This window comes from Cnephaeus nilssonii, assembly GCF_951640355.1.
Source record: "Cnephaeus nilssonii genome assembly, chromosome: 1".
NCBI classification, from domain to species: domain Eukaryota; kingdom Metazoa; phylum Chordata; class Mammalia; order Chiroptera; family Vespertilionidae; genus Cnephaeus; species Cnephaeus nilssonii.
This window is the reverse complement of record NC_137072.1, coordinates 85,382,106-85,454,194: the sequence shown is the minus strand read 5'-3', so window position 1 is coordinate 85,454,194 and position 72,089 is coordinate 85,382,106. Positions and strand designations below refer to the sequence as shown.

Below are 72,089 nucleotides of genomic sequence, written 5' to 3'. Positions count from 1 at the left end.
CAAATGGCAAGATTTCATTCTTTTTTTTGTGGCTGAGTAATATTCTTCATGTGTGTGTGAGTGTGTGTGTGTATATCACTTTTTCTTTTAAGTCTTTTATCCATTTTGAGTCTTCCATTTAACTCCTTTATCCATTTTGAGTTTATTTTTGTGTATGGTGTAAATTGGTGGTCTAGTTTCTTTCTTCCTTTCTTTCTTTTTTGCATGTATCTGTCCAATTTTGCCTCCTTTGTCAAATATTAATTTCTTTTTCTTAAGTCTTTATTGTTTAAAGTATTACATATGTCTCTCTTTTCCCCCATTGACCTCTCCCCAGCCACCCCTACCCCCCAGCACATTTCTTCACCCCCGTAGTGTCTGTGTCCATGGGTTATGCTTATATGCATGCATACAAGTCCTTTGGCTGATCTCTTACCTACCCCCTCCCCTGCCTTCCCTCTGAAGTTTGTCTGTCTGTTCGATGCTTCTGTCTCTGGATCTATTTTTGTGAATCAGTTTATGTTGCTCATTGTATTCCACAAATGAGTGAGATCATGTGATATTTATCTTTCTCCGAATGGCTTATTTCGCTTAGCATAATGCTCTCCAGGTCCATCCATGCTGTTGCAAATGGTAAGAGTTCTTTCTTTTGTACAGCAGCTTAGTATTCCATTGTGTAGATGTACCACTGTTTTTTAATCCACTCATCTGCTGATGGGCACTTAGGCTGTTGGTAAATCTTAGCTATGGTAAATTGTTATGCTATGAAAATAGGGGTGCATATGTCCTTTATGATTGGTGTTTCTGATTTCTTGGGATATATTCCTAGAAGTGGGAATACTGGGTCAACTGGGAGTTTCATTTTTAATTTTTTGAGGAAACTCCATACTTTTTTCCACAATGGCTGCACCAGTCTGCATTCCCACGAGCAGTGCACGAGGGTTCCTTTGTTCTCCACATCCTCGCCAGCACTTGTCATTTGTTGATTTGTTGATGATTGCCATTCTGACAGGTGTGAGATGGTATCTCATTGTCATTTTGATTTGCATCTCTCAGATGATTAGTGATTTTGAGCATGTTTTCATATGTCTCTTGGCCTTTTCTATGTCCACTTTCAAAAAGTGTCTAACTCTTTTGCCCATTTTTTTATTGGATTGTTTATCTTCCTTTTGTTAAGATGTATGAATTCCCTATAAATTTTGGAGATTAGGCCCTTATCAGATATAACATTGGCAAATATGTTCTCCCATGCAGTGGGTTTTCTTGTTGTTTTGTTGATGGTTTCTTTTGTTGTGCAGAAGCTTTTTATTTTGATATAGTCCAATTTGTTTATTTTTCCTTAGTTTCCATTGCCCTAGGAGCTGTATCGGTAAAGATATTGCTACGAGATATGTCTGATATTTTGCTGCCTATGAATTCTTCTAAGATTTTTATGGTTTCCTGTCTTCCATTTAAATCCTTTATCCATTTTGAGTTTATTTTTGTGTATGGTATAAATTGGTGGTCTAGTTTCTTTCTTTCTTTCTTTCTTTCTTTCTTTCTTTCTTTCTTTCTTTCTTTCTTTTTGCATGTATCTGTCCAATTTTCCCAACACCATTTATTGAAGAGACTGTCTTGACTTCTTTGTATGCTCTTGCCTCCTTTGTCAAATATTAATTGAGCATAATGGCTTGGGTCAATTTCTGGGTTCTTTGTTCTATTCCATTGATCTATATGTCTGTTCTTGTGCCAGTACTAGGAGGTTTTGAGAACAGTGGCTTTGTAATATAGTTTGATATCTGGTATTGTGATTCCTCCAACTTTGTTCTTCTTTCTCAAGATTGCTGAGGCTATTCGGGGTCTTTTTTTTATTCCATATAAATTTTTGGAGCATTTGTTCTAGTTCTGTGAAATATGCCATTGATATTTTAATGGGGATTGCATTAAATCTATAGATTGCTTTGGGTAGTATGGACATTTTAATGATGTTGATTCTACCAATCCATGAACACGGTATATTCTTCCATTTGTTTATGTCTTCCTCTACCTCTTTTTTCAATGTCCTGTAGTTTTTTGAGTACAGGTCTTTTACCTCCTCAGTTAAGTTCATTCCTAGATATCTTAATTTTTTTTGTTGCAATAGTAAATGAGATTGTTTTTGTTTGTTTGTTTGTTTCTCTTTCTATGAGTTCATTATTGGTGTATAAAAGAAGCCATAGATTTCTGGGTGTTAATTTTGTATCCTGCTACATTGCCAAATTCATTTATTAGATCTTGTCAATTTTTGATGGTGTCTTTAGGGTTTCCTATGTACAATATCATGTCATCTGCAAATAAGGACAGTTTTACTTCTTCTTATCCAATTTGAATGCCTTTTATTTCTTCTTGTCTGATTGCTATGGCTAGCACTTCCAGTACTATATCAAACAGGAGTGGTGAGAGCGGGAATCCCTGTCTTGTTCCTGATCTTAGGTGAAATGGTTTTAGTTTTTTCCCATTGAGTATGATGTTGGCTGTAGGCTTGTCATATAAGGCTTTTATTATGTGGAGGTATGATCCCTCTATTCCCACTTTGCTGAGAGTTTTTATCAAGAAAGCATGTTGCATTTTGTCAAATGCTTTTTCTCATCAATTCATATTATTATGTGATTTTTATCTCTCAATTTGTTTATGTGATGTATCATGTTTATTGATTTGCAGATATTGTACCATCCTTGCATCCCAGGAATAAATCCCACTTGGTCATGGTGTATGGTCTTTCTAATGTAATGCTGGATCTGATTTGCTAGGATTTTCTTGAAGATTTTAGCAGCTATGTTCATCAGAGATATTGGCCTGTAATTCTCTTTCTTTGTAGTGTCTTTATCTGGTTTTGGGATTAGGGTAATGCTGGCTTCATAGAAAGAGCTTGGAAGTGTTCCTCCCTCTTGAATTTTTTTATATAGTCTGAGAAGGAAAGGTTTTAGTTCTTCTTTGAATGTTTGGTAAAACTTTCCTGTAATGCCATCTGGCCCAGGGCTTTTGTTTGCTGGAAGTTTTTTTATTACTGCTTCAATTTCCTCCATAGTTATCAACCTATTCAGATTTTTTAATTCTTCTTGATTGAGTTTTGGAAGGTTGTATTTTTCTAGGACTATGTCCATTTCTTCAAGGTTGATCAGTTTGTTGGAATACAGTTGTTCATAGTATTTTTTTTTTTTTACAATCTTTTGTATTTCTGTGGGGTCTGTTGTAATTTCTCCTCTTTCATTTTTGGTTTTGTTTATTTGAGCCCTCTCTCTTTGCTTCTTGGTGAGCCTGGTTAGAGTTTCATCAATCTTGTTTATCCTTTCAAAAAACCAGCTCTTGGTTTTATTGATCTTTTGTATTGTTATTTTGGTCTCTATGTCATTTATTTCCACTCTGATCTTTATTATTTCTGTCCTTCTGCTCACTCTGGGCTTTTCTTGTTGCTCTCTTTCTAATTCTTTAAGTTGTAGAGTCAGATAATTTATTACCAATTTTTCTTGTTTTTTTTGTTTTTTGTTTTTTTTGGGGGGGTGTTGGTTGTTTTGTTTGTTTGTTTGTTTGTTGTTGTTGTTGTTGTTTTTAGGTAGGCCTATAATGCTATGAACTTCCCTCTCAGGACTGCTTTCACTGTGTCCCATAGATTTGGGATTGTTGTGTTTTCATTGTCATTTGTTTCCAGGATGTTTTTTATTTCTTCTTTGATCTCTTTGGTAACCCTATCATTGTTTAGTAACATGCTATTTAGCCTCCAAGTGTTTGAATTTTTATTATTGTTTTTATTGTAGTTTATTTCTAATATTATGCCATTGTGATTTGAGAAGATGCTTGATATGATTTCTATCTTCTGGAATTTGGAGAGACTTTGCCTGAAAAAATCTTTTTCCATCCCTTCACTTTCAGTCTGTGTGAGTCCCTTGTTCTGAGATGGGTCTCTGGTAGACAGCATATATAAGCATCATGTCTTCTTATCCATTCAGCCACTCTATGACTTTAGATTGTAGCATTTCGTCCATTTATGTTTAATGTTATTATTGATAGCTACTTGTTTGTATCCATTTTTATTCTTTATGCCTGTGTTCCTTTTTCCCTATTTCTTCTTTTTGCAATAGTCACTTTAGCATTTCTTTCATTGCTGGCTTGGTAGTGATAAACTCCCTTAGTTTTTTTTTTGTTTGTTTGTTTTTTGTTGTTGTTTTTTTTGTTTTTTTTTTGTTTTTTTTTTTTTTGTCTGTGAAGCTCCTGATTTTCCCTTCAATTTTGAATGATAGCCTTGCTGGAGAGAGTATTCTTGGATTCAGTCTCTTGCTTTACATCACTTTGTATACTTCATTACATTCCATTCTGGCCTGATGTGTTTCTGTTGAGAAATCATTTAATAATCTAATAGGATATCATTTGTAGGTAACTCTCTGTCTCTCTCTTTTAGCCTTTAAGATTCTCTGTTTGTCATTAATGTTTGCCATTGTAATTATGAGGTGTCTTGGTGTGGATTTTTTGGGGTTCATTTTGTTTGGGACTCTCTGTGCTTGTGTGACATTTTTCTTCCCCACATCAGAGAAGATTTCTGTCATTATTTCTTCAAATAGGTTTTTTAATCCTTGCTCCTCTTCTTGTCCTTCTGGCACCCCTATTATATATATGTTACTTTGTTTCATGTTGTCCCAAAGCTCCCTTAGGCTCTCCTTCTGCTTCTAATTTTTTGTCTCCAATTGCTGTTCAGATTGGGTGTGTTTTTCTGCCTTATCTTCTAACTCCCTAATTCAGTCCTCAGCTTCTTCTAGTCTACTGTTAAAACCTCCTTTTTTTTAATTGTAGCTATATCATTTTTTATTTCCTCTTGATTCTTACATAAGTTGTTGATTTTTCTCATCCATCCAGTTTATGAATTGTTTAACCCTTACTTTGAATTATTTTTCTGACATAATTGCATGCCTCCATTTCATTTAGTTCCTTTTCTGGCAATTCCTCCTTTTCTTTCCTTGAGGGCATTGTTTCTTTGTCTCCCCATTTTTGCTGTCTCTTTCTGGCCCTTGGCACCCTGCTTGAGGTTTGAGAGGTTGAAGACTCTATCAGGGCAATAATCCAGAATTTATTAGCCCAGAGGCTGGGTCTGCCTTGAGTCTCATGCCTTTATTGTCTCTGCTCTGAGTTGTATCCCCTTCTCCCACAGATCTGGTCTTTCAGTTGTCTGCTTCAGATTCTCAGGGTGGTGAGAGCGCGTGCATTTCCTCTGATGTGTGACTCCCATTGATTACTCAGAGCCCTCTGGCATGCAATTCGCTGTGCAGCTCCAGCACCCATGACAGGGTGGCACCCAAAGTCTCTCTGGCAGTGCAGTTGCAGCGCGGTCCTGTGGCCCCTGGCTGGGCACACTGGCTTGCTACAGGTCACCCTGCAGGACTATCTCAGGGTCCTGGGTGAGCGGGCATGGGTTGCTCTGGTCACACAGTCAGAGCTTCCCTGTGGCCCTGAGTGAAGTGTGCACTGGGTTGCTCTGGGTCACCCCTCCTGGCCAGAGTGAATTGGGCATGAGTTTGCTCCATGTCACCCCAGCAGGGCTGTCCAACAGGCCAGGGTGGAGTGGGCACCGGTTGCTCTGGGTCACATAGTCTGCACTCTCCCAGAGTGGGGCATGCTCTGGGTTGTTCCAGGTTGCCCTGGCAGCAGGTCCCGGTGTTTGTGGTGGAGCGGGTGCCAGGTGGCTCCCAATCAGGCTAGCAGCACAGTTCTGGGGTCCAGGGCGGGGGTGGGGCACAGATTTCCCCCTGGCTTGAACTCACTGCGGGGTCTTGGAGCTGGATCCTTGCATGCTGGGTCCCAGAGGGCTGGTGAGAAGGCCTGGTGCAGGAGCTCATTCTGGCAGCGCACGCTCCCTGCAGATATCTGGGCTGTATCACATATTTTTTATCTACTTATTTATCTATGGACACAGGTTGCTTGGCTATTGTGAATATGCTGCAATGAACATAGGGGTGCATATATCTTTTCAAATTATTGTTTTTGTTGTCTACAGATGGATACCCAGAAGTGAGATTGCTAGGTCATGTGTAGTTTTATTTTTAGTTTTTTGGAGAAACTCCATACTATTTTCCATGGTGGCTGCACCAATTTGCGATCCCAGCAGCAATGTACATGTAGGCTCTTTCTGAATCTGGACTGTATCACACCATATTCTTCCCAGTCACATGCCATCCAGCACTTTGTTTGTCATGCTAAGAGAATCCTTACACAAGTCTTTAAACTTAATGAACTAGGGAGAGCAGTAAGTTTCGGCTTGAACTAAGAAGTCTTCATATATTATCTCCAATGTAATGAGATAATATGTGAGGAGTGCATAGCTCAATGCCTGGCATATGGTAGATGATCATTAGTTCTCTGCCCTTCAATAGGTTTGAATTGCTCAGATATCAATGATTACAGAGCTTCTTGCAATGTATATCACCATGAAATATAGAAACACAATGAAAGTTAAATTCCTAATATATATTTATTGAAAAACTCTATTATGTTGTGATTAAGCCTGTGCTAATATATGTCACCCAAAATTAATACTCTTTGACACCTTTTTAAGTGAAAATTATTAATAAGTTCTGTAAGATCTGACTCAGAGATGGTTTCTGGCATGCCATCCTCTTGTCTTGCTACTCAGCTAAAGAGGCAATAAACTGTCCTCCAGTACAAAAGACCACAAGAATAAAAGCTGGGCAGAACACTGAAGTTCACTGATGAGTACGGGGATAAGAGAAGAATGAGGATCTTTTTCTCTCTTCATGACAGGTCCTCAAGGCAATTTGCCAACCATATCAGACAGGGGAGGGGGGAAAAGCAAAGCAATATATCATGATTTATCCACGATGATTGAACTAAAAGAAAATTCATTTCTATTGATTTGAAGTACAGTCTGCTTAAAAGATTCTCAAGGTGGTTTACATAGGCTCATACTTCGATTTGTGAAAAGGATGTGTTGAAGAAATGTTCCATGGCACATGATAACATTTTAAAATGACCAAGGAGAAGTCATTATGTAAACCAATCCCTACTAAAGAATTCCTTGTAAAACTAATGGCAGTGATGGCATTTATTCTTTCTGTGCTTTGGATTTGCAGCCACTGGAAAAGTTTAAAATGTAGATTAGTAAGTCAAGGACGACACTATGTTATTTATGATAAAACCAAAGATTCCTTCTGTGTTGCTATACAACGTGTGCCAACATGGAATTCTTCTGGAGCACTATCAGAATCTCATCTTGCTTTACATCTTGCTTTGCCACATAAGGCAAGCCAGACAAAAAGAAGCTGATTTCCTCAACCTTCTGTGAGATGGCTTCTTACTTGCATCCTGACTCTAAAGTGAGATTAAGTGCTGGCATGGTAGAATCTATGTATTACAATATCTAGAAGGGTTCTTGAACTCAGATCTTTATTGAAAAACTAGCGTTCCCGTTGCAGGAAAAATCCTGCAATAGGGTTTCCTGCTGCACTCTACCCCACCCTGCCTGCTCTCCTCCCTTGTCCCCCGCCCCGCCTTCTCCACCAGCCCGCCTGCTTTTCTAACTTCTCTGCCAGCCCGCTCTCCTTCCTTCTTCCCTGGCCCCGCCTCCGCTCCTCCCTTCTCCCTCGGCCCGCCTTCTCTGCCAGCCCGCCTGCTTTTCCCTTCTCCCCCGGCCCCGCCTCCGCTCCTCCCTTCTCCCCCGGCCCCGCCTCCGCTCCTCCCTTCTCCCTCGGCCCGCCTTCTCTGCCAGCCCGCCTGCTTTTCCCTTCTCCCCCGGCCCCGCCTCCGCTCCTCCCTTCTCCCCCGGCCCACCTTCTCTGCCAGCCCGCCTGTTTTTCCCTTCTCCCCCGGCCCCGCCTCTGCTCCTCCCTTCTCCCCTGGCCCCGCCTCTGCTCCTCCCTTCTCCCCCGGCCCCGCCCCTTCTCCCCCGGCCCCGCCTGCTCAACTTCCTTCTCCCCCAGCCCCGCCTCCGCTTCACCCCCCCTCACCCCCACCCCCCGGCTTGCTTGCTTCTCTGCAGCTTTGCTCCCTTCTGCAGCTCTTGGCTTCTTTCTACGCTGTCGCGATATGCAAATTAGCCGCCATCTTTGTTTTGATAATTTGCATATTCGTCCTGATTGGTTGGTGGGCTTGGCTTGGCTGGTGGGCGTGGCTTGGGCGTGGCGAAGGTGCGGTCAATTTGCATATTTGTCTATTATTAGATTAGATGACTGAATAAAGAATGAGTCAATAATGAGCACTATGCTCAATCATTGACGTTAGATGATAAGAATATGTAGAGAGTTCTGAAATAAGATTGGCGTTTCTCTTCTCCGGAGTTCTGTTGCTAACCCTTAACCCATGCAGCTAAGGAAATAGTTTTAACCGCTGCCTGCTAACGCCTGGCACATAGTAAATGCCTAACAAACACTTGTCAAAACCATCAGTGAGGATCCTTTTATGTATCCTACTCTGGCTTGGTGTACTGTGCTGCCTACATCTTGCTTTAGGGTGCCTATTAGTTAACTGAGTTAATATTAGTAAGTTTTTCAAAAGAGTATTTGGCACATTGTAAGCATAATTAAATAACAACAAACAAACAAAATATTACTCACTTAAAGTTTACTATTAAAGGCTGAGTCTTTGATACTTGGTTCTACGGAAGGCCTGGCTTTTCCCAATATGTGCTGCAGGATACTGTCTGCTAATTTTCTTGTTAACCTGGGGGATGAATGTGGGATGTTTCTGGTCACTCTATATCCAGCTTGAATCCTCTACTTTGCATCTGGATTTTCATTTCCATTTATGTTCTCTCTGTGGCAATGAATGGAATGTTTTCGATCCCCTTTGTCAGGATAAGTCATTTCAGCTTAAAGAGGTCACCCACACAGCACAGCGCCAGGCTCCCATTAAACCTCTCCTCGGAGCAGCAGTTCAGAGGGCTCTTGGTGAGTCATTCCACGCCCATATCCTGTGAGCTGCGCAGGGGCCGAGAGTCCAGCACTGAGAGTACATTCAATACTGAAGAACTCAACCCACTTTCCTGAATTTATTCCCCCAAAATGTCGCTTTCTGAAAAAGGGACAGCACAAGCAGAGCAAAGAATGGGTCAAAACTAGAGCAAAGTCCGGTTTTCTTCTTCCCTGCCATTTTCCTTTTGCAGCGTATCTAAAAGCTGAGAGTGTCAAACAAGGAAGGTAGGAGGGCTCGCTGTCACCAGCTGCTGGTAAGTACACTGAGCATAAGTCCTAAAGTACCTGGAATAATTGGTGGGTGGGGCTAAATTAAACAACTAAACTATATATTCCCATTCTTTCATTTTTAAACAAACAAACAAAATGAGGGACGCTGCTGAATTTAATGCTGCTGTACAGCTGTACAGGTGTCTAGCAGCTATATAAAGGCCTTGTGTTGTATTGGGAAGAACGGTACAATTAGAGGTCTTCTCACTAACATTCCCTTGATAGCAATCACAGTTTACTGTAACCCTTGTCTTATCAGTGGTCTTCCTTTTTCTTAGGAAACTTTGTTCCTAACTCAGCGTCCTTATCTCTGAGCCAGACCCTCTGCTGGGGTGGTATGTCCTATGACTTTCCCTCCAGAATGTCAGACCAACTTGGCTGCTAAATTTCTTTCTGGGTTGCTCTTCCCAGATTCCTCTACTTCTCTTCATTCAAAATAAAGTAAATTATTCACCTAAGATCATTCTGTAACCCCTCCGCCCCCCAAAAGAAAGGGGGCTTAAAATGGCTTTCCCAAAGACGGCCTAGATTTTCACTTATGTCTAAACCCTGACATGGAAGAGATTCGTGTAGCAAATGCAATTTTGTAAGAAGAGATGAGAACCTCCCCTTGAGCCCTACTCACGACACACCCAGGAGGGCATGGCCATGGCTTCTACTGCCATTAAGGGAGAAGGGCATGCAGATGTGGAGAGATGTATGGAAACCACTATCTCAAAGGCTTTAGCTTTCAGGCTTTACCTGCATTTTATCATCTTGGTGAAACATTTCTGAGTAAGAGGCAGAAAGAAAGACAAGCTAAAGGAGACAGGGAAATTGGGTTCCGTTAACTACAAAATTGTGGCTTTGAGATTTTTACTTTTCTTCTTTCCTTTCACTGAAGAGGACAAAGAAATGTGCATTAAGAGGAAAGCCTAGTCCAGGAGTAATGGACTTAAATCTCCTACAACTCTCATCTTCCCTGTTGATGTGGTTGAGGAAAAGGGCTGCTGGAGGTGGAGGTGGGGGTAGGGGTTGTGGAGGAGTAGAGCAGTGCAAAGAGAGAAACAGAAGGTGAAGGGACAGAGGAGTTTAAGAGGAGGGAAAGAACAGAGCAAGTAAAGGGAGAGAGGAGAGAGGGCAGGAGTCAAGGGGAGACAGTCCTGCCTCATCTAAAACACAATTAAAGCTTTGAAAATAGAACCATGCAGGAGACACTTAAGAAAGGTACAAAGTTCTCTTAATACATGGGGTGAATGAGGAGAAGAGGAGCTAAGAACAAGGGGTGTGGAAGACAGAAGAGAGAGGAAGGAGAGGGCCAAACCTCACTTCCTAATCATTCTGCCTGAGGTGCTGGAAGTACTTCTTTATAAAGTGTGAAGTTTTAACTGAATCCAAATTCCTGGCATTGGAAACAGTGCCAGGGGCTGCTCATGAGAAACAAAATCTCTTCTTCCTAAAATGAAGAAAATTCTGTTTTTCTGTGTGGCCTCCTCTATCTTGAATAGCCTAGACTCTTCTCCTATTCATTTACTGGATGGCACTGTAATAACGCAAAAGAAGAAGCCAGGCCTGACCTACAGTTTCACAACATCTGTCAGAAGACCGCTAATCCCAGACAACGGCCCAATCTGCAAGTGTTGTGCCCAGGAACCACACATCCATAGCCACCCTCTTCACCATAAAGTTGTGCAGAATGTCTCAGGGAGATGATAGGGTTGAAAAGTGCTGCAATGTATATTTTCCCAACCCTGGAGGGGTGGAGGGGAAAGAGGTATCTATAATAATAAAAGCGTAATATGCTAATTAGACTGAACAGCCGAACGACCTTCCAGACGTCACTCCGGATGTCCTTCTGGATAAAGCCGCAGCAGCGGGGGCTGAGGCAGAGGTGGTTAGGGGAGATCAGGCAGGCAGGCAAGTGGTTAGGGTGATCAGGCAGGCGAGTGGTTAGGGGCAATCAGGCAGGCAGGTGAGTGGTTAGGGGTGATCAGGCAGGCAGGCAGAGTGGTTGGAGGCGGTCAGGCAGGCAGGCAGGCGAGTGGTTAGGAGCCAGCAGTCCCGGATTGTGAGAGGGATGTCTGACTGCTGGTTTAGGCCTGGTCCCACAGGGATCCCTGCGGGATCAGGTCAAAACCAGCAGTCAGACATTCCTCGAGGGGTCCCAGATTGCGAGAGGGTACAGGCTGAGCTAAGGGACCACCACCCCACAAATTTCATGCACTGGGCCTCTAGTATTTAATAAATGGTGCTGCCATTATTGACAACTGCTTTAAGAAAACAAAGCTAGACCCCTATCTCACTCCATATACAAAAATAAATCCCAAGTGATTTAAATGTAAAGAAAAAAATGAAAATTTAGAATTTGGGGTTATTTTAGAATTGGGAAGACCTTCTTCAATAAGATTAAAAAACCTAGAAGCCATTTTAAAAAGATAGGCATATTTGACTAAACATTCCAACATCTTGTATAAAAATATCACAAAGAATAGGGATACTCATTGGTGTCAATGACTTGTTAGATAATTCCACTTACTGAATTCAGGCAAAATTAATCATTGGAAATGACATCCTTGGATCTGATGCCCTGACATTAAGTCTAGAGTAAAATATTATGGAACACTATCCACATGCTCCATGCTTCCCTGCACTGCCTGGGTCTGGCCACCTATCTCTGGGTCTCTCACCCTTTAATTTTCATGGTTGGCCACAAATACTGTTAGGGAACTCAGCACATATATCTCCCAGTCCATATTTTCAGACTCCCAAAATTGTTTGGGATACAATGAGAACACATGTGTGCGTGAGTTATTAGTGTCCTGAAGAAGGAGGGGGGGGTCAGGAGCAAGTCTATCTCAAGCCAGAAGTATATGCCCTCAAAATAGTTAGGATAATATTATAACATTGTATGTTTTTACTAAGAATACATTTATTGATTTATAAAGTATATAAACACTTTATGAAAATATCCTTTATAAGAAGAATAAGGGAACAAGTAAAAATGAAAAAACACCACATAAAAATTATGTCTGATTCCCCTCCTTCATTTCAGAAGTGAGAGAAATGATAGATACAGTCAACCTTGCAAACTGATTCCTTCAAGTTTTTCGGTGTTTTTTATATATATAAAATGGCATCAATTGCTGAAAGCATTATGACCTTTGTTATGCTACATACACTGATACAAAATGTGAATAGTACAAAGTTCACTATATATAAGGTTTTAATATATTACATTTGTTTCTACATAAACAGACTATAAATATATGTGCCATAGCATGTTTTAGTCATGGTTCCCAGCATCTCACACTATGGTACCAAACGAAAAATACATTTTGTTTTTTTAAAAGGAAACAACAAGGGAAAAAAACAGTAGAAATAGCTTTACATGTTAAAAGTCTACACAATACAATAGGTGGTGTTATAACTTTGGCTATAAAATAATTTTGAGATCTGACTAATAATAATTCAGAGAGTAAACAAACCAAATCAGCGTTGACTAGGGTGTAGAGGTCAAATTACTGAAACACTGACTAGTCGGGGTGAACGGGAGGGGGATGGCACAGGAGGCGAGAGGAACAGAAGGGTAAACTCCTTTCTGAGGCCTTGACACCACAGCTTGACACTGAACCTGCTGCATTCAGGCTCAGGCATATCACGCCGGGACAGATATGTGGGTATTCATCCAGAAGAAACCCGAAGCTGGTTTGTACAGTCAGAATTCTTCAACACGACAGGGGGCCTCTTCCGAATGTCCTTTCTTTGTGGTGTCTGAATAAAGGATCAGCCTGGGAGACAAGGAGCCAGAGCTGCATCATTTCCTTCCTGGGGCTTGGCCAAGAGACACGTAAGAGTCCGGAAGGAACTCTCATTAGGAGGCGGAAACAGCACAAGGAACTCTCATTTAGCCCAACTGGGACGATCACGCAAACTTCTAAAACCAGCAAGTTCGTCTGAAGCCTTTACATTCCCTTGCAGACCCGATGCTCACCTCCACCAGAGCCAACACAATGCATTTGCAGGCTCCAGTAGGCTCTCCAAGCAAGCCGACATCTTCCTTTCTATCAGTCCAAACCCCACATGTAAGTCTTGGCTCAGGACCTACATCCTAAACAAAGCTTCTCAGATGGCCTCAACCCTAACGGTCTGTCCCATCTTCAACACCAAACTTCCACTGCCTGGATCAGCTCCTGTTTTACAGAGGTGTCGGCTCCCCGGGTATTGCTACTTCTTGGAGGACGAAGCCATTTCTTGAACTTCTCCTGTTATAACCTCTGGGGAGACCCTCAACAGGGAGCATCATACATGCTTTTTAAATGAATGAGAAAGAGAATAGGGTCAACACTGGGAGAAGACACAACACATTCTTGGGTCACAGGCATCTTGTCAGGAAATGCCTAGGGGCTGGCTCCCTGCAGTCTGAGGTCCTTTTTTTAAAAAAATGAAAATCAAATGTGGCTACTTCCTGGTGGTGGAAAGAACAACACTTGAAAATCTGAGCAGCACCTCGCATGTGATTTCCAGGAGTAGGGGGGTTTGGGCGCCTCCTTTTAAACAGGAGGAGCGCTCAGTGCGGTCCCAGAGTCGGGCTGGAGAGTCTGGGCTGCACTGCCAGCCTGCGGTCCAATCTCCATCAGCTTTAAAAGTTCTGCCTCCTCGCTGGAGTACACGGTGGTGTCCGTGTCATCTGAGTGATACCCAGACTGGTAGCCACTGGTCTGGTTGGAGCCTTCAGATGCCACGGATTCCTTGCTTTTGCTGGGCATCAGTCCACTGTGGGGAAAAATGGCAACTGCATAAGTTGGCAGAGAGAAGGCAGTTCTTTGGCTTCTTACCCAAACCCCACTACCAACTCTATGTGGGCTGTAATCTCCCTGGAGACACCAGCCCCTATCTCTCCCACTTGTTCATCAACCTATCGGCTTTACTCAGACATTGTCTATTTTCAGTGCTAGCATGAATTTGTCCTTGCAGATAAGTCCTCTTATTCAGGTCCGAATCTTTCAAGCCTGAGATGAGATGAAAGGCAGTTCTCCTGACTTATGCAAAGGCTCCAACCAATGGAGCATTTTTATGGCCTTGTGGAGTGACAGGTTTGTATACAGTGATAGGAGCCAAAGGGACTCTTCATGATATAAAAGGAAATTGGGATGTTCTGAAAGTCCACTTGTGCTTTCCCCACATTGTCAACTAGGGGATTACAAGGCATGTGTATGGTGTCAATAGAGTTCTTGAGCAGCATTAAACTTTAATAACTTGAAGTGTGTGTGTGTGTGTGTGTGTGTGTGTGTGTGTGTGTGTGTGTGCAATCAAGCCAGACATGTCAGAAACTGCTTTTTCACTCATCAAAATCACATTCTTTGGAAGGACTGAGGACCTGGATCACTCAGCAGCAAGAAGAGAATGTTTTCAATGGTGTGGAATCATGACAGATGATAATTATGTCAAAGCTGAGACGTGTAGGCTGTATTGACCTAAAACGTCAAGATTTACATTTCTCAAGGCATTCTAAGATGTGGGTTTTCCCCCTCAATAACTGCTTTACCAAGTTATTCATGTTAAAATTTGCAAAATGGATTTTATTAGCTCCGTCGTATAAGGCTTAAAAGTTATTTCAAATCACTAGAAATGCAATTTTTTTCTCTCAATCCAACCCCAATAAAATAAGTTTAGTGTCTCAAGCAATGGCATGGTAACTGGCACATAGTCATTGCTGAATAAATATATTTTGAATCAGTGAATAAAACATGATTGGCCCTCCCAATTTCTTACCTTGGCCTTAAGGCAAACAAAATAGCACAATTGCACATTTTAATGTGTGTGGTTTTTTCAACATGAACATCACTCAATAACCCAGGGGTGTTCCCATTTTATACAACAGATTATAAGTAGCTAAAAATCTTCTCTATTCTTTCTTAGAACGAACCCACTAGCAAATAAATAACTACTCTGCAGCCTATTATTCTTTTAAATACAGATTTTCATTTATTTGTTAGGCACATCTATTTAAAACAACTACAAGTTCCTAGGGAACTACATGGAGAAATAAATATTCAAAACTAAAGTTAATATTTTTCCCGCAATTATGTAGGCAAACTCAGCTAATAATATTTAAGTATCTTAAACAAATTGATATTATCTTATTTATATGTCACACTTCTTAAGAACAGATGCAACATTTATATACAGGTTTGAAAATTCTTCAGAGTCCACAAAGATTTTAATAATGGCCTCTTTGTTATTTAGCCAGTACCAGACAAATCTTCTAAAAATCCTTTAATTTATTTCAAATTCTTTTTTAGACTTACCACTTATTTCAATTGTTTTATTTGTTTAAATTCTTTATTATTTAGGTTGATGCAAATTTGCCCAACCAACAAAGACACAAAACACGAAAACTCTGCACCTACATTGAAAGTTCTAAGCTCCTGCCTACAACTCCTGTTGAAATCTGTCATTTCTATTTGGCTGAACCTTACCTAAAAGACGGAGCTAATTTGTTTCTGTCTTCCAAGGTTTTCAGCTCTTCTGATGCAAGAACCATACCACTGTCCGTTTGGTTGTCCTTGTTAAAAGACAATGAGATGGCACAGTTGATTGAGTGTGTACACTGACCTACTACTTAATTAAACCGATTTCTTAACCCATTTATCAGAAAACATGTTCCAATGTTCTGCAGAGGGAGCTAAAGGTGTCATAGCCAGAAACTCTGCAAGATGAAAGAGGGAGCAACTGCATCCTAGAAGTAGACCCAGACGGGGAAAAGGAGAAGAATTTAGGAAGAAGAAGCTGCGGGGCCCCTTTCCATCCCTCTTTTTCAGTGATACCATTTACATTTGAGTGTAACTCGGCATGAAGGTAGAATATCTTGAACCTTGAGCCAGGAGCTTTACTTATAGAAAAAGCAAGGGGGCCTAAGTTTCATTCCAGTAGTGACCCCATGACACAGACCCTCAAGGAAAGCCTTATAATGAGCCTCCAAGACTCTCATCCTTAGGCTAATATTTATTTAGCTAATGTTTCGTCCTCTGTATTATTTCTAGGGCTATTTTTAAAAGATGTACTTACATCTGGGATTACTTTTATTTCTGGTTCTTCCAATGGGATGTCTTCAAATGTTTTTACACTCACAGGCCGGCTCTTTCGCTTACTGTTCTGCAGATACTGACTGCAAAAGAACAAATATTTATATTTTAGTGGTGGTATATTTGGCTGCAGATACCATAAGTGATACCTAAGTTCATTATCTTTCAACCACAAGTTTAACAGTGACCTTCAAAACATCCTTTGGAAAAGAAAAAACAAAACATCTTTCTCTGCTAGCACACATTGCAGGCTTAATTTCCTGTGAAAGTCCATTTAAAAGTATAATCTAACTGAAGGGCCTAGATGAGCCCCTGTTCCTTTGAATCATACTTCTGAGGTCCAGGGCTGGACTAAAGACAACAACAGCAAATTAAGTGATCAACTGCCTTCTGCTTGGCTTCCTCATTGCATGCAACTGCTCCACTGAGTTCTCGCCGTATCACGGAGTGTTTCACAGCTTCCTGACCACGTCCTAGATAATGTCTACAGAGCAAATGTCCAATGGAAGATGAGTAAGGGAAACACCTTCAGACATCACTATGGGATGCTGAGCCCAGCAGGATCTGAAGATAATCACCTCTGTCTACATATAATAGCAGCTTCGTGTGTAGACAGGGGTGGGCTGAGTCTCACTGAGCCCTATTTCCAGCCCTCAGAGTTGGTGGTCTTAGGAAAGGGCAGTGTGGTTCAGAGTCACGAGATATTTTGTCTTTTTCAAAGTCTACACAAACTTGGGAAAGTCATAAATATTCCTATGCCTCTGTTGCTTCATCTTTAAAATGTATTGGCCATTGCCTTCCCTCCATCAATCAGAAAGATGAGTAAGGAGGATGAATGAGGTGGTAAATAATGGTATATGGTAAGTGTTCTTAGAAAGAATGATGTTCTGTCAACCAAAGCTTCTTTTCCTCCTGTGTATTCAAAAGGGTGCCAGTTTCCCTCAGGAGCCCAAAGACTGGGACATGTCAGACAACATCTCCTGTGTCCAGGGGTTGTTGCTTCCCTGCCTTGTGACTTTGGGTGAGTCTGAGCCATCTGGTTAAAACCACTGACAGCCTGAGTGGAGAACAGGAGAGTCCTTTTCACAGAGAGGGACAACAAATTCACTCTTCACTCTTTTCCCAGCGTGCTTTCCACCACAGGCCACCTTCTGGGTGTACTAACTTGTGTTTCCTTATGTTTTCTGTGAATGAGTGGAGTGAGGACTCACTTGGGCCAAAGGAAGAGACTTGAAACCAAGTCTCCCTCTCCTGCCCCAGGAGGCTGGTTCTTCCTCCCACAGAGAGGAGCCAACGAAGTTCACAGTGACCTTCTCACTCAGGAAACTCCACAAGAAACAAGACACAATATACATGGAGACAGAAAAAGCCCCCTTCTCCTAAGTTCAGTCCCTAAAAGGGACAGTTGCTAAAAACTATTGGAAGCATAGTCAACCACTCATTCACTCACTCATTCAGGAATCCCTTCATGTGCCAGGCACTGTGCTAAATGCTCCTCAACCATTGCCACGTGGCATCTTCACAAACGGCACCTCTCTCTAGGGTTGAGGAGGGTAAGACCAGACCCAGTGAGACCAATGAGGGGGCACTTCCACTGATCTGGGAGAAAGAAGAGAAGCCTGCCTCAAGAAAGGTGATGCTTACAGGATTTGGAGAAGTGGACAGATTCAAGAGATAGTCAGGATATAGAATCAACTAAAATTGGTGACCCTGGGCAATCATGCAGCGTCCTTAGAAAGGGCAGCTCCTTGACTTCTAAGCCCAGTAACTCCAAAGGTCGATGGCCCTTCACAGTTAGAAAGTCATTTTCATGGATATTGCTGCATCTGCTCCTCCCAAAACTACAAAATAGGTTGTGTGAGTGTGAGTGTGTGTGTGTGTGTGTATGCGTGTGTGTGTTATTTCCCATGTGGAGATGAGGCAGCTAAGACACAGGGAGGAAATGGCTAGAACTGGGATTCACACTTTGGTATTAGACACTAAAGCCCAGGCAGGTGTTGTTTTTTGTTGTTGTTGTTTTTGTTGTTGGCTTTGTTTTGTTTTGTTTTGTTTTGTTTTACCCTGCTCTATGTTAACTCCCTTGGAAAAGTATCAGGAAGGAAAAAGAAGAAGAGAGCAGTGCACATGATTGTTCAAGTTTTCATTAAGCACTTAGTATGTGCACCGTGCTGCTCTCTCCCATGTGTGGCCAGACTGTGTGATGAGACTTGGTGGGGAGAAGGGGTCTGTGGGGTATAAGATAGACAAAAGATGGAAAAAAAAGACAGTTTTGCTTCGAGCTGTCTAAAATCAGAGCCAAATTCAGAAACCTCTAGCTAGCAGACTGTCCCAAGCATCAATCTTCAAGGAACATTTAGTCATCACCAGCAATTAACCAAAATGAAGAAGATGCTGTGTGCCAAAACCTTCTTCTGTGAGAGAACTGAAAAGAAATCTTTGATAAGCTGCTTGGAGTGGGACGTGAAACTACCAGGGGAAATGATGGAGCAACCGCAGATGGTCCCCAAACTGCCTTCAAAGAAAGATGAGTGCAATTAATACGTGTTTTCTTGCAAGAAGCATGCGAACTCGGGGCCAGAGCTGATCCGCAGGGGAAACGAGAGACAAAGCTAAGTCTAGACACCGGTGGTCCTTCCTCCCCACCCTTCCCCCACACACCTCTTAGCCTCTCTCTAAATAAATGCTGAACACATATTTTTAACCAGGCAGCAAATCATGAGGTTGGCTCCCACAGTGATGCCTCTGTCCAGCTCTATTTATAATGCAATGGAATTGAAAAGTAGAGGGAGGAAGCAAGTGAGAAAGACTCCTCAGCTTTTCTACTTGACTGGAAATTTGGGAGAGGAGGAAACAAGTCCGCTGAGAGGTACCCCAGCCTCGGCTCTCTCTCCCCAGGGAAGCAGAACCACAAAACGAAGTGTGCCGTGTGCAGATGCCTCCATTCCGCCTTTCTTTGAACCCAGATGATTAAAATGTGACCGTGGAGTCTTATTTTTTGTAAAAGGAGAAAAGGTGGAGGCGGTTGGGAGGGCATGCAGACAAAAGATTCCAATTTCCATTTTATTTTTCAAATTATGGCTGGATAAAAGAGAAACTGAACTGGAAAGACCAATTCAAAAATCACAGGCAGAAAATAGAAGCCAGGCCTGCGCTTGGAGTGTGATGTCACATTTGTCCGCGCTTCTGGGGATAAATGTTAGCAGCCCTGTCTCCCATCCTGCACTGCGTTTGGCACTTCCATTACACAAAGATGACTTCATCCGCTCTCAGCACCATGTGCAAAGTGCCCACGCGAGCCAAGATGCTGCCGACTTGGTCCTCACTCCCCCCGGTCACAGAAAACCTAAGGAACAGACCTCAGGATCAAATGGCTTTCTGATCCACGAGAAGGCAATAGTGTTGCGGGAATAATTACCACACCAGGAAGCCAGCTGAACTTGAACAAGGACTTTTTTTTTTTAACTCAGGAGTGGAACTGTAGGCATTCATTCCGTTGCTCATTCTCTCTGAGAGCCCCTCTTTGGTGAGGGAGAAAGCGGCACTGAGTTCGATATCAGAGAAACTGGATTCACCCTGGGGATGTGATTTTAAGCAGATCACATAAGAACTATAATTTATGGAGTGCTCCCTAAGTGCCAGTGTATTCCCTTGGAAATACGTGATATCGATAATTCTCAAAACAATCATTTTCGAGCACCAGGGATCTGGCCTCAGTCACAGTGAAGATCTGCCCCAGGGCACACAGCTGCTAAGGGGCTGACCTGGGTGTCCAAGCCACTTCTATCTGGATCTTGAATCACAATATTGTATTCCCCCCAGGTAATCCCTCTGAGCCTCACGTTCAATATCTACATCAAAAAAGGTAACAGTTTCGCCCTAACCGGTTTGGCTCAGTGGATAGAGCGTCGGCCTGCAGACTGAAAGGTCCCAGGTTTGATTCCAGTCAAGGGCATGTACCTTAGTTGCAGGCACATCCCCAGTAGGAGGTGTGCAAGAGGCAACCGATCGATGTTTCTAACTCTCTATCCCTCTTCCTTCCTCTCTGTAAAAAATCAATAAAATATATTTAAAAAAAGAAAAAGGTAACAGTTTCTACCTTGCCTAACGCTGAGAGTTATCATGTGTGCAAAATCTGATAACATAAGGAAAAGCTGTTTGAAAAATGCCAAAAGTTCTTGACAAAAAGGAATAGGCAGTTCACTTGTTGGCCTCCAATCACTCTGAGCTTTCCTCTCTCTCAACAGAGTTTCCACTGCCCAGGGCAATTCCACAGCACAAACTGTCCAGGTGCCTCCTCATCTTCTATGTGGCAACCTGGCCAAGGGCCTCAGGGCCTGTGTCCCCCCCTGTAGCCCCAGCACAACACCAGGGCAGCTTGGGCCCATGCTGTCAGGGGGTCCAGTTGTAGGAGGAAAACACCCAAAGTGGTGCGAGAAGAAACAAAGCAAAGGGAAGGAGTCCTGGGCTTAGTAAAAGGCAATTTTCATATCAGAATGTAGAAAACCATACCAACGTTTTCCTCAGGCACAGGTGCTGGGAGACAGAAAAAAGAAAGCTGCCTTCGGAGCCCCTTTACAAATCAGGGCAGGACTGCAGTGCACGTGTTTTAAATAAGCCCAGAAGTCTCGTTATGCAAATAAAACCCTGAAAATCAGACTTGGGAGGGGTTTCTGAAGACGTGCTGTCCAGTCTAATTCAGGGCACATCCCCCTGGCACACTGCATCCTAGCCCCAGAGGCATAAGTGTGTTTTCATATATGCACAGAACTCCTCCTTCCTGCATCTTTCCTGAGCCATTTAATTCACATTAATAAAAGAGTACATGGGGATAATTTAAGTACAGATGTCTTTGTAAAATTGCTCTCTCTTTCTGGAGATTAACAAACTGTGGCATTCCAGCTATTTGCAGCTGCAGGGCTTACAATTCTGAAAGGAAGAGCTACGGCAGCAATGTGGGCTACAGATGGGCGGAAACACACCTACCCGGGCCCTCTTTAAGGAGCACTTCTCTTTCTATTAGCCTCAGGGCTACGGCTTAATGTGGAAGTGGCACGCAGCAGCTTTATGAAATGTCTTCCTCCCACCCCCTCCCCAAGGTGACCTTGAAGCACCCCCCTCCCCCCATATACAGGGGAGGTTGGCCATATATAGTACCTGATTCCTGCTGTGTTGTCATAATGGAATTTGGGGTCACACGCTTCCTCTTCCTCCATACAGGAAACAGGTGAGGTGGGTAGAGAGAGTCCAGAATCCTCTTCCATGCTCAAAGTCTCCGATATCGGAAGGACAATGTAGTCTTTGCCATCCTGAAACAATAAACACAGAGTGCTATTGTTATGGCTGCAGTCCTCCAAGGGCCTTTTCATGAAAAAACAAAGGCCGAGGGAGCTTCTTGGTTATGGGGTATGATGCCTTCATGTCGGAAATGTAAACCTTTAAGACAACATTGAAAATTCCTTGTCAAAACAAAAGGGCACTTGAAAGGGATGTGCACATGAAAGTATATGCAAGGAGCTCATGAATAAGCTGATGGGTAAGGGGACGCAGAGCACTGTGGCCACAGTGAAGGCCAGGCAGGCTGTGGGCACAGATGCAGCAACAGAACACGCAGGGCCTCGCAGAGCTGAGAAATCATTTGTTCACAAAGCCCTACCCACACAGGCCAGGACCTTTAAAGGGCATGTCGTCCAATTTTAGCCTCTACATTCCAAGGCAATGGAAAAACTGATCGCGGTTTAGAGAAAAGCAATAAATGTGCGGGAAAACAGGTCTTCTAAAAACAAAGGTCGCCCAATTTAACATTATTTCATCAAAAGAAAGAAATAAAGGGCAAGATGATACCTTTAAATGGTTGGAAGGGTTATGATAAAAACAGATTTGACCCATCGTCCCCCAGCTGTTCAAAAGAAAAGCAGGAGGAAATTGGCTTCCATTCACTGTAGTAAGAGGTGTTGACTGGAGATTAACTTTCTAGTGGTAAAGGCTACAAGTCTAAAATCCTCCTATGGAAGTTATGGGGGTCTCGGGTTTTCACTGGGGAAAAATAAAGCCATGTGTTTTTGCCTGCAGAATATATTAAAAATTCCTTGAAATTCCATCCATTGTTGATATTCTTTACATCAACTTTACAAATTTGTTGTTGTTGTTGTTACTTTAGAAGAGCATCTGAAGGCTTAAAAAGATGCATTGGTAGGAATAAGAGTGGTCTTCTCCCAGGATATGAATTAGGACTAGAAGCTAAAAAGAATATAGCTTCTTATTCAGTGGCTGAGAATATAGCATGGTGGCCATGATAAGGTCTAGGCAGTAGAGAAGTCCTGGACACCAAAGTACTCTTTACAGAAGTTCATTGGATGGAGGTCACAAACCTGCTGAGCATTAGCCTGTAACAGATTTCCCAAATGTTCCACCAGCTCTGAAAACGTGGGTCTCTGATTGGGCTCCCCATGCCAGCAGTCAAGCATGGTCTGGTACCTAGAGAAGCAAAACACTGATGTCATTAACTGCCTCTTTCCTCCTGATCTGATGCTGAAAATAAGCACTTGAATGAGTAAACAGTTACAAAAAGTCTACCAGGAGCCAAGATGCTCAATAGGGATACATAAGACACTTGGTGCTCCCCTATACTTGGAGCATCGCATGTGTACAGAAAGGAAAATTACAGATTAAGATATAATTTAAAAAAAAACAACTAATAGAATGGTATAGATATCATGCTGTCATTTCAAGAAGAAGAGATAGCTTTGTGCTTGAGATTTTCAAGGAAGGACTACAAGAAAGAAGTAGGACACAAACTGGGCCAGGAAGGAGGTGCAGATATTGCACGTCTTCTAGGCAGGGAGAATTTGTGAGCAAAGAAGGAGAATCAGAGGATACTTTTAAAGTCTTACATTTCTGGTGTGGTATAATCAGGGGCCCTCATTCTAGTGCCTTCTTTCAATCGCCTACAAAATTCCTCATCAATCTTTACTCCAGGATATGGAGAAGCACCTGGAATAAAACAGGAATGGGATGTTTGTTATTTGATTTTCTCAGATAGAAAGCCCCGAACCTGCTTCTTGAACATACTGATCACCTATATATTTTTCCTTTCTTTTTTTTTAAGAGATTTTACAACACAAAGCTTGCGAGTCAGTTTCACCCAATAAAGGTTGAATACAAGACAGGGAAAGGTGATTGCAGGCCACTGATTTATCATTTTATTTGGAGCCTGGATGGAAAGACCAAGAGAAGTGACTTACCTAAGGAAAATATTTCCCAGAGCAAGACACCAAAAGACCACACGTCACTCTGAATTGTGTACACTCTGTCAAAAATGGTTTCTGGGGCCATCCATTTCAAAGGGAGGCGTGCCTAAGCAGGTAGAAGACAAGGAATCAGATTCCAACTTAGCAAGTGTCTAAAAGGAAAAACACTTCCTTTATTCCTGAACACAGGTCCTGAAGTTTGCAAAGAGGAGTTTGAATTCTGCAAATTAAGAGGTCACTGGGTTCATCTTTGAAACTTACATCTCCTTTTCTGACATAATCAGGGTCTTTGTAAATATCCCGGGCCAAGCCAAAGTCACAGATTTTAACCACGTTCTTCTCCGACAAGAGGATATTCCGTGCCGCCAGGTCCCTGTGGATACACTGCAAAAAGAATCGTGTGTGCTTTAGGTCTCAGCACAGCTGATCTTTTCTACATCTGTTGTGACCTCATGCTTTAAAAAAACACACACACACACACAAAAAACACACAACCTACATCAGAAAACCAACTGATTAACAAGCACCGGGTTAATATCTTTTATCAACACTTCAGGGGAAAAGTCTGAGGTTCGTTGAGACGCACATCTGCTTATTCCATAAACAGCCCCAGACTTTGGAGTTAAATAATTAAGTTATAGTATGATGAGGGAGTCATAAATAGACTTCTCTTGGACACAATTAAGAATGTGTTTCTGGTCACATCCACACATCCCTTTTGCCCGGCTCCATGTACAGTTGAAACATGTTATTCTAAGGGACGCCCAGAATGGGGTTTATTTTGAATGAATGCACGGAAACCAGAAACAAGGGGCTCTCACTGGTTTGGTGCCTTTGTTGGTTTCCCCATTCCATATGTAACTGAAGCTGGACTGGCGCTGATAAACAGTTCCCAGTGGGGCTCATCCTGTTTTCAAAGTGTAGGGTTATCATAAAGGTCTACAAAAGCATCGTCAGCTTCTCACTAGCCAGGTTGATTCTCTGGTGCACTGAAAAGGAAAACCAACTCTCCTCGGCTTTCCTTTTATTCTTTTCCTCTCCCGTTTCTCCCGTCTCTATATCTCCCCACTTCATCTAACTTCCTACTACTGAGAAGCTTTAGCTCCACCTGGTCGAGTTGTGAGAGAATCAGAGTCAAGGGGAACATTTTTAAATGAATAAAAGGCTTAGATGCAAATTCTTGGGCCAGTGCAGAAGTGTTACCGGCCACCCTGCACCTCACACCTAACGTCAGTGTAGTACTTCCCTCTGAATGAGGCATATTTAAAAGCACATCATCTAGCAAGACTGAGCAACAGGAGATTCAAAAAAACAGACAGCCCTCCCTACTTTCTTTCCAACCTAAGAGCGTCCTTTTTTAGCCCAGCAACCAAGTGATATCCAATAAATCACTGGGTAGATAGATGCAAGGGAAGCTAAGGGATCTCCCTCCTCCCCATTCCCTGCCCAGTCCCTGAAAGGAGCCCTGACTAAATGGCAGGCTCTGGCCTTAAAAAAGTAATTTTTAAAAATCAGAAGGGCAAAGGGCCTTCGTCTTTGGGAAAATCCTGTAAGACCCGGCTTCTCTCCCTTCCCTGTGGGAGGGAAGACAAGAGCTCCCCTCAGATATATCTGAGATCCTGAAGCTCTGAAAGTAGTCATGACCTTTAAATTTCAGAAAAATAAGTGGATTAGGAAGTTTACTCTAATTTAGAAAAAACAAAAAGCAAATAAACAAACCAAAAAACCCAAAACTTAGTCTTTCTTCTCCCAGGAGGCTGCTGCAGCAAATGCATTTTGCCAACCAACAATTTTTCTTGACACTTAATTTGAACTTTTTTTGTGTGTAATGTCAAACCAGCTATTGTACCTTGTTTCCAGAGAGGTGACTGCAGCCAACCTTGCTCCCTCCCTGGTGTTTACAACTTTTGGAATATTTGTAACTTGTCACGTCCCCACCTCCGCCTTTGTTTGGCCTACTTTTCTAATTTTAGCTCTTTTAATCTCTCTCATCTGAAGCCTGTCCTTCCTGGTTTCTAATTATACTACTAACAAATACTTTTTTGATGGATGGTGATGGATGTAAAATAAATTAAAAATAAACATATCTGCAAGGCTCAGTCCCTCACCTCTTCCAGGTCATTGCTCAAATGTCATATACATATAAAGCCTTCCTTGGCCACTTTGTTTAAAACTGATGTACACAAACATAAGAGCATGTGCACACAAATATGCCACTCCTACACACTCCATACCCTTCCCACTTATTCTTCCCCATAGCACTTACTCCCATCTGACTTCCTATGTATTTTACCTGTTGATATTTACTGTTTGCTCCACCCGTGAGAATGCAAACTCCATGAAGCTAGGAAGTTTTGCCTACTTGTTCAGACAGTATCCTTAGTGCTTAGAAGACTGCTTGCACTTTGGAGATGCTCAATAATCAGAGGCTCAAAAATCACATAAATTAATTTCGTAAAATCTCTATATCCCCTTAAAAAGCAAAAAAAAAAAAAGGGGGGGGGGGGGCTGCGCAATAGAGTCTCTTAATAGTCCCAGGAGTAGTGAATGAATTACAGTCCCAAACAAACACCATGCCTGGCACTGGAGGTCTTACTTCCAAATCTATGAACTGAAGAGGCACTCTGTTTCCCCTTGAGCTGTCTTACCTTCCGAGATGCCAAAAACTCCATGCCCTTAGCCACTTGGAAGCTGTAACAGATGAGGTGCTCCAAGGTCAGGAAGTTCTTGTACAGATCTTCAGAAACTGTCAGAAGGTGCAGGAGACAGAGGTCAGTATTTCCACCAGAAGCTATTTGTTTATACGTTTGTTAGAGGAATCTTCATTTCATAACTTGGGAGTTAAATTTCGGGAAATATAAGAAGAAAGAAATTGCCTCTTTCTTCTATAAATTTGCTGAATACCAGTATTATTAGCCTTCATCATACCCCTTAGCAAAAATAGTTTTTCCATTTCAGCCAAATTGAGCCAGCAAATCCAGGAGACAGAATAGAGGTGAAATTGGCACAGATAACAGGGTGAAAGAGGACTTTTTCAAAGTACTGTTCTAAACTGTTGTTTTTTTCATGTACCCAGAGGGGTAAACAATAGTTTTATATCAAGAACTCTAAAAATAAAACAACAATATTCAGGGTCACTGAATCTTTTCTCTCCAGGCTTTGTCCTGGGACAAAGAACAAAGGTCAAATTATAATCTACAACGGATAACTAAAAATACCAGAAATATATTGACTTCTCTCACTTTCAATATGAGAAAGTGCTGTAAACACAATAAACCTGGCCTACAAGGATGCTTTCTTCCTTCAAGGATATGAATGAAAGATGATAGGAACGTGAAGACAAAGGACAAATTTACGTAAATTGGTGGTATTTACATCCGTGCAACTGGTACAAATAAACACTAAGACATTAATGGGTGTTTCAACATCTCTTAACTTTCATCAGATAAGATAAGACATGGCTACTTTCCTGGAGACAATTACCAAAGTAAATGCAAAGTCAACTGTAATAACCTTGTAAGCATTAAAAGGGCTTCAAACCATTTTCTCAATGACTTTTTACACTTAGACCCAGAGAGCTGTCTGTGAATAATTAGTGAAAATCCTTCATTTTCCAAATGAAGACATGGAGGGAGAATCCTACACTCTTTCTACTCCAACTTACTACCTCAATCCTTTGGGTTTCCATCTCACTGGCTACCATGTTGTGAGAGAGGATAGGGCAGAGATGGCTCCACTCAGGGTGGGTCCAGTTACATGAGGTCTAGACAACCTTCCCATACTCTTCTAGACCACCTTCCAGCCTCACACTGCCTGCTAGGCTTCTAAGGGAAAGAAGTTGGATTTCAGTACTACCTATGGCCTCAGGTCAAGGGAAATAGTGAGCGTCTCCCACTATTTCATGAGTAGATTACTTAGAGCTCATGCCCCAAGAGGAGGCAGATGTCAGGAAGCCCTATCTCTACATCCATGGAGCTCCCTCTGCTCCTTCTGAGGGAAGAAGATATATGGTGTATCCTGGAGTCAGAAGAAGTCCTGGAAGTGCAGCTGGGAACACAGCACCACTCAGAAAGAGCCCTACGATATCCTAGGAAGCATAACTGGATAAAGAAAGGTGTATTTACCAAGACTCCTCTGAGGAAGTCTGGATGAAAGGAAGACTTGATAAGTCAGGTAGGGTGGCGTAGAAACAACAGATGGCCCCTACACTGCCTTGGAGAAGGTTGGGTATAACTAGCTGAACTTCTGCTGTGCTGGTGAAGTAATCAGTGTGGGGCTGAACTGCTTTGGGCAACAGGGAGGCTCCTCAGCCACCAGAGAGCCTCCTTTGCCCTTCTACAACATAGCTCTGAGTCTCTCCTGCCAATATTTTAAGGGCATTGGTTTGACAGTTGCCCACTGCTTAGTGCTCCTGGGGATTGAGATTTCTCAGGCTAGCCAGGCTTTGTCTTACAGCCTAGCCTGCTGCTTATTTAGACTTCCACACTTCACCTTTGGGAGATTAACTGGAGCCAGTCTAGAAATTCAAATATTAGGTAGTATTGGACTTTTCCCTTGGCAAAATTTCTCGTTACACCCTGTCACCTTGTCTGTTCTTACAAGAGCATGAGTGAAGTGTGGAGAAAGCAATGGCTGGTACCTTCCTCCTCCTCCACATCACTGAGGGATTTCTCCTCAACAAATCCAGAGCTGGCTGAGCTCTGGCTGCTGGTGATACTGTCCAAGCGGCGTTTAGGATCCATGGTTATTTCCCCAACGTATTCTTTTCCTGGACGGTATCGTGTCCCTTTGGTCTGTAAAAAAACACACACACACATGAACAAACTCCTTGACTACAAAAGGGATCTCTAAAATGTCGTAAGCTTTGGAAACAATTATAACTATTAAAAAGCAGACCAGAATGACATCAATGTCAAGATTATGAAGTCTCCAGGCTAAAATTTTAGACAAGTGTTCTATATAATAGATTTTCTTCCACAAAGTCTAGCCCTTCTTTTTAGCTCACAGAGCTAAATGCCTTATTTCAAGTTTCACTCAGACACACTTCTAATATTAGAGTGCTCTTTACAGGGGGATTTCCACTCACCAGGGTCCAATAGGGGAGGAGAGAGACTAATCCAGAGCTGGCCCTATCTGTAATTACGCCCACCTTGTCCCCTCCTCAGGCCCCATCTATAACGGGTCAGTAGATTAAAGTCACAAAAATAAAACACGAGAAGATTACAGCCCCCAGAAGGTAAAGGAGGAGGTTACAACACCCAAGAGGCAATTCAAGAAGATTCCCCACAAGTTTTTCACAGAATTTTAACCAAAAAAATTGAATCTGTACCACTCTGAATTTTCCTCCCTTTTACAATGCAGCCAGAGTTGAGTTAGGAAATGACATACCTTGTAGGGGACAAATTCATTTCTCTTGCTCCTTAAGTAAGTTGATAGGTTCCCAAACTTGCAGAATTCCACAATCACCATGAGTGGGCCTGTGGACAGCACAGAATGTCAAGAAAGGAAAATGTTTTTCACTCCTGTTTCTCACTAAGTGTTTAACATATTTTTTGAATCAGAAAATATCACAGAAATGCTACAACCTTTCACTGGGGATAAGATCATAGGAATCAGCTGGTCATAATCCCCTAATATTGTAGCTTTGCTTTTTCCAAAAGGCAATTCCACAAGATTGACAAAAATAAAAAATAAAAACCCACCCACTTGCTTTTCTATACAATCACCTAAGACGACTCCATTTTAGGGGAAACTACTGTTGAGGTCCTTTGTTTTTAATTTTTTGGGGGAAGTTTCTTTTTCTCACCTGAACACCTATTGCACAAGTAGCAAACTGCATTATAGTTATGTGACATTTTTTAATTCGTAGGAAGATCCAGAATTATTTATAGTGCCTACTTAACCTCCATGAAATATATTTATATGTATCTGAAAATCTGGCAAAGTATCCTAAGTTAAGGAAATCAAGGCCATGAGAGTTGAGTGGTTTCCCTCAAAGACCAGCAGAGATGCATATGCCCAAATTGGGCAAACCACAACCATCCACAGATACTCACCTCCTGGCTTGGTACAGGCGCCCAGAAGATTGACCACATTGAGATGATGGCCAATATGAATGAGGATCTTGAGTTCAGACATGAGGGCTCGGTGTTCACTGTGTGTTGCTCCTTCTACAAATACAGGGGGAAGAGGGAAATCAGAAGGGTGGGCATTACCTTGGGAAGACTGATGAAGCTCTGCAACTTTCCCTCCAGCGATGATACAACTGTAGCCCTATTTGCAAACTAGTGCATTCCCCTGGAAGTCAAGTATAAATTATCTTTTCTAATTCCAAATCAAATTCTTCCTTTAAGTGCACTCAGAATGTTTGATATTTAAAGGAACCCATTGTGAACTCTTTTGCAAAGTGGAGAATACATCTGCAAAAGGAATTGTGCCCAGATTTTCTTGTTTTGTAAAACTGGATTTTCATATACCAGGTTTACTATGCTTCTTGGGGCCTGATTATTTCGTGCTTCCTCGTAAGGAAGCAATACCATGGATTAAATATCCTCATGTGTTCGGGGCTATGCTGAAGTTCCCGCCAATCTGTGCTGAGCAGGAAACTTAACAAGGGCCAGCTGGCAAGGCCAGTTGGCACACGAGGCTGATGAGGCTAAGACTGTAAGTTTGATCCAGCACCAACCAGTACACTTCCCTGGAATTCACAGACATGGTCCACACCTCAGGTTCTGATAAGCCACCTCAAAATTACATATCCCTTTGGCCACAAGAGAGAACAGGCAAAAGGAGAGAGATGGCTTGGAAATGCCATCAAGACCTATTGACAGAGGGTAGGTAGCATCATCTCCATCAATAAAAGCACATCACAACTGAAGCAAAGGGTTTTGTATGCATCACCTCCCCAAATCAAAATGGCAAGACCAGACTTCCATTCCTATTAGAATTAATAATTGTTCACAAAGCTTTTAATTTTTTAAATACCACCCATAATCCTTTTATCTTAGCACACCATCCTTATTTTTTATATTATCTTTTATATGTGGAATATTTAACATATTCCAATTCTAGGGAGCTTGCTGTTTTTTGTACTATATTTATTTATTATATCAAATTTATTTTCATGTTCTGATGGTCTATAATTAATTATCTTACTAATGCACCATAATAAAGTAAGAAACAATTTTTATGTAACCAAGGTGTTTTTCCCCCCCATAGCCAGGCCACTCACTCAGTACAGTTGTGCAAGCTGTGTTTTGCACAAAGACTCCCAGGCAAGGTGGGGAGGGGGGTTGCTGAAACTCATCCCTAACTTTGCCTCCCTGGCCATGTACCCTGGCATGAAGCTATAAAAGAGGAACTTTATTTCCAATTTTCACAAAGGTAAATAAGTTGACTGCATGCTTGGCTAGTGGGTCCACCTAACCACAGAGCCGCTGATACAAGCCTTCCCATCATGTGTAAAGACCAGATGAAACAGATAGAGGGTTACATCACCATATAATTTTGCTTTTACCTTTCAACATTTTGACGGCCACTGTCTTGCAAGTTGCTGTCTTGTCGATTCCAAAGGCATCCGCTTCAATCACTTGGCCAAAGGCACCACGTCCAAGAGGCTTACCTACAGTCAACAGTGACAGCAACAACAAAACAGATCTGGGCTATTACACCACCAAAGGGATATGCAGAGATTCCAACTAGGCACAGTGACCAAACATTCCAGTTTAGCATGAACAGTCCAGTTTACTCCTTGTCCTGGTTTTATTGTTCAGTATTTACCCCCTTCACTCTCCAAATGTCCTGCTTTGGATGATTATAAGGGACCCTACTTCTAAGTGACTAAAAGGGTAATTATTCAAATTCAAGCAATGAAATGATTATTTCTGAATTAGAATCCAACATTTGCAAAGACTAGATTTGTCACCATCCTAAAGAAAGATGAGATGGCTTAATAAATCCAGTATTAAATTGATATAACTTGAAAGCATACCTAGTTTCAGCCGGTCTCTGGGGAATTCCCATTTGCTGGCATCATAAGGCAGGCGTTCACAGTGTTCATCCAAGGGGAGTTCATCTGGATCCATGACGATGGACAAGTAGCCTGTCTTCAGTTCCCCTCCATTGGCCTGGAAAGCATTACTCCTTTAAGTCACACACACTCTTGTTTGGCTGTTGTTTTGTGTGCTTGTTATTGCTTTGATAGAAGCCCCATTCCCGATGTCTCATTTTTAAATAAAACTCACAGAGTTTGAGAGTAGTCCTATTATAATCCTGTTTCCAGTGTCCCCTCAACCCCCAAATAAGCTCAGAATTAAGTTATTAAATTTTAATTACACTAGACAGTCCAAGCCCTTTTCTCCTCTAGTGGTTTCTATCAATTAAAGCCCAGTGGTTCAGCCAAAAGAAAGTGGGCAAGATGCTATTGTATTGAAATAAACTGTGCCCATTGAGCCAACAACAATGGGAAGAAGCAACTCAGCGAGCCCTAGTCAGCTTTCATTCATCACGAAAACCAACATGCGTGGATGGAAGAGAAATTATTTTGTTACCCGCTTAACAGTCCGTAGAACAATGACAAGAAGTAGCCAGAAGAACATGGCAATCACTGCAGTGCCTACTAGAATAATGACTTCCAAGTTGGTCTTTTCCTGGGCACCTGGAAAGACATAATTGAATGAGCATCAACAGCTGGAAACTCATACCTTTTGATATAAGATGACAAAGCTCAACTCTAAAGCAAGATCTCAAGCTTACCAACATGGAAAAATCCTGAATAAAAAGTCACACACCTCTAACTTGGATGGAGTTTATACTACTATTAATGGATACTTTAAAGTTTGTCAAACTTTGCTCATGAAAACTTCCAACAATAAAATTCTGAAGTAATTAAGGGTAGAAATAGCAATGTCTTCAAAGACAACCATAGAAAGTGTTTGAAAGAAGAGAAGACTTTGATGGGGGGAAAAAAGACCATGTTCCATAGAGAAGAAAAGTACTTCTAATGGGGGAAAGTAAATGTCTGGTTTTACTCTGATAATATATGTTTTGATCTGTATAGTTTTGAGAAAGACTAACAATGAACAAACAAAATAGAAACAAACTCATAGAGAACATTTTAATGTTTACCAGATGGGAGGAGGTTGGTGAAAATGGGTAAAAAGGGGGAAAAGATTAAGACATACAAATTGTCAGTTATAAAAACAGTCACAGGATGTAAAGTACAGCCTAGGGAATATAGTCAATAATGTTGTAATAACTAGGAATGGTGTCACTTTATAAGTTCTATCAATGTCTAATCACTGTGCTGTATATCTGAAACTAATACAATATTGTATGTAAACTGCAACTAAAAAATTATATATATATATATATATATATATATATATATATATATATATATATATATGTAAAGAAAACTCTCAGGAAAGGAAAGAGAAGAGAAAAAGCTAAAGGTCGACAAGGAAAGCTTCAGAAGCTCATCGCTCCAGAGGACAGCTCTGAGTGGGAGAAATTGAGCCCAGAGGATGCTTTCTGCTAAGAGTGATTAGCAAAAAGGTGATAAGGAAGCAATTATCACTTCGAGCTCCAGTGGATGAGGGCAGCTTGCATCAAACGGGCCACAAGCTGTGAGTGGCCCATGGCAGCCTTAAGATGGCAGAAAGACAAGTAATTAATTAGTTAGCAAAACAGGAGTTAACAGTTGAGAGGCAAGCACCAAGGATGCTTGGGATTAGATTGTGTTTCCCTGGTGGATGTACTCAAGTAATTCTCTATTTATACTTAGAGATTTGAAAGCTCATTTATACATGGTAAAAAAGTTCAAAGATTCAATTGTTGTGTATTAATATTCCCATAATAACATTTGGGAACTTAGCAGGAAAATTAAACACTTATCTCTTCCTTTCTTAGTATTTTCCTTGGATGAGAAGTAAATCTAGTCCCTGTGTCAATGTTACCTACTTAGCTATTGGTAACCAGACACAACCAACTAACCGAGGTGAGGCAGAGCAAAGGATAGACGTGGATGTCTCCATTAGAATTTCCCCCAAACATGAAGCACTCAGGAAGTGACAAAACCACCATGTCACTTGAAATCTCTATTTCATGCACTTGAAATCTTTACTTGTGAGTGCAATTTATGAAATGGCAATAAGCCTAGAGATTTGAAAACAAGTCACGGTATTAAGATGCAATACTTGGCAACAGAGATTTGATAGATTAAAGGGACTACAATTTGGACTTTGAGAGACAAGTTAGGATGAGTTCATAAAAATCCATCAGTTCCTCCACCTGTCACCACCCTTATTTCTTCCCCTTGCATACCATTCCTTCACCCGCATAATATGCTTTCATTGTCCCTCTGATGTGTTATTAACAAAAGAAAAGAGGAATACACTCCTAAAGATAAAATAGCCTGTCACAAATTACCTTTCCCATCTGAGAAAATGCCTGATTTCACATCATTCCTGCATACACAGACAAGTTTCCTTTCAAGTTCAGATAAGAACCCCAAATTTTTCATTTCAGAAAAGCAATGGTCTATTGTTCACAAATGAATCTTAATTGTTTTTAGTCCAATGAAAACCATGAACATATTTGTGACTATTTGGATAGCATTTATTTTCATGACTCAGCAGTAATTCTAATGGTTTTCCCAATAAATATAGAAGTATAATTCCATAACAATTTCACCGAGCCATTCAAATAAAAAAAAAGAATCAGGGAAAGGTGGATATTCTGCCTGCCTGGCTAAGAATTTTTCCACCATGAGAACTGCAGGGACAGAAATGTGATGCAAACAAAATGAAAATAACAGTAATTATGTTGTCTGATTAAAATAATATATACTTATAATAGAAAATTTACAGAGAAAGAATATTTAAAAATCAACTACAATCTTCCCACCCAAAGTGTATGAGTATAAGAAATAAACTAATTTTTTAAAACCATCTGATGTGTCTATGAAGTCCCACTGACCTTCTATTATGAAAAATGCCTCCACTTTTGCACATCCAAGAACATTGCATGCCTGGCAGGTGTAGAAGCCCTCATCCTCCTTCCTCACCCTTCGGATAGTTAGATTCCGGTTCCCATCTTTCAGTACGATCCCTAAGAGAGGAAGAACATTATGGCTTTTATTTATGATGTGGCCTAGTGGAGTTTTTCAGGGAAAAAAAAATTTTTTAATATAAATGCTGCCCTTTATCTTGGCTATCATCTAACTCCAAAGAGTCCATACAATCAACTGCTGACTCATCACACCTGGCTTCCAGGAGAATTCAAAAAGGCTCTGAATACTGTGATTCCGAGTCTATGAAATGAGTCAGACCAGGGACACTTAGATTGTTGTTTTTTTCTACCTCAAACAAATAAAAAAAATAATATGATTTTGGACAACATCTCCAGGAAAATTCTGCAGCTAAGGAGAGATAGACATGTTCTATTCACCTGAGTCTTCCACGAGTGTCTCATTATCTTTAAACCAGGAAACCTGTGGAGGGGGATTCCCAGACACTGGGCAGGAAACTTCAATGGTTTCACCAATACTTGTCGTCTGATTCTCCAGGTTTGCTGTCATCATGGGTGCCATACGCTCTTTGCACACAGAAAGAAAATAGAACATTTAGGTATAACTTTTGAAATGGTTTGAGTATTAGTAAACTGTTATACCATTTAAACTTAGTAAACAGTACACTGTTGATTTACTAAGCTGAAAACACACAGAGGGTGATACCAGTACCGTTGGTCACTGAGTAAAGTGAAATGAATCAATAAATCAGGACGGTTCAGACAGGTTACTGCATCTCTTTGAACAATCATATTAGTGATTCAAGCTGGTAATCACTTCACAGGATAAAGGTTGTTGCCTTTATGGATTTTTCTTCTAATCAGACATGGTTTCCCTCCCAGGAAAGTTCTAGCTGGTGTCACCCTAAAATTCTGCCATGCTTCTCTTGGAAATTGCAAAGCTTCAGTATTATTCAACAAACAAAGAGTGCCTTGTATTTATTTGGTACAAACTCATTTATACCATTTCTGTTGTTTACTCTCAGTCCTATGATGGGCAGGACAGGAGTATTAGCTATATTTTACAGCTGAAATAACTGTGATTCAGGGGGTTAAACAACTTGCCCACGTCTTTATAACTAAGCAAAAAGGTGAACTAATAGAATCTGGTGCACCTAAAAGTCTGGTCCAATGCTATTTCCACTAAAACACAAACAAAACACCAAAACCCTAAGGAAAGTCAAAGACTTAAAGAAAAGTAAGCCCATGGGTATTTGTTTGCATGTACAGAAAAACTTTAGATTTACCCTTTACCTATAAATCACCAAAGTGCTATGGAAATATCTTATTCAAACCAATTAAATATCGGAAGGAATCTTGCTGGAAGAATCTAATTCAAGATTTAGCAAAATGAGATTACCTCAACAGTGAACTACACTGGGGTTTAAGCCAATTTCCTGATCTCTAGTCAATTTCTAAGAATACGTTTTGGGAAACAACGTAGGAGTCCTTAGGGAAGCAAACCAGCTCATTGTGAGCACATATTTCCTGGGCGTGGCAAGGCCAGGAACCCCTTGCCCATCTCTTTCTGAATTCTTCCAGGAGCTTAGAACCAGACCAGTTACCAAGGTGAACAGAAAACATGGTGTGTGATGTGTTTTGAAGAGCCCTGGGATGATTTCATCCCCCCCAAAAATCTCTTTTTTTGACACCTAAGACTTAACACTAGCGAAACACCTCCTAATGTCTGTCCAAAGATACCTCTTAAAATATGCCAAGGCCTCTGAAGATATGATTCCTCTAAAACATTGGGATGGATTAGTTTACGTGGGAAGTTTTTACTCTTTCTAACAATTAAAAACACACAACAACAAAAACCAGAACACATGCATCTTAGAATCTGGGAAGGGACACTAAGGAGAGGAGAAAATGGAGGGAGACGACATGAAGAGAAACTCGCCAAGTTTGCCTGATCTCCCCAGAGACAGAGCCAGGGCTGCACAGATTTTGTGCAAGGCCTAAGGTGAGATGAGATTTAGAGAGCAGCTTCATGGAGAATTCGCAAAGCTATCTGCTCACCAAAATATCAGACCTTGAACTACTCGTGACCACAAGGATGACACAGACGTATAGGCACTGAGTGCAGCACCACTCTCACAGGCTCTCAGAGGTCCTAAACAACCCCACCATTGCACTGTTCATGTAGCAGATATCTTATGGAGAACCTAGCATGTGCCACAATGTTCAATGACTGCAAGGAGTAAAATAGAAAACAATTCCTGTCCTCACAGGCAGAGCCCCCACTGTACACTGAGTGGCCATCTTATTATGATCTCTGAACGCATAATCTGGCCACTCAGTGTATATCCTATATAATAAAAGGCTAATATGAAAATTGTCCCCTCCACCAGGAGTTTGACCAGCAGGCAGGCCGGCCAACTGCCCATGTCCCCTCCCCCTGGCTCCACCCATGCACGAATTCATGCACCGGGCCTCTATTCATGCACCGGGCCTCTATTTATGCATTCAGAGATCATAATAACCTGGCCACTCAGTGTATATGACTGCCTGGTGGTTGTCTGTGTTCTCATCCTGTCCACCTGTTCATCACTGTGAACTTCTGGCACCCTCCTAGCTCATACTAGAGATTTTATAAATCTGTGCCTACTTAAATAAATGAGTGCCCAAGAATATGGCAGAAGTTTCCCTGGTTCAGACTAATCCCTTGCAGATACTAGTGAGTTATTCCGCCTTTAGGGTTGGAAAGAACCAAGCTATTTTCTCCTTTTAATCCATCACTTCACCATTATTAGTTCTTTTTGCCCCAAGGACTTTCAGTAAATAAGATAAGTATGCATCAATTGGCTTTATAAGTTCCTAGAGGGCAGGAGTCTTCACTCAGCTTCTCAAATCACTACATTTAAGGCATTTCAATGGCCTCCAGAAGCTCAGCGTTGCCTCCCTACCTAGGACTGTGAGCTGCCTGACCACACAATGCCTTTTCTTGGTCTTCCTGTCCTGAGCAAAGCAGACGTAGTCCCCTTGGTCCTGCAAGGATGCATTCTGGAACTCCATGATCAAAATGTCATTTGTGCTATTCGAGAACATGGTGGCATTCATTTTCCAAAGGGCGTCCAAGTTCTTGCAAACAGGTGTGGGCAGGGCCTGTGGGCCAAGTTTGTACCAGGTGAGGTTCTCAAATGTAGTTCTGTCTGCGCTGCACCACAAAGACACGCTCTCCTGCTCGGTTGGCTGGGTATCAGGCTGCAGAGTGATTACAGGACCCTCTGAAATGTAAAACCCGAGGTTAGAAGATAATGATTCAACTGGGAGGCCCCCTATGGGGTGCCTGTTGCCTTCAGACTTGCTATACAGCACCAAGAGAAGTGAAGCTCTAGCAATCCCACACAACATAATATAAGGAGACAGCCGAAATGGACAATCCAGGTCCAAAATAATATTATTTTATAAAAATACATTATTTGGAAATGTAAATAAATTTTTAGAAATATTTATCAAATATCAGCTACAGCTTGGCCATAAAACTAAGATGAACAGACAAAATCAGCAGCATTTAGAGGCCACTGTTCCTATGTCATTACAATGGCCTCCAGAAAACCCAACCTTGTCAACACGTCAGCAGCAAGCCCATTAGTATTGGTTGAACCCCAATAAGCAGAGCACTGTGCTAGACTCTGATGATGGAGACATAAATATGATGCAGGACTTGTGATTATGAGCCTGTGGGAAACCATGATCTCTCCAGTGAAGTTGGATATACCTACTTCGCGGGAGCCCAGGAGCACCTGAGCAGTTTCAATTTATAAACCAAAGCATCAATCATCAGTCCAAGTCCTCTTCCTAAACACCATGCCACTCCCAGGAATAGCAAGCCCTACAGAGTATCGGACAGCTTAGTACCCACTTGGCCAGAGATCCAGCCCACCCCTTGGAGAGCAGCACTTACTGGTCACGTGAAAGGAGATGACTCTCTCTCCTCTCCCAGCTTTGTTGACCGCTTCACATTTGTACAAAGCTGACACATTTGCCGACTGGATGACAAGGGTACTTACAGTCTGTGAAAAAAACAAATCCCAGGCCATAAACAATGGAGGCTCTGTTTGTGCACATGCATTCAGACTAAAAAATGAAGCCACCCCATAACCACTGTGACCTGCCTACTGCATTTATTCTACTATACTGACCACTCACAAATGCATGCAAGTATATGATGCTGGCTTAGCTCACACATGACCTAAAGAACCTTGTGCTTTAATATAACATATTTTCTCATTTTCATACTTGTAAAACCAGAATCACCTTATAACAGATCTTGAGATTTAATGGCATTTGTGTTTTATCTTACTCTAAGCTAGTAATAAGTCAGTGGTGCTTCTAAAAGTCAATGGTGTTTCCAAACTGACTTAATATGCTAGTGTTTTATCATCCGATTTATTTGATTATCATTCTCCAATACCCTCACATATTATTTTACCCTACTTCCATGCCAGCCTTCCATAAAAGAGAAAGAGAGAGAGAGAGAGAGAGAGAGAGAGAGAGAGAGATTTGCAAATTAAAGAACGTCAAACTCACTTTGTTTTTTCCTTCAATTTGGGCAAACTGATTTTTGTTTACTTCAATTTTATTTCCTCCCTGGAAATCCTCCACATTTCTCCACTCTTTACAGGTGTATGGATTTGTCATTAAGACAGCTTGACTGTAAGAGAGATAACAGATCATATAATGATAAAATTTTTCTTTAATGCACATCAATAGTAAGGAAAGTAGTCAGACTTGGGTTATTATGTTCTTAGAAATAACTTTCAATGCACCCTGCCTGGTTACAAGACTTGGTGCCAATTAAAAATAGGCCTCAGCAATGAGGGAAGAGGTTCCAGGTAAATCCATTCAGGATACAGGAGGGAAGCAGCTATTCTGGGAACAAACCTCCATTCATAAATTGGATCGACAAGACAATTCAAGTTAATTTAGTTCAAAGGAAACTAAGAAACCATTGGGCTTCTTAGAGTAATCTCTGTGGGACTGTGGCCTTTGTGTAGGAAATGGTCAGCATCTGAGGCAGAAGCTAGTAGTGGCCATCTCAAAAACAACAACAGGAAGTGAACTGCTTAGGGTGGTGTAGGTGGCTGTTGTGGTGGGGTTTTTTGTGTGGTTTTTTTTTTCCTAAGGATGTCTGGACTTGTGTTAGAACCTGATAAGCTGGGCCCGAGCCTCTGAGGCTGGCTGCAGCGAGGTCTAATGCTCCCTGACTCCAGCAGCACTTCCTTGAGATGAACCTTCTCCCAGATAAGGAGAGAAGTGGTATTCACCGGTTACTTGGAATAAGAAGAAAAACCAAAGACTGGCAATTAGCAAAGTGAGCCAAGAGCCTGCATCTGAGAGTTGTACATCAGGGCTGACCCGTGGAGAAAAAGCTAGCTAATCTCAAGGCAGGCTACCCCACAGCAAGACTGCTAAAACCCAAGACCGAGGAAGATGGGTGGAGATTAAGAGCACCACCTGAGGGACAGCTTTCTCATTAGAGACAGCCTTAGGCTGGAGTCTGTGGCGGAGCTGGGCTATAAGAAATGCCAGAGGGCAGGAAAAAAGAGGGCGTGGCTCTACTCACCTGGGGTTGTAGGTACACTCCTTCTCCAGCTGCCAATACCAGAGGATGTGACTCGGGGGTGGAACTGCGTAGACCGTGCAAGTCAACGTTTGGGTGGTGCCATATTTGTAAGAGTCCACAGGAGAGATCAAAGATTTCTCACCAATCTGGGGTGGGACTGGAGATAAGAAAAACCACTCTTGAACTGTCAATTGGCGTTACGGTATGAAAAGTCAACGCTTTCGGCAACAAAAGCCTACATTTTTTCAAGGCAGATGATTTTGCCCCCATTTTGTTTTTCAAAGAATATCTAGATTTGGACACAGGAGACATGACTTCTAGTGATAGTACTACCACTACTCCTGCTACCACTAATAACAATAACACTTCTTTTTTATGTTGATTTTATATAACAGGGTAAATGCTAGAGCAAGTCATATGTTAAGCGACTTCATGAATTAATGAGATGGGATTATCCGCTGTCCATTTTTACATCTTTTTTTTCTTATTAATTTCCTTCTCCTTTACTTAACAGCTTTCCAACTTCTCTCCACTCCCCAATCTCCTACTCCCATGTAGCTTCTAAGGGACTTTCTGGAAACTGTTACCTCCCTGAAGCTGATGTCCCCGCAAAGAAATAGAGCCAACCTCAACAGACACACAGGGAGGTGTCAGGATATATGGGGAAGCACCTTAATGTCATAGGAGAAGATCCTGAAGTGTTAATATGCCTAAGAATTACAACAGAGAAGCATTTCCCATAAACTGTGTTTGGAGCAAGGTATTAATGAATTTACTGGAGAGGGATGCTTTGGTCAAATAAGTTTGTTAAACCTTGCAGATTCTAAGTCTCTCCCCTTGGAGAATGGCAATATATATTTGCATATTAAAGGCCCTGAGAAGTCCTGCAATAAAGTTTTATATCAACTTAGCATCTCCCATACTTACTTGACCATGACACCCCTTTCCCCCCAACACAGAGCATTTATTTACATATTTCAGTTTGAAAAAACAAAGTTCAAATCATCCTTAAATAAAACACTTCATATCCTGGACTCCTGTTTTTAAAAAAAAATTGAAAAGCTTCCACCAGCCAACAGTGTTTTCCTCCCCGGACGTCACTGGTACATCAACTTCAATGTCAAACTGAACGCTCCCCACAAAATTCAAGAAGAGTCTTACCTGTTGGCAATGCCAGGTGCACAATTCCATGAGACAGGTGCAAAAGTGATGCATCTTAGGTTTGTCAACTGTCCCCGCAGGCATTCTCAGCATTTAGCCATTGAGGATACCATCTACTTTCACCTTGCATTTGACCACCACACAGGTCATTTGCAAACATGTCCAGAGCACACTCTCCTATACCTCATTTCAATGCTACTGCTCTGGACTATTTTTATACATAGGAGCCCACTCATGATGTGCGTGAAGCAGCAGGTGACAAAGGAATAGGAAAACATAACCATACACTTCATAATAAATTCTGGGCAGAAAAGGAAAATTGGATGGACTCACCATTCACAACCAGAGATACCATGTGGCTCTGTTTCTCCTTTGAAATGGGATTGGTAAGGATAACAGTGTAGTTTCCTGTATCCTTTTCACTCACTTCCATAATGGTCAATACATGCCCCACTTTAATTGTGTGATTGGACTCAATGGGTCTTCCATTTTTATACCTATGTGGGGGGGAATAAACAGGAATTATACAATCTCGGATTTATTTTCACGTGGAACAATGCTTTGTGTTTATTTCCAAGAGTTACCATTTTATTTCTGGCGGAGGGTAACCAAGGTACTTCACAGGGATTCGGACCCGGTCTCCCACCGTGACTTCCACCAGAGACTCCATGCCACTACCAAAAGCGACAAAAGGTTTTTCTGAAAGAAAAAAAAAAAAAAAGAATTATTCTCACAAATGTCAGCTTATTGTAAGAGATCGTTTGGTTTATTATTTCATTTCAAATGAAGAGTCAAAGGCCTTGGGGGTCTAAGTTCAGGGACTGCCCATACTCTCCTGCTGTAGTCACATTCCAGCCCCTCCCACACCTCCAAGTTTTGCCTTTGATTCTCTCTCTCCCCAAATGTACTCCGCAAGCCTACCAATTGCTCAAGTCTCAATTCAAGCAATGTTTCCTCTGTGAAGCTTTCTCTAAGTTCCCCAAACACTTGGGTGCTCCTTCTCCTCTGCTCCCATCACACTGTATACATACCCCACCATGTGCCCCAGGACTCAGTCCTCAGACCTCTTCTCTTTATCAATACCTTCCTCTAGTCTCAGGCATAAAGTGCCATTTACATCTTCCTAAATGTTTGTCTCTTGCCCTGACTTTTCTGGGTTCCAGGTTTACATATTATACTAGAGGCCCGGTGCAGGAAATTAGTGCATGGGGGGTGTGTCCCTCAGCCCAGCCTGCACCCTCTCTAATCTGGGACCCCTCGAGGGATGTCTGACTGCACCACTGGGATCGGGCCGAAATGGGCAGTAGGACATCCCTTTCACAATCCAGGACTGCTGGCTCCCAACAGCTCACCTGCCTGCCTGCTTGATTGCCCCTAACCACTTCTGACTGCCTGCCTGATCGATGCCTAACTGCTCCCCTGACAGCCTGATTGCCCCTAACTGTCCTCCCCTGCAGGCCCAGTTGCCCCCAACTGCCCTCCCCTGCTGGCCCGGTCACCCCTAACTGCCCTCCCTTGCCAGCCTGGTTGCCCCTAACTGCCCTCCACTGCCATCCTGGTCGCCCCTAATTGTCATCCCCTGCAGGCCTGGTCACCCCCAACTGCCCTCCCCTGCAGGCATGGTTCCCCCCAACTCCCCTCCCCTGCAGGCCTGGTTCCCCCCAACTGCCCTCCCCTGCAGGCCTGGTTCCCCCCAACTGCCCTCTCCTGCAGGCCTGGTTCCCCCCAACTACCCTCCCCTACAGGCCTGGTCCCCCCTAAATGCCCTCCCCTGCAGGCCTGGTTCCCCCCCCCCCCCCCGCAACTGCTCTTCCCTGCAGGCCTGGTTCCCCCCACAACTGCCCTCCCCTGTAGGCCTGGTCCCCCCCAACTGCCCTCCCCTGCAGGCCTGGTCCCCCCCAACTGCCCTACCCTGCAGGCCTGGTCCCCCCCAATGCCCTTCCCTGCAGGCCTGGTTGCCCCCAACTGCCATCCTCTGCAGGCCTGGTCCCCCCCAAATGCCCTCCCCTGCTGGCCATCTTGTGGTGGCCATCTTGTGTCCACATGGGGGCGGCCATCTTTGACCACATGGGGGCAGCCATCTTGTGTGTTGGAGTGACAGTCTATTTGCATATTACTCTTTTATTAGATAGGATATCTCCTTTTGGATGTTCAATGGGTATCTTCAAATGAACACACCCAATCCTGTTTCTCCTCATCTTACTCCTCTATCAATGTTCCCTATCTCAGGAAGTAAAATCACCATTCACTCAGTTGTTCATGATAAAAACTCAAAGGTTAGCTTCCATTCTTTTTCTCTTGTGCCCCCGTAGCCAATGAATTAATAGGCAGATCCTATTGGCTCTAACTTCAAAAATATATCCAAAATCAGATCACTTCTCACTACTTCTACCTCTGCCACTTTTGTTTAAGCCACCCACCATCTGTCACTGGATTTTTGTGATTAGCCTCCTAACTGGTCTCCCTACTTCCACCCTTACTGATTTAAAGTATTCCATATAAAAAAAAAAGATAATAATCCTATAAAAACATAAGCCAGAACATGTCTCTCTCCCTGCTTAAAACCCTGCTATGCATTCCCATATCATAAAACCCCAAATCCTTACCAAGGCTCATAATTTGGGTGCCACATAAATTATCATCTAAACTGAGGCATTTATGTGAGTGAAAGAGAAATTAAGTTATTTGCTCAAAGCCCCACAGAAAGTAATTCAATCCAGATTTTTCAAACTGCAAAGCCCATGCTTAACTCAAGTGGGACTCTCAGCCTTGCAATAAAATGAAAATCTAAAAACTATCTTAGATAATAACATTCTGCATATTATAGTAATAATAGCACCAACAACCACTACAACAAGTACTATTTAGTGAGCTTTAATGATCTATTGGCTCATCTCACCATTAAAGTTGGGATTTTGAATCCAAGCTATGCTCTTGGCCTCTAGGTCATGTGGCCTCCCTAGCAAGAGTTCAGAAATCTATAATAATAAAAGCATAATATGCTAATTAGACCAACGAAGTTGGGGCTGCGAGGGAAGCCCGGGTGCTGGGTGCCAGAGGGAAGCCGGTGCCAGCAGCCGGGGGAAGGAAGGACTACTCTTGCATGAATTTCGTGCATCAGGCCTCTAGTATCTTCTGAATGATCAAAATAGGGTTCACTAGCTGATCTGAATTAATTTAAATTATGTCACATTCCAAAGCACAGCATAATTCCAAAGGAGATCTTAGCTTACCATGGACCCTGACGAATGTGCTGTTCCTCTTGGTCATCAGCCCACTGGAAGCCTCACAGGTGTACCACCCTTGGTCACTCCGGGTTATACCATCTATAGTCAAGGTGCTCAAAAACTTCTTCATGTCACTCCCAGACTGGGTTTTTAGGTCCCGGTTCACAAGTTTCTTATGCTGATGCTAAAAAAACAGTTTACTAAGTCCAGGATAATATTACCCAGTAGATTCTAGATACCCAGAACATCAAGTCTTGGCTCTTGGTGGATATTACTTAATGCTGATAATAGAGATTTCAGAACTTTTAACATATGTAGACAACAAATACATTTGGTTTCAGGAGAAATAAATGGAACCAAATGAAATAGGATTTTTAAAACCTCACATAGTGGGAATGAGATGGGTATGAACTGCAAAACAGGCAAATAGGATCACTGTTTAAGGAGAAGTGTGTCTCATGCCACCTCTTGAAGAGAGAAATTCTCTTAAAGGGAAAATAGATCAAAGACTTTGCAGAACAGAGAAATAAAAAACCTGTGAAGATGGAATCACCCAGAGAAAACTAATCTTCAGAGCCTGATTGTAGCAGAGTGGGACAGAGAATTCTTGGCATTGCATCTTCTTTTCCATTAATGTTGTCTGTTCTGCAATTCCCTTAAAGTGTGTGTGTGTGTGTGTGTGTGTGTGTGTGTGTGTGTGTGTGTGAAGATATTTACATTTTATCTGGCTAGAGAGGTCCCTATCTCTCTCAAGCAAACTCTATCAGAGCTGATTAGCAAAGTATTTAGAGAGCTGGCTTTAAATTGTTAGTGTTACCTTCAAAGAAGGGTATTCCCAGTTGAAGTCAATCCCCACATTTAGTTCAGTCCTTGCTGTACAATTTAAAATAAGCTTCTCTCCAACAGACAGCTCGACTTTGTGAGCGGGGCTCAGAACTACATCATAAATCTTTGACCCTGGAGCAAGTAAATTGAAAAAACAGAAAGTGAGAGGGAAAACAAATCTATGAGTTGGCACAACCTTTCCCCCAAATGATGCAACATTAAAATGGGTCACATCATCTTTTCCTGAGGGTTTCACCAATATTTGTGAGTTCTCAGACAAATGGCCTGTAGAGATTTACAAAGCAAACCTTCGGGGATCTCAAAGATGTTGGAGCCCAGTGGAGAGAAAAGTAGTAAAATTTGAGTAGTCAATAGCCAATGGGGCCAGCTTTAGTAAATTGCTGAACTTTCCATAAAATAGGTATAATTAAAATAATCGATGCCAAGCAATGCTCTGAACATTAAATTTTCCATAAAATATGCTTCAGTTAATAGTATTCTTTTTCATCCTTGGTCTTGGCAAGAAAAGAGAAAAACCTTGATTGCACATGGGTTTATTTGATTTTTTTTTAAAGAGTAGATATAATGAGTTGCCCAATACTGTGTCTTGAGTTAATATATTTTTCAAATCCCTGTCTTTCACTCTATACCTAAATCTCCAGGATCCTAATACAGAAAGCCAATCTTTGTGTGTGATAATAATGATATAGAAAGGAACTGTTCTCTTACCTACAACCACAACTATGTACATAATAGACTGGTAACTTTCATCATTAATTTTTGCTTCACAGAAGACCATGCCTGCATAGCTGATCATGTAGCTGGGAATAGTAAAGCCTTTCTTGCTGTCCCAGGAAATTCTATTACCATCAGGAACAAACCTCTTTTCTGGATATCTCTGGGTAGGAACAGAAATATCAAATATTTAATCAAGTGCTATCCAAAAGCAAAATCATGTAAAATAATCACTAAAAAATTGACATTTTAAGAATACAAATTGGTTTTCTTTATTGTCATTTTGACCCTTCCTATAAGATCTTTAAATATCATTCTTGATGTTATATTATAAACAAGCTACCCATCTTAGTAGTTTAAAATTAAGACAACAGAAGAGAAGACTGAAGATGTAACTTACTGCACAAAGTGACACATTGAGGTTTGAAACGGACCCAAGACATGGAATCACCACAGTTTTGTTTTTGTTCTCCATGATGTACACAACTCCATGCTGGTCGCTAACAGAAGCAATAAATGGAGACCTGTAATCTAAAAGAAAATTTCATTCTGTTTGCTTAATGGAATTTACTGGAAAAGTTGGTTATCTTTCAGGTTCTGAGAAGTGAATGATTGGAATTGACATTTCACACTAGGGAAAGGAATCCACAGGTCAATCTGCTGGTACATATCTGGCTCCAAGGGTATCCTGCAAGAAGGGTGTGTGTGTGTGTGTGTGTGTGTGTGTGTGTGTGTGATTTTGTGTGAAAAATCTGAAAGAAAAATCACAGAATGGAATTGACTCCTTTCACAAGGATCATCAATAAGTATAATGTATTTTACAGGTTCCACATTTAAATAGAATGATCATTATAGTTTTTTCAAAAGGAATGAGTATACTTCTTCATTTTCATATGCATTTTCATATACACATATACATTTTTCATATACATTACATTTTTCATATATAAAATTTAAAGTAAATTTAAACTTTTATTGATGTTAAAAAAAATTCATGCTCTCTTTTTTTAGGTGAATAATGTAAATGCCATGAAAATAAATTAACAGGTCCCAAAAGAACTTTAAAATAAGCAAGAAATAACTAACAATTTTTGAATTGTTTTATATGGGTATTTTAAAATTGTGAAGACTCAGTGTGAGATTCTTTATAAAATTATGTTTAATAGTTATTGTGTCTAGTTTAATATCCAGCGGTCATTAATATCTTCAATGACAAAAACTTGAAAAGCCACCATGGCCAAGAGTGAGAAGAAAACAAAAGATATTTTAATGCCAAACATTGTTCATACAATGTTCATACGCTGATGGGAAACTCCTCCATTCCCCAGAGAGAGAGTTAATGTGGAGTGAAGGCATGCCTGAACCCTCACAAAGATAATCGTTCAAGTTGCTATGCCCCACACACCTGACTTAGCATGTTCAGAGCTCTTCAAGATGGTTGGTCCAAGGGAAGGAAGAGTTCATTAAACCAAAGGGGACAAAGGCAACTAATTCTCTCAACAGCAGAAATCTGACTTCCTTCCCAGCTGGAAAGCACAGAAAGGCAGCCAATCCAGCCCACCACATGCCATAGCCATTATCTTGCCAGGCCAGGGCCCACTTCCTGGCTCCATCCATTGCTGGAGGGAATGGGGTCAGAAGACTAGGGAAGCAAGGTGGAGACCAGTGGGGACCTTAAAGGGCGGTCCAGTATTTTCTTTCCCATTGTTAAGTTTCATGACCACAATCTTGAACAGCTTACCTCTTCAACAGGAAGCCGAATTTGATGGTATACAAAAGATGAGCAATATACAAATAAACAGTGCTAGGGCTTGCTACTTCTTAACATTGCCTACCATTCATCCATATGGTAGGAAATGTTATAGAGCTTGCTTACAGAAGCCTTTGGAAACTAAATTAACCCCTTGACGTAAGACTAAAGCTATTCGGTAAATCAATTCTATTTCAGTATCCCATGAAAAAGGAAATAAACAAAAGAAACCCAAACAACCACCCATCCTCTCAAAATAAAATATTTACTGAAACTCATGAAATGAGTTTTCACATGTCTCCAGGTTTCCTGACTCCAGGGAGAAGGAAATAAGGAGATATTATGGGAGAGGTTCATCTTGTAGTCTATTTCCAGACAGGCTGAAAGCAGGAAATCCTCGCAATCTTCTGAGAAAGCCTGGTCTCCCAAGACTGCCGGATCAAAAGGAGCCAGAAATTCTCAAAGATCTGAGCTTTGTCTCTTTCGCATTCTGCAGAGAGGAGGCACAGAATTCTACCTTGGGTCGTGCTTAACCTGGACAAAAAAATAATACTCAAATACTATACAATCCAGGAGTGACATGTTATTTTGATGTGTTCTCCACTTTTCCATTGCACTGACTAGACTGCATTATCAAAAGGCAAGTGGATATATTCCAAATATGTTTTTCAAGCTGACAAAATTCTTGTGCTATAAAAGATACTTCTGGAAAAAAGTCGAAGCCATCTTCACCTACCTCAAATCCTCTGGGATTTAAGAGGTATACAAGAGTATAAATAAAATGTCTACAAAAGTCATCTACACTGGAAAAAAAATTAGTACATCCAAGCAAAATACTATACAATATTTACATTCCTCCAAATTATTTGATAAGTATCTCATTAGTTAAGTCAGGTTTTCACAGGGAAATTCAGGTAGTAGAAGAGTTTTGAAATACAAAGGAAGAATTCATATTATAAATACTGAATACATGTAACATTGTATTTTATCCTGCATGGGTGTTAACTGGCCTCCATGGTGTCAATCTAGACTGATGTGGCATATCATCCACCATCTCAGACCACACAAAGGAGAGAAACACTGTCCTCAAAGGCCCTTTGAGGCAGCATCTCCATTTGCACCAAAGTATGGGAGTAATTTACTATAAAGTTTAAGAGGGAAAAGTTCCTATGAACAAAAGAGCGCCAGATTCCTTGGCTGTTTCCCTGTGCATTCTTGGGGAAATCTCTTACTGCTGTAGATAACCTATCTCTCCACAGAAACCATTCCATAATTCACACTGAATCTTCCTTTTCAAGTATTTCTGGGTGTGTGTTTTTCTCAAACATCAGAAGGCTTTTTATATAAATCTCCATAGCCAATTGTGAACACAGATTTCCCTTAGAAACAAAGATCAGAACGAAGCTAACTGGCGAAAGAGATGTAACAAGCTCCAGAACAAATCAATGAGTCTTATGCTCAGAGGAAGCCTTGGGAGAGAAGAATTTTGTATATTCCTGTTGGCCTAGAGCCTTTAGGGCGAGCCTTTTGTTGTACTCTGATTCTTTTTTGTGCCTATTGTGTTTGATAGCTGGCAAATCAATGTGGGAAATGAATTCCTTTTAACCACTTACCTTGAACGTAGACATAAACAATCGAGGCCACATCAGTGTCCTGGTAGAAGCACTTGTAGGCTCCAGTGTCATTTCCGATCACTTTGGGAATTGTGAGCGTCTTACAGAAAAAGCCGTCACTGCAGTCGGTCACCTCCACTCTTTTCTCAGAGCCACTCTGATTGTTGGGCCAGAGCCAGTCCAAGTCCCTCTGTCCCCTGAAAAATTAATTCCAGGAAAGTATTAATGTGAACTGCCACATGATGAAGCTGTTTCCAAATAAAAACAAACCAATAGAAGTTTCGGTTCTCAAACTTATATAAGCTTCTCAACAGAGTCACACAGATTATTTCAACAAATGACAAAAAAAAAAGACTCAGATTCAGAAATCACTTACAGGGATTCCTGAGTTTTTTATTAATTTACACATTCATTCATTCAACAAATATTTATTAAGTATGTGCTATGCATCCAACTAAAGATACAGCCGTGAAAAAATCAGACAAAAATCAATGCCATTATGGAATCTCAGTCTCATTGGAGGAGACAGGCAATAAAAATGTAAATAAACCTCAATATAGCAGACACTTTTTAAAAATTAAAATGTATGCTTTACACAGTGGTGATATGTACTATGAAAAAAATATAGATGATACAAAGAAAAGAGTGAAGAGTTCTGGAGGGAGGAGTCTTGATGAAGTGGGCTATATGAATATCAGAAGGAACAGTATTCTAGGCAGACGGCACACAAACGTATGGAGTGGGTACATATCTGAAGTGTTAAGGGAATAACAAGGAAGCCAGAGTGGCCAGAGAAGAGTGAGAAAGCAGGAGAGTAAGAAGTGAGGTTAGGGAGGAGTTCAACTGTCTAAGAGCCTCGCAGGACCTGTAAGGAGTACATTAAGACATAGATTACTTTTTTAAAAACATGTTTTTATTGATGTCAGAGAAAGGAAGGGAGAGGGAGAGGGAGCTAGAAACATCAATGATGAGAGAGAATCATTGATCGGCTGCCTCCTGCACGCCCCCTAAAGGAGATGGGAGTCCGAAACCCTGGCATGTGCCCTGACTGGGAATCCAACCGTGACCTCCTGGCTCATAGGTCAACACTCAACCACTGAGCCACAGCAGCCGGGCAAAACACAGATTACTTGTAGCACAGCATTTCTCTACAGAGTTCCAAGGAGGAGAGTCAACGTCAAGAAGACGGTTACATACTAATCCCTGTTTCAAAGAACTTGAAATTTCATGAAGTTGCAGTTACATTCATGGGACTTCATAGCTTTCTCAGAACATAAGAAATGTTTACTCGGAGTTTTTAAAAGGAGTATGAAATTTTTGAGGATTTTAAATATTCTTTGTTGTTGAGCGTAAGAGGCAAATCTAGTGAGAAATGGGTATTGAAATAGCAAAGCTAGAGAAACAGCACCTGTTAGTGTAATTTCTCCCCCAGGTATCGGCGACCTACCCTTGATAATGGACTAGGAATCCTTTACACTCTGCAATTTAAAATAGATCTGTGTCACTCTGCTGAACACCTGGTATTCCGCAATCATAAACAATAGCAATAAGTTGCCCAAGGTTGTTGGTGGACCTCCAGCACTCTTCTCAGAGGGCAACATTGCCGCTACCCATCATTCTGCCAAAACACACTGGTCTTGACAAGCATCTGCATAATCACTGCATTGAACCCCAGGGTCTTCTCCTGGGTTAGTGGCTGAAAGGCAAAAATTAAAGGCCTCCTCTTCTTGTTATAGAGGCCTGTTTTCCTAGTTAACAAAAATCAATAATAGTATGGCTTCTTGCTAGCAAGTGAGAAGAGAGGCATTCCAGAATATTGAGCCAGAGTATGAAGTTTATTACCTATGCAGAGCAGGTACTCAGTAATATTAATGGCTGAATATTAAGTTGCAACTACAATCAGAATTTTATATGACATAAAGTTCTTGAAAAGAGCTAAACAGATGCCCAAGAGCCACTCACAAGCTGTGTTATAAATATGGGCCAAAACTTCTTCAGCCCTATCCCTTAAGGGTATGCCCTCAACTTCATTTATTCACTCAATATTTATTGAGTGTCTACTATATAATGCCTGGTTCTACACTGGTTATTGGGGGGAATGTGTTGGCAGAGGGCAATAGAAAAAAGAATGCCAGCAAAATCATGCAGAATTTTTGGGAGAAAATCTTTCTCGTTTTTTTTCATTATTATATCATTTCTTAGAAACCTCACTACTTATAAACAATTACTATAAATCTATTACAACTATGCTGTATGGAAATTATTTTTTGCTCAATAATGAGTTACTTAATACAGGAAATACGTATCCACATATCTAAAATCAATCCTTACCTGCAAGTAATCTGAAGAGTTGTATTAGCCATAATTGTAAGGATGTCTTTTTGTATGCTGAGCCTGGGTGGATCAAGAGAAACACTAGGCAAACCTAGAAACAAATTAAATTAATGAATGTAGTTGCCACTGAGTCAGACCCAATAGGAAACACCTTCCATAAACAATGCATACTCCATAACTTTAAAAGACCTCTTCAGCAATTCATTAAACTGTGAATTTACTTTTCACCATTCCCAGTAAAAGTTCACAAGCTGTGTCATAACAGGAAGAATGGGCAGATGGTCATAAACCAACACAACAGTTCTGCAATTCATGGAGCTAGGGTGGAGTTCCTGTTTTCCTGCATTGCCAACTTCAAGGTCTTACAAAAGGATATGGGGCATTGAAACCCAATGAACCTTCATCTGATGATCTCACTCCCTGAGGAAAAGACCCACTGACATTTCTTATAAAACATAGGATGCACACATTCGACTAAATTGCTGATTAACAAATACTACATAGAGAGATTTCTATATAGTTCATCTGTACCCTGAAGGGGGTAGGAATATCCATGACCTTATCTCATTTTCCTTTATCAGTTTTCTGAGAACTAAACTGCCAAAGTTGAAAGACTACATTAAAACCAGTTGAGAGAAACTGAGTAAAATGTCACATAATATACCTATTAATACACTTTTCCTCAGAGAATAGGACTAGAAAAGGTGTAATGTTAATGAATTGCAATTGGGGAATCTCAACTTAACAACCAAAGCTCTGAGTTCCTCCTGAAACCGAGTTTGGAACACAAGAAATCTGACTTCACTTAAAAATACCATAGGATATATTCCTCACCCTGGGTTATGTTACTCCACAGCAAGAAAATTGAGTTCTCTGTCAGCTAAATGCAAACAGCTACCAGGTTTTGAAAGAGCATCAGAAAACAACAACAACAACTAACCATGATGCTATGGTCTTAACTAATATCCAGATCTCCAAAACACCCCCTTAGCAAGAGATTAATGCTTGATAAGCACCCAAGCTTAATATGATTGTTAACTCACATCAACTAAGTACAAATGACCCTCTAGGCCTAAACTGGCACTGACCTCGTTGGGCAAATAAGAGGGTATTAGCAAATATGAGAGAGTATGAGCAAACAGAGTATGAGCAAATATTCAGTGCAAATATCCAATGCATTGAATCTATGGATCCCAATGTGAATAGCTGCAGGCAAAATGAGCAACTGGCCACACATGTTCTCACACACTCACCCAGATGTGCAAAATAGGTTGCTGACATAACTGTAGATTTGTTGACAAGTAACATACTTAAAAGATAATTTTAAAAAGCTTTAAAAACCTGAAAATCAATTTATATCAACAACAAGTCTTACAAACTAATTGGCACTGGTACCAACTTGTGTTTCACGCAATGCTTCTTGGACTTTAGGTTGTGTCAGAATGTCCCTGGGCCTACAAATCTGCATTTTAACAAGCACATCAGGTAACTCAATCCTACATGGTCTATGGGCCACTCTTGGACAACTCATCAGGTAACTCAATCCTACATGGTCTATGGGCCACTCTTGGACAACTGTTGGTCTTGGGTGTTCAGTTAATTAGCACAGCACTTTACAATATGAAAGACAAACAATAAAGCAAAATGTTTAAAAGCAAAAGAAAAGCCTTCTAATAATGGAGTCCCACTTTGTCTAAGAAAAGGAAAATGAAAACAATTCATTTGGATAAATAAACACTAGGTTGAGAAACATATCAAAAACAGCAACTTAATTAATTTACACCATGATCCAAATGGGAAAGAACCCATTATTTAAGCGCATGCATATGAGAGGGGAAAAAATGGTAGTAAAGACTAGGTTCTGCCCACCCCACCACCAAAATGAGAGATTCTTGAAGATCTTCATTAATTATTGCAACAGATTATCTCACACTCTAGATGCACTTCCCTCTGTTAAAAACATTTTTTTAAGTATTTTTCCTGGGAAGCCAAAACAACACTATGCTTTCCTAGGGACACATCAACAACAACAAAAAACTATGCAACAAGGCTATCAGTAATGATAACTTCCAACTCATATCTGTAGACCAGCACTCAATTTTTTTCTGTATTAAGCTCCATTCATTTTCATTGGCAAGTCTGAGTTCTACTCTTCAGAAAGTTCTAAAGAAATAACTATAAGAAGTACATATGCTACTGCTCAATAAAAAGCCCTTCTATGTTCAAATCCCATAACCAAAATTGATTAATTTGTGCACTGTTACCCTTCCAAAGACCGGAAGGAAAAACAACAGTGCCTCTGTCTCTAGAATCTGATGGCACCAATTATAGTCCAATCCAATTAAGCAAGTCACACACTCTGAAAGGGCAACCTCATCATTATATTCAGGGCAACCCGGTTACCAGTTGACTACTGCTACACTATGAAACACCCCAGGCTTTAAAGGAACTCACTTCTTTGTGCGATACAGAACAACCACATGTTCCAGACCTTCATTCTCTCCCAATAAAGGGGGAGAGGGAGGGCTTGTCATGGACAAATGAGTGTCCATGGTGGAGCTGGCCCTGGATGAACCAAATCATTAAAAAAAAAAAATCAGTAACTGTAGACAGATGATCGTGTTACTTTATATGTCTTTTTTTAAAGACCAGAGTCTTTTCTTTTTATATAAGGAATTTTTCCTGAATTATTTGATATCTCCCCTCCCCCTTTCTCCACCCTGTCCCCTTTCTCACCCTCCAAAGAGTGCAAATCTGGAAATCAGCAAACTGTGGCTACAGAAAACAGATAGGGGCAAGGGGTGGGAGAGAAAGAAAGAAAAAAAAGGCAAGAGAATTTATTGCATCAAGGGTATATGTGTTCCTAATCTCGAAGGAGCGAAATATTTGGTGGCAAGGAGAGGTGTGCTTAATCTAGGTACCAAGTCCCCTGGAGTAAGTTTTCAGAACGTGAACTTCTGACCAGGCGCTTACCGCAAGGACCAAAGCGCTTTGAAAGATGTGGAACTGGTTTTCATAGGAAGGTGACTGTTACTTGGAGACACTTTGGGAAGCTGTCAAAGTCCCGGAGTCCAAGCCCCAATTTCCCCCTTTCTCTCTGCGAGGAAAACGGAGTCCTGCACCCGGACGGGGAAAAATGCCCGCCCCCGCGCCCGACCCCCATCTCATACGGCGAGTGTGTGAGTGAGTTCGAGCCCAAAGGGAAGAGCAGCCGCGGCCACCGCTGGACTCTTTCAGAGGCAGAGCTGGGCGCAAGGTGCTCCCTCCCTTCCCTGCGCGAGAGCAAGGATGGTGCGAGCAGGGGACCTCCTTGCACCGCTTTTCCCGCCTGCGGGAGCATCTCCGGCCGGCCGGCCTCGGGCGCCTTCCCACCCCCGCCGCCCGAGAGCCCGAGGGTGGCTCCAGCCGCGGCCCCTGTCCGAGACCAGAGTCCTGGAAAAGGAACCGGGCTCTGGAGACCACCAACTTGCTAGGGAATCCGGGGCCAGTCGCTGAGCCTCGTTGGTAAATGAAGGAACACACGGTGTCCGGTCCCTTCCAACTCTTCAGCTCTAAGATCCCAGGGAGGTCTGGCCTCGGGGTCCTCTCCGCATCCCCCTCTCCCCGCCCGCACCCGGCCTCTCAGCCTTCCTCCTGGGGAGCGGGCTCCTTACCCACAAAGGCAGCCCGGGTCTCCACGCAGAGCCACAGAGCGATGGCCAGCAGCGCCTTGCTCTCCATCCCGCACCCCGCGGCGGGCGCAGTGCCCAGACCTGGGGCGCCGGTCCTGTCTCCCCCGGCCCGCCCCGCCAAGAAGGGGTGGAGGTGGACCGCGCGCTGCAGCGCAGGACTCCGGGGTGCGCAGGGCGAGGGTGCCTCGGCTCCGGCCTCCGCTGCAGGGTCGCCTGCGGGCGCCGGTAGCAGAGGATGTGCCGGCGGCGGGACAACTCCGGACTCTCTGCAGCGCGCGAGTGCTGTCCGCGCGGGCCGGGGAAACCCAACCTTACACGGCCTGCTCGCCGGGGTCCCGGGACCTAGTGCAGAGGGAGAGCCTGTGGCAGAAACTCTAGAGCGCGGGGGCGGGGCCTTGCGGGGCGGGGCCCGGGGGCAGGGCTTCCCCCACCCTGTTGCCGGCCCCGCCCCTCCGCCGGGTACCCCGCCTGGATCCCCGGCTCCCCACGCCCATTCCATCTCCCTGTCTCACACTTGGCCCGAGTCCCCCGACGTCTCAGACGCAACAGCCCTGTTTCTGGCAGCAATAAAAGGTAGCCGCTAACAGGTTCGGAGCCACTCCAAGGTTCGTTCGGTTGCCGGACCGCCCAGAGGCCGGGGAGCAGTGCTGGGAGCTCAGCGAGGGACGCTGCGCCCTCGGGACGCGCGCCCAAGTTTGGGGAGGTCTTCCGTGCCACGTGAGCCTCAGTGGCAGGAGACAGGTTGAGGATCAGGTTAAAGCCACTGGGGAGAGACGGGTACTCAGCTGAAACGCAGGATCGCCAACTGGCCAGGGCTCCAGGGATCGGAAACTGGCCTTGACTCCAGCCGGCATGGTGTGCTGCTTGGCCAGCACAGCTGTAGTTCAAAAATCGGAATCTGAAATAGTCACAGTATGCCCTTCCCCAGTTCCCCAAAGTTCCCGGTATTTTCTCTTCTACCTGGCAGCTTCAAGTGTTTTTAAGTTACCTGTCAAGCCCCCAAACGCATTTACATTTAAGACACACGCCACCCCCTTATCTGGCTTTCGCCAAAAACCTACCCCAGGCCTCCAGAGAGCTGGAGGCACCCAGAGCTCTGGCATACCCACCGCGGGAGTGAGGGTCATCCGTCCCGCCAGTGGGGCTCTCCGTGTTCCCCACAGGGGGCCCCTAGCGTGACTCCTCTTGGGCCTTAGGCCAGGCCCCTTTACAGAGCACAGCTTCCAGCCAAGATACCCTTAGGCTGAGGGGACGGAGGCCCAGCAACCTGCTTCACTGGAGAAGCAGTGAAGCGGAAGCTCCCAGACCCTGGGCGCCCAGAACACTGCACCAAATCTCACAACTCTCTCCACATGTGTCGACTCTTTGTGGAGCTTGGGAGGAGAACTCTGATTCCTTTCTGAGCACATTTATTTCTTCTTTTCCCTCCATTTCTCCCCACATTGTGGGGGTGGGGGGGTGGGGGAGGGACATGGCATCAGATATCTCCTAACTTCATTCAATGGGGATCTTCCAGATTCCTGTCTCCTACTTCTCAGGTGCTTTTCAATGACAATTTAAAGGACCATCCTTGAGGAAGGTGAAGAGGAAAAATTACTTCTACATATAGTCCAAACCCTTCCTCCTGGAATACACAATTAATGTAAACTGCTGCTTTTGTTATGCTATTTTAGAGAAATTTTTCTGTACTTACTCCTTTGCCAGGTTAACAATTGAAATACCTTTTTTTAAAATATATTTTTATTGATTTCAGAGAGGAAGGGAGAGAGAGATAGAAACATCAGTGATGAGAGAGAATCATTGATTGGCTGCCTCCTGCAGGCCCCTACTGGGGATCAAGCCCACAACCCCGGCATGTGACCTTGACCAGAATTGAACCCGGGACCCTTCAGTCCCAAGGCCAACGTTCTATTCACTGAGCCAAATTGGCTAGGGCAACAATTGAAATACTTTAACTCTGAAATATAATGCATGTATTTGGTTTAAAAATATTTTAATGTGAAATGGTTTAGAATGAAAAGCCCTTCCTTCGGCAGAGGCAAGCATATCTACCTTCCTTTTGTTCCCCAAGCAAATTCTATGCACGTGTAAGTATAGTAATATCACCCTCCTCCATCCACAAAGAGTAGCCTGGGTATTAATGCTGTTTGAGTGTTGGCTTTTTCACTTTAAAATATAACTTGGAGATCATTCTCCATCAACCCTCAGGGCTCCATCTAGTTCTTTTTAATAGTGGCATGGTGTCCCATCATATACATGGACTAATATTTAACCAGGAGTTATTTGTTAGGGGCAGGAGTATCCCTAAAGAAACTCCTCACTTCCTGCTAGTAAACTTAGCAAAGAAAACAGGATGGGCTCTGGCAAAGTTGGATAAGGGGGAGGAGATGAAACATGAGTTGCAGAAGGCGATTTTTCCCCATCTCTATCTCCAAACAGTTCTTCTCTCTCAGCCTTATTTACAATGCATGACACTTCCTTTTCCACATCTCACTTAAGAAGATAGTGTCTCCTCTGAATGCAAACCAGAACCTGCAGGCCATGGTAATAGCCCCCTTTAGAAGTCTTGGAAGGAAATGATGCGCCTTTGATGGCCACAAGACCAGAATTTGGCAGGGTCTCAATGAAATCAGTCTACCACATTCCCTCCCACACAGCACCCAGAAATGCCTTGCATTCATGAAAAATGGCAAAGTATGCTATTTACTGTTTTTAAATGTCTATCCCATGTGCAACACCCTTCCATTATCGGGCACCACTGCAAAGGAGTGATCTTATGAGTTAATTGGTCAGTACAGGTACGACAACCACCTATCAAAGTGCCCATAAATGGTATTCAGACACATTTGTGGCGAAACAACAAAGAATGGTGCTAGGTTCACAGACTCTGGGGCCACACTGTCTGGGCTTGACTCTCAGATTTACCCCTTACTATCCATGTGGTCTTGAGTAACTTATTAGTTAAGTACCTTTTTTTTTTAATGATAATAGATAGTATCTTTTTGTAGGATTTTGCAACAATTAAATGATGTAAGGCACTTAGACTAGGACCTAACATCTGGTAAGCACAGATGCCCAGCACATAGTAAGCACCCCATACACAGTAGGAAGTATTCTGCAAAAGTTAGTTAGGCATTACCATGCACGGTCTCCATCATGCTGCCATGATCTAAACTGCAAAGAAGGCTCATTCATTCAACAGTCTTTGAGCACCTCCTATGTGCTAGGCACTAGGACTAATGTTACTACGGTGAAAACAATGAGAGCATAAATGAGCAGTCTTCACAGTAGTTCCACTCAGGACAAATTTAACTTCATCACAACTACTGATTCTCCAGCTACTTCTTTGGGTTTTATGCACAAAATATACATTGTTCGTATCACCAAGCAAACTGCATAAACTACACTCTGTGCAATTTGGTTCCATCACCAGTATTTTGGACTTCATATCTTAAAAAGTAAGTATGAAGATGAGCAAAAGGTTAATAATTGTGGAAGGTGAATGATGGGTACCTAGGATTCATTTTGCTATTCTCTCTACTTTTACATTTTTTTCCATGATAAAAAATTTTGTGTTTTAGAAAGTCTAACCAAAGTGTTTCCGCTGACTTTTCCATTGTCAGGGTCTTGGCGTTACCTCTGAGAAATGGTCAAAGCAGAGAGGCAGATGGATGAAGACTTGCACTTTTGACTTTGTATATTTCTAAAACGTTTTGTCAAAGCAATAAAGTGTTACTTTTACAAATAAAAAGTCCAAATCAATATCAACTCTGTCTTCTAGTGGCTGTTATATTTTCTGATAGTGCCGTTTGTTGATTACATTTTTGCATGACACTTTCTCCTTGCTTGTGTTTATTCACTTAATTTGTTTCCAATGTTTACCAGAAGCTGTGACTACCTTGCCAGAGGTGGACTAGATTTCATAGCTGGTGTGTACTCATGACTATCATGCGTTAAGAGATTATGAGCATACCCTTTCTCCCTCATTATCCTACTTCCTTACACACCCACGTTTGTTTTACTCTCTGTATGACATATTTTTAACTTAATATGTATTTGTATGTTCAAGGTAAAGAAGGCTAGGTCAGGCTTGCCTTTGATGCATCTATCAGAATTTGGTTTCATTCTTTTTTTTTTTTTTTTAATCCTCATCTGAGGATATTTTCCCATTGATTTTAGGGAGAGTGGAAGAGAGAGGAAAGACAGAGAAATATCAATGTGAGAGAAACATATCGATTGGTTCCTCCTGCACGAGCCCCAACCAGGGCCCAGGCCGGGGAGGAGCTTGCAAAGAAGTATGTATCCTTGACTAGAATTGAACCCAGGACTCTGTGGTCTGCAGGCCAATGCTCTATCCACTGAGCCAAACTGGATAAAGCTTGGTTTTATTCTTAAAGTCTTACTTCCTAATAAATATAAGCCCCCCCCCCAAAAAAAAAAATAAGTAAATAAAAATAAAACAAACTCCCCATCCTTTTTGTGAAACAGATGAGACAGAACTTCATTACTTCTACTTGCAAAGGAAAAATCTCAGTTACTATAGATATGTGTGCCTTTATGCCCTCCCAAGCTCTCCCATATAGTTTCTTGTTATATCTTACATACAGATAAACAGAACAAGTTTTAAATGTGGTAAGCATGCAGGAAATTTAAATAATTAACTGGAAATCCACACAGCACCAGAAAAGAATGTTAGAAAATAATGAAAGTAGCCACCACTCATTGAGCAGCACTGTTCTGAATGCTTCACTTCTCCTCTCCTTCTTTCTATGGCATCCCGTGAGGGTAAAAGAGAGTAAGGACAAGAAATTATTCTTAATTTAAATAAATGTTCCTTTGCCTTCCTAAAAGTCTTGCAAAAAAAGTTGTTTTATCTGTTTTAAAACAATGTATACTAGTAGTTTTCTGACCATTAGTTAATGACATGATACTAATCAAGACACTCTTTGATTTTTAAAATAAGAAGAAGTAGATTTTATGTGCCAGGTACTTTCCTTGGGTTACCTTATTTTAATGTTCACAGTGACTCCATGAAGAAGATACAATTATTCTCATGAGGGGTGGGTGGGACAAGAGGAGATTTAGAAAGTGGAGGAATCGGGATTTAACAGCAGAGAGGTACAAAACATCCAAGACAAACCCTTCCAGCACATCCAGTCTCTTGCTGAGAACTGATGTCTTTCAAGGGATGAGGCTGAGTGAATTGATGCCACTGGCTTCCTCAGCCTCCCCGTGATAATCACTTTCATTTTCCTGGGTGGATAGAGGGCCAAGTCACTTAGGAGAATCTCTCTGGGACAAATGTAGGTCATTCGATCTCCCAAGAATCCAACTCAACTGGACCCTCACCTTCTACTCAACCCCTGAACCACTGATCTTAAAGCCGTGGCTTTAATATACATAATCACTTGTGCATTGAGGGGATTTCTTTTCTGCCATGAATTTTTTTTTCTCCTTTATTCTCCTGAAAAACTTGTATTCATTCTTCAATAACTAGTTCAATGCCCTTCCCAAGTGATATATTTTAGTTTTTTATTCAGCTATCTTCTTCAACTGATACTCTTTAAGAAGAAATAGACAAATCTTATCTGACTGGACAGTTGGGTTTAGAAGATGGTTGTTAAGTTATAGTAAGAGTGGTGAAATGCATGCTGATGATACTTACTTAGCAAAATGTATGTTGTACACTATAGACTTACCATGATATGTCTAATTAAATAGACCTGTTATCAAAGATACTGTAGGGATAAAAATATATGTGCCATCTATGTATCATGTACTTGACATAATCATTTTCAAATTGACATTTAAATAATAGTCATACATTTAATAAATATATCCATAACTACTAAATTTATACTTGCTGCTATAAAAATTAATAGGGGCTACTTTGTTATTCATAGAACTTGGAAATTACTTTCCTTTTCCTATATACACAAAACACTTATATGATATGATAGATGATAGACAATAATATAGTCATATGTTTATATAAATGATTTTTCCTCAAAAGTAGTAATTAGGTCAAAATTATTTTGTGTTCTCAGCGCCTAACACAATCTCTGTGCATACTCACCTCTCAATATTTTGATGAATTTCAAACACTTTTTGTCATTTTCCTTTCTTCTGCTCTTTCATTCTTCTTCACTCTCCTCCACCCCCAACCCCAAATCACATGCCTCTTGGGTATCCATCACAATTATCTTTACAGAGAGCAACTTGTTGGAATAAATAGAACTATACAACAGCAATATACAAGTTCTTAATATATTAAGCAGTGGTGATGGGAATTTTGTTTTTGATTTTGAGTAATGAAGAAAAAAGAAAAAGATTATTTATAAGATTTGCATTACTATATAATAAATGTGTTGTTTGAATGAACTTCACATCTGTGCCTTTTGCAGATTGTAACCATTTTCTAATGAATTAATACCATCTCCCCTCTTAAAAGCTTATCAAATTTTCCAGAACCAAATAATGAAAAAATGAAAAATGCTCTTTTTTCCAAGCAAGTCGTTACAAGTCACTCATCCCTCACAGAAGGATATGTATACACTTCCATCCTAGTTGTATTAGTTTGCAGTGTTGTCCACATTTTTTCCCGAATAAAGGTAGTGTTTCCTAGTAATATTACTTCACCAGCATTGCTAGTCAATGACAGCGGAAAACTTTTATGTCTTTTGTATATAAATTTAGTCTCCAGAGTTTCCAAAACATTGGTGAGTAGACCCCGGAGGCAAAAATAAAAACTCTCTCTGGGAGTGTTTCTGAACGTTCATTTCTAATACTTCACTACCTTGGTGCACATAATAAAGCCAAATGAAACAACTCGCTAAGAAACACCTCACACAGAGAGAAATTTATAAATAAAATAAAAAATACAACTTCAGATCTAACTGACAATCATCCAAAAATTGGTCAGGCTGGTTATAGGCAGATGAAAAGCCAGAAGGGAGTCATTTCATGCATTTGACCACATAATATAAATAGAAGTTCCAGATGTGGAGAAAATGAGCCCAGTAACAAAGCAACACATCGAAAATATTAAACAATAAAATTGGTCCTTGGATTGTATACACAAAACACATTTCCTTATCATAAGAAGCCTTGTCCCTGCTTCTCCCTAGAGCTACTTATTTGTCTGTTACTTTTACCTTTCCTTTATCAGAAAGTTTCTTGAAAGAGAAGTCATCCCTCACCTTTTATCCAAAAGTACAATAACTTCTTCCCAGTCTTGACCCTGCCCCGGATCTCCATAACATCCATCCCATTGCCCAACCCCACTTGAAGTGCGGTCTTTGTTTGACAGTACAGCCTATCTATCCAGAGAATGCTCTTCAGTGGCTCAACCCTAAACATAGGGCATCTCTAAACCCATTCTTGGTCATCACCCCTTGTCTTCTTCCATGACTTTCTCAGGGGTCTCATTCCCCTTTGTGTCTTCAACTATCTTCTTTGTTGATAGAACTTGCAAAATTGTGCTTTCCAGTTCTGATTTCCTACCTTAGCTCCAGACTCTAATCTCCAGGCCTTCCTGGACATCTCCATGTGTATGTCCCACCAACCTCTTAAGTTCATAGTGTCCAAAACTGAACTCCGTCTCTTCCTTCCTACACTGGCTCCTTCAGCCTTCTCAAGCAGAGTCCTGCTAGATATCTGTGCTCCTTACCTGGCAGTGTTATTCCCCTGCCTTTTCCCTTCATTTCAAATCCAATCTTGTGTACATTATTTACATCTCTCCTATCCATTCCCTGTTTTCCTTTACTAGGCTGCCCTGATTCGTGACCATGTTGCCTTTGTCCTAGAATATTCCAATCCACCCATCACTCTGCTGCCAAAGTTATCTTTCTGAAACACAAGGTTCATATATTTTTTATCTTTGACAGTTGGCATTTGCACACGGCATAAAGCCCCAAATCCTAAGGCCGGTGTTCAAAGGCTTTATTCTTTGCCCATTTCCTGTTTTTCCAGCTTACCTTCCAGTGTGCCATAGACATACTCAATATTCTAGCCCAGTGGTCGGCAAACTGCGGCTTGCGAGCCACGTGCGGCTCTTTGGCCCCTTGAGTGTGGCTCTTCCACAAAATACCAGGTGCGGGCGAGCACATACAGTGCAATTGAAACTTTGTTGCCCATGCGCAGAAGTCGGTTTTCGGCTCTCAAAAGAAATTTCAATCATTGTACTGTTGATATTCGACTCTGTTGACTAATGAGTTTGCCGACCATTGTTCTAGCCATATAGGGTCCATTGTCCACTTACAGAAAATACTGTATACTCTCTTGTCTCAGGCTTATGCTCAATGTGTTCTTCTTGTTCAGGATGTACTTTGTTCCACTATCTGCCTATAGGAGGCTGGCCTTCCTTTAAAACCAGGCCCCAAGATGTATCTTCCCTCCCTATCACGGCTGCCCCGCCCATCTGAATGACTCTCTCACTGATAGTCAGGATTCCTTGGGATTTAAGCAACAGAAAAACCAACTCAAGCTGGCTTAAATGTGTAAGATCATGTTGCTATAAGTTATGGGCTGGCTTCAGCTAGTTTTGTCAGAGTCTCATTGTGTCATCCTGCTATTTTTCTCTGTGATTTTCTCAATTCGGCCCTCAGGCTCTCCTCATAGTACAAAACAAATGGCTGTACACCCTCATATCACACTGTCCTCAGAAGGAGAAAATTCTTTGCCAGAAGCTCTTGAGGAATAATGAGGAAGATTCTTTGTCTTCAGCACACATTTTTCATCTCATTTGCTCATTCCTACATCAATTACCAGGGGGCAGGGTCTTAGTCTGTTCCAGCTGCTATAATAAGATACTACAGACTGGGTGACTGATAATCAACAGAAATGTATTTATCACATTTATGGAGCTTAGAAGCCTGAGATCAGGGTGCCAGCATGATCAGGTTGGGGCCCTCTTCTGCAAACTTCTGTATCCTCACATGGCAGAAGGGACTAGGGAGCTCTGTGGGGTCTCTTTTATAAAAAGCACTAACCCCATTCATGAGGCCTTTTGCCCTCATGACCTAATCCTTTTCCAAAGGCTCCACCTACCAAGACCATCACCTTTGATTTCAACCTATGAATTTGGTGGGGACACAAACATTAAGACCATATATATCAGGTAGGAATGATGCCAATAGGTTAAGACCAATCAGAGTCCACTTCTGAAACTAAGAGTGTGGTCAATAACATTAAAACCCATCATTATAATGAGGAAGGTACTATTTCTCAAAGAAAAATCTGAAGGTTTTTGTAGGAAACAAGGGAAACCAGATGTTACAGAGACAACCAACCGATGACCTCTATATTCCTCACACTCCAACAACCCATTATCCAATATCTGTTGCGGTGTATATGATAACCTGCTTTACATCAGATTTATTGGATACATATGTCTCTCTTCCTCATTATATCATGAAATAGAGAGCAGGTTTAGTATAGTTTTCATAATTGTTTTTTCTAAACTTCCAGTTAATTGAAGACAAATTTGTGTGTGGCGGGGGGAGGGGGGTTATTATTATTCTTCCTCTGACATACTTCCCCTTCATCCACTGGTATTACCATAACAATAACTAACACTTATTGAATTACCATATGTCCAGCACTGTTGTAAGCATTTTACATGTGCTGAGTCCCTTAATCCTCACCACCAATCTATAAAGTAGGTACTATTATTATCCTCACATTTAATAGATGTAGAAACTAAGGCTCAGAGAGTTTAAGTAACTTGGCTAATACCCTGTAGCTTGTATGGGGTGGAGCCAGAATTTGAGCCAAAGCTGAATGAATCCAAAGCTACACTCTAGATCAGACTCGTACGCTGGTTCATCTCTCAATAAAATGCACTTCCTGGTAAAAACAGTCTCTAAAAAGCTACTTCTTGTCTTTCAGCCCTCTCATTCAGAGCATCACTCAATCTTGCCAGTTCTTCCTAACATCTGTTCTTTCTAGTTTGCACTTATATTAAATCAACCATCCAAGTTCTGACCATCTCTTGGCTAGACTTCTAGAATCATATGTTTGAGAATTAGCCAATCTCATATCTTCAGCCAAAACTATCCTCTTCTTTCTGACCTGATCTCCAATGTCAAATGTTTAATGTCTTTCAGCTCATAATCATAAGAGAATAAAACCATGAGGAACAAATGTTGGGTCATATTTGGAGTTGTTCCTGGCACTAATTCTTATGGAACAGTGTGTCAATTGACTCCTTGATGCTGCTCTTCCTGAGATGGAACTCCTAGAACTGCAGAGGTTCTCAAGAGATTATACAAACCAGTCTCACGTCTTCAGTCAACAAGTCATTAGCCACTAAAGACAGATCTCGATTATTTGCATCTTGAAAAAGTATTAAAAAGATTCTCCACAACTACACTTGGCAACATAGAATTTCTTCTAGCATATGACTGTCACAGTCTTCCCAAAGTGTCAACACTATAAGGTTTTGCCCCACACTCTGTGCCCAGAAACCTACTTCAGTGCCAGAGGTTTCTCCTTAAGCACAAGTGGCAAATTGCTGAGCAATCCCTATTCATTCAGCAAATTATTTATTTTCTTTTTAATAGCAAAGTGATTATGACATGTCTATGAAAGAGGAGAATGGAAGATATCTGTAATACTATCAACAATAAAAATATATTTTAAAATAATAAAATAAAATACAGTTCTTACATAAAAAAATAAAAATATTAGCCATGAACTGGATGTACTGTACTGTTCTTGTTTTTATTAGAATTTATTAGACATTTATTACTTTAAAATTTATTTTTTTATTTATTAGAGAATTTATTTATTAATTTTTAAACCAGTAGTTCTCAATCCTGGCTACACATTAGAATCTCCTGAGTCTGGGGGAGTTTTGAAAAACTACTGGCACCACCCTACATCAATTAAATCTGAATCTCTGGGAGGAAAACCTGACCAATGAATTGTGTGTGTGTGTGTGTGTGTGTGTGTGTGTGTGTGTGTGTTCTAATGTGATTCTAATCACATTAAACTCTTGTTAAACTCTCGTGCGTGAGAATAAAAAAGATCCTTCCAAAACTTGGAAATAAAAACATGCATTATAGCTCCAGGACCATTTTATCCATTGTGTACTATACTCACTGTGAGCTTTCTAATGAATACTAAAAATATGTGGGAAATTTTAAAAGTATAATTCATAAGAACAAAATAATGGATTCTTAGCAAACTCAAAATTATTAAAAATAGTTAAATAATATTCAACCAAAAATATTTTTAATATGAGATGTGAGTGCATTTTAATAAACTTGCCATGATTCAGGGTGAGTCTTCCAAAAGGGCACCTACCATATGAACAAGTCTTGTAGCCAGAGGGGGTCGGGGGGTAGGGGGAAGGCAGGTTGGAGAGGATAATGCAGGGATAAATGGAGACAGAAGGAGTCTTGAGTTTGAGTGGTGAACACACAATACAATATACAGATGCTGTATCATAGAATTATAACCCCTGAAACTTAGATAATTTTATTAACCAACATCACTTTGATAAATTAAAATTTCAAAAAATAAATTAAATAAAAGGGTCTTATAGCATCCTTGAGTATTTCAAATTACATTTCAATATTTATAGTATGAAATGTTCCTACCTACTGCTGAAGAAAAGTCAGGGAAATAGAAGAACCCGAAGTCAACAGTTTGGTAACAATGATTCATTTTTATAAAAAGATTTACAGCTTCCCAGGTCTTACCCTCAAACAGAAGATAAGCTTTTATGTTTATTAAAGCAATCCTCCCCCCCCCCTTTTTTTTTTTAGTTATGCTTTTTGTTAAATGCAATTCTGAATGAAAAAACTGCTTGGGGGAGGTTGAGTGGGAGAAAGACACCAAAATTGAGTTTCAAGAAAGATGAAGCATTGAAATCAGTTTCTCTGATCTAGAAACACTGCTGAAATCAATGTAGTATAGGATGTTGTCTTTCTCCCTTCCTAGCTCCCAAAGTCAAAAGCCAAATTCCAATGAATTGGAGTAACATGAAGAGCTGGCTTTTATATGCAATTGCAAGAATTATTCACGGTCTGAAGTGACGACCCCAGAACTACAACCATCCTTAAAATTATCTGAGCCTGTGTTTCTAAAAGTTTAAAAGTAACTTCAGGTGTGTGCTTGTGTACAGGAAATAGACTAAAAACATACACATCAGAATTTAACAGTGTTTATTTCTTAGTGAGAAAAATATGGCTGACTTAAATTTTCTGCAAGAGTCAAATAATACTTTTTATACATACATGCAGAGAAGAAAATCCTTGAAGGACACACATGAAACTTAAAAAATAATTACCCCTGAGGATCAGGATTGGGATAGGAGGGTAGTATTTTGTTTATTACTCTATACTCATGTTTTTGAGTATTTTCATTGAAAGTTTGTATTTTAAATATTAATAAACATGTGACACTACATTTTTAATTTTTAGAAAGCTTTTAAAGGCCATCCTCAATACCTCATTTGCCTAGGTGGGTAAAAGAAGGTGAGCAGCAGGGCTTGGCCTTCTCTCTCCTGCCAGAGAGCTTGGAGTAGTTCTCTTGTAATACTCCCCGCTTCCTCACGTGTTTCATGGTAGTGCCAAAACAGGATCTTGACCTCAGAGAAGTCATAAGTTTTCAATAATAATTCATTTTAAAAGCTAAAACGTACTAAGCTCCTGCTGTAAAATATCTTTTCTCTTCAAAACAATTCTATGAGGCTCATAAAATTTAAGCATCTTTGACAGCCCACACCACTAAGAAATGGAGGAGCCAGGATAAAAATCTAAATTTTCTTGCTTCACAAATCAATGTCCTTAAGTGGAGAGACATTAATATTGTGAAGCAATCAGGAATATTGAACAATAACTGAATACCAATCTAAGATGGTAATATTTATGCTGACAAAATTCTTTTTTTATTTATTGATTTTAGGGAGAGAGAGAGAATAGGAGAAAGAGAAAAACATAGATTTGTTTTTCCACTTATCTGTGCATTCATTGGTTCCTTCTTGTAAGTGTCCTGACCAGGGAGTGAGCCTACAACCTTGGTATATTGGAACAACATTTCAACCAACTGAGCTACTCAGCCAGGACTGACATAATTCTCTTAAAAACTTTGTAGTTCCCCTACAACTCTTCTTAATATTCACTCTATTAGTCAAAATCTACATCCACAAATCTCTTTGAGATAAGTGTTTTTCTACCTTGGGCTTCTGCTGAGACTGATGGAAAATAATAGCTTTGAAGTTGCTTAGGAGCCAAATTGTTTGACTAAATAAACTCTGAGACAACATCTTAGATCTCTCTGCTAAACTGTCTGCCTCCAGTGTCCAATATTTTCCCTTACAACCATATTCAAATTTCATCAATATTCTCTTCTTTATATAATTTCTCCTATACATACATATTTTAATGGCTTACTAAAATTTGATGTGGAAAAGTTTTGATATACAGGATTTGGTCCATTTTTTTTTATTTTACATTGATTGACTGATTGTATTTTTTATTGATGCCTGTTCAATTCTTCAGCATAGGTCCTTTCTTCATAATAAGATCTTTAATAGTTATTCCCATGACTTAAAAGGGGAAAAATCCTTCAAAATATATAGGGAATTTACATTAGCTTACATGGATAGGTACTATTACATATACTGTTCGTTAAATTAGATTCCTATGGAATAAAATCTGTGGTATTTAGTTTCAAATGCAGTGCCCTAATGGCATTTTTCTTTTCCCAGACTTCCATATTTGTTTGAAAGGAAAGCACAGTAATAGAGAGGTGGGAACTTTGGTAGCCATAGTAAAGATATTAGTAATAGTAGTAAGACAGTAGTAGTGATATATAACTTATTGCTACATACTGTGACTTTCCTAAAACATTCACTCTTCTCAATAACCCTATGAGAAGCATATAATTATTATACCCATTTTACAGATAAGGAAACTGAGGCACAAAGAAATTTAGTAATTTTCCTGAAGAGACACAGCTTTTGCACTAAATCCCATCTAATGGCCTCCTTGGGTAAAATTAATACACAAATGTAACAAAATTCTTCTAGGAAGAAGATGTAAATAATATTCATTTTTTGTGTAGAGTTACATAGTTCTTCAAAGCCCAAAATATTTTTTAAGGAGCTTAAAAAATCGCAGTAAGATGGTTAAAAACAGAAGGAAATTAAAAATTCTTTCTTCTATGCCTGTTACAATAAATTTAATAGCTGTTCTTCTGAACTGGTCAAATATTAAATAAAAAGTGTTCTTTCAGCAATTGGGATTCATAAAGAGGTCAATAGCCTTCATTGGAGTGGAGCATGCACCAGGTACACACAGACACAGACACGTACACACATACACACCCTCATTCAATTTCATGTATAAACAAACATTACCTATACCCTTGGGAATTATTTTTCGCTATCTTTACGCCAAACTGGTTTCGCTTGGCAGACTGCAACCCCTACAGGTGGCACCTATTCTCAGTGAAGTGTTTCCTTTTCCCAGAACTCAGACATTGGCACCACACACCTCCTTACCATTTTTGACATCTGTTTCTCCTTATGTGCCAGCTAAGGCCACCTGACCTGTGAAAGGAAACAAAACAAAGGTTCATGGTTATTGTCTACCAAAATGTCTTGTTTTGGTCCACTCAGACCCTGGAAACACAGAATGAGGAACTCAAATTGGATGCCAAGTATTAGTCTACCTTAGGAAGGGGCAATGGAAAAAATATTTCCCTTATTCATCTGTTGCTGTTGAGTAGAAGATAAGGTAGGACTCCAGAATCTAGAGAAATCAACTCATGAAGTAACGAAGTATTCATTACCATTTCTGAAGCATTGCATATTGCTACAGAGGTGCTACAAAAGACAGAGAGAGGTCTAAAGCTTGCCATGAAGAGGTGCATAAAATTCACAGTTCAGAATCGGTACATTAGAAAATAAATAGGTAAGGCTAAATACATTGCATGTCAAATTTACTGGACAGACAATAAGTATTATAGGCATTCTTTAGAAGGAGCAAAACCCAGGACTGGGCTGATAGAAAAACCTTAGTGGTGTTGAGACTTAAAGAAGGAAATAGTAACTTAATCTGTGGCAAATGAAATCACTTTCTTTTAAATAGTATACCAGGATGAAAATTACCAAATCACATCTCTCGTAAGAGCTGAACTTCATGGCATTTAAGAAAATTCTTGTCCATATTTCCTAAAGATATTTCTTTTCTGCTTCTCTTCTTTTCCTATAGTCAGCTTTCAATTATCTGTAGCAGTTGAGGATAGAGACCAAAGAGGATAAATATAGGGAGATGTCATACCCTTTATTTTTGCCTTCAGGCTCTGTTTTCAGTTTTCAAAACTTTCACTAGAGTTGTAAGAAACACCAAAATATAGTGATTTGAAGGTATATATCACAAGTCTACAAAGGTGCCTATAACAACGATATTCATTGCAATATTATATGATTAAAAAGGATTTAAAAATGGAAACAACCTTAATATCTACTAATAGAGAAAAGTTAAATTTATTGCTAATGGAAAAGGGCAAACTGCTAAGGAGGTATCTCTCGTGTGATCCCATTTAGTAAAAAAAAAAAAAAGGACATCTGTACCTAATAAATCCACCTCATGCACAAACCAATGCCAAGAGGCAATGTTAGAAAGTGTAAGAATGTCAATGTTTGTGAGATTGGCAACTGACTTTTATTTTTTATCTTATTATCTTCTGTGCTGGTGGAGATATAAAAAATATATTACATTTATAATTTTAAAAGTTAATTTCATTAATATGTGTATATATGTAACGTGTACATATTTAGATACTCTGCTTTACAAAAAAAAATGACTTCGAGACATCCACTCAACATGAGGAAGAATAGTAACAAAAAAGCCATAAAAGCCAAACATTAGGATGAAGAATGGTCATTACATGCAGATTTTTAAATTTAAGAGGACTGGTCATTGCCTCTCAGAAAACAAAATTTTCTTCAAGCAAAAGATGGATGAATATTTTGACTTTTGAGTGCTAATAAATAGCCCAAAGACTCAGAAGCTTGAATTTTAAAGCTGATACAACACAAGGCTCATGGAAATGATCATAAATTGTGATAGGCTAAAAGGTTTATGAAGTGGAGAACATGTTGATATGATGCTCTGTTGGCTGATGACATTCTGTGACAGCTGGCATCCTTGAGCAAGAATGAGGAGTTCGAGATGTCCAAGTGGCCTTTCTTCCCCTTTGCCTGCTGGAGCCCAAAGCAGAACAGCCAGATGGCCATGAACTCTATGTTTGGGACCTGAAGATAAGTAGGAGAGGCTCCGCACGTTCTGCTGATGCAACAGTTCAGGGAAAGTTAGTTGACGCAGCCCTTTGCCTTCCGCTTGGCTTGAATGAAATCAGGAAAAGTGGGTTTAGACTCAGTACTTTCTCTTCTCTCCTCAGGGTCCACATGTTTCCTGACCCTTGACCTTTTTTTCTGTCACCTGCCCATGGGCTTAGCTGACAATGACTTCCTGCCCATCTCTATGTCCTGGACCCATCATTGTGCTTCATCATTCTGCCCAGGTCTTCTTCAGATGATTTGTTTCATGTCCACCATTGTCTGACCAAACCACTGCTTAACCATACTGGAAAGCTGATTTTCTTGTTTGAGGGAAATGGAAACTTTTAAAA

At 41.1% G+C, this 72,089-nt stretch overlaps 1 protein-coding gene across 1 annotated transcript; it reads right to left on the bottom strand.

Moving 5' to 3' along the window:
* Positions 1-12,062: 12,062 nt before the first annotated feature.
* KDR (kinase insert domain receptor) lies at positions 12,063-55,814 on the bottom strand. Its single transcript, XM_079784160.1, has 30 exons — positions 55,425-55,814; positions 51,769-51,862; positions 49,438-49,634; positions 46,475-46,605; positions 46,069-46,237; positions 45,332-45,471; positions 44,521-44,698; positions 41,872-41,986; positions 41,621-41,784; positions 40,127-40,283; positions 39,091-39,214; positions 38,465-38,573; positions 37,464-37,784; positions 34,939-35,085; positions 34,468-34,599; positions 32,040-32,146; positions 31,481-31,616; positions 31,007-31,111; positions 29,547-29,660; positions 28,879-28,967; positions 28,130-28,283; positions 26,139-26,236; positions 23,752-23,874; positions 23,485-23,596; positions 23,134-23,233; positions 22,612-22,717; positions 21,398-21,549; positions 16,227-16,326; positions 15,638-15,723; positions 12,063-13,931 (listed from the first exon to the last, which is right to left on the bottom strand). The coding sequence occupies exons 1-30, from the start codon at positions 55,489-55,491 to the stop codon at positions 13,709-13,711; spliced, it is 4,050 nt and encodes a 1,349-aa protein (XP_079640286.1). The 5' UTR covers positions 55,492-55,814; the 3' UTR covers positions 12,063-13,708.
* Between the last annotated feature and the right edge of the window lie 16,275 nt (positions 55,815-72,089).

Bases quoted from the DNA above. Each gene is read 5' to 3' on its own strand.
- KDR (XM_079784160.1), bottom strand. From the start codon at position 55,491: ATGGAGAGCAAGGCGCTGCTGGCCATCGCTCTGTGGCTCTGCGTGGAG. The intron at 51,863-55,424 runs GTAAGGAGCCCG...ATTTGTTTCTAG, and splicing joins GACCCGGGCTGCCTTTGTGG to GTTTGCCTAGTGTTTCTCTT. The intron at 41,785-41,871 runs GTAACTCTTGGA...CCCCCCACATAG, and splicing joins CCTCCGCCAGAAATAAAATG to GTATAAAAATGGAAGACCCA.